The 72089-nt window shown below is 42.2% G+C and overlaps 1 protein-coding gene and 1 long non-coding RNA gene across 2 annotated transcripts; one reads left to right on the top strand and one right to left on the bottom strand.

The window, feature by feature from the left end:
* Positions 1-17052: 17052 nt before the first annotated feature.
* Positions 17053-48882, top strand: LOC136841643 (uncharacterized). The gene is made up of 3 exons (XR_010854052.1): positions 17053-17179; positions 39895-40192; positions 48731-48882. It is a non-coding gene; the product is annotated as an uncharacterized lncRNA (long non-coding RNA).
* LOC136841640 (facilitated trehalose transporter Tret1-like) lies at positions 35296-49596 on the bottom strand. Its single transcript, XM_067108767.1, has 10 exons — positions 49143-49596; positions 42396-42507; positions 41579-41848; positions 41190-41318; positions 40565-40774; positions 39990-40189; positions 39404-39554; positions 39016-39150; positions 38103-38206; positions 35296-36659 (listed from the first exon to the last, which is right to left on the bottom strand). Exons 2-10 carry the CDS (start codon positions 42481-42483, stop codon positions 36465-36467), a joined length of 1482 nt encoding a protein of 493 aa, XP_066964868.1. The 5' UTR covers positions 42484-42507; positions 49143-49596; the 3' UTR covers positions 35296-36464.
* Positions 49597-72089: the final 22493 nt, after the last annotated feature.

Genomic DNA, 72089 nt, shown 5'->3' with positions numbered 1-72089 from the left:
GGTGGTGCGTTGCGTGCGGGAGCGGTTGGCTGCAGCGCTGCCTGGGTCCGGGGCCTTATGGGGCGGCCAGGTGACTTTCTTGTGGGCAGGGTGGGCTGTGGGGGCGACGTCTCCTGTGGAGGGGGTTGAGGGGTGTCGCCAATGTCCTCCTCCAACAGAGTGGGCTTGAGGTGGTCTATCGACACTCAGTCATTCTTCCTGTGGATGGCCAGCTGGAATGCCTTTTTGTTTCTCTCCAGCATGAGGAAGGGCCCCCTGTAGGGCCAGGTGAAGGGCGGGCGGACAGTGTCATTCCTGAGGAAGACGTGGGTGGTGGAGGACAGACTGAGAGGCGTGAAGGGGGTCGTCCTGTTGGTATACGTCCGCTGGCAGGGGGCGAACTTTCCAACCGTGTCACGGAGCCTCTGGACCGTCAGGTTGTGGCGATCCCCGTGATGAGTTCGCCTGGGACTACAAGAGACTCCCCGTAGACTTTTTCTGCTGCGGATGGGTCGCCGTTGGCTCTGGGGGCGGTCCTCAGCCCGAGGAGGACCCAGGGCAGCTGAGACTTCCAATTCTTGGCGGTGCAGCAGGCCATGAGGGACGCCCTCAGGGACCTGTGGAACCTTTCCACCAATCCGTTGGCCGTGGGGTTGTAGGTGGCGGTGCTGTGGTGAGTGGTCCCCAGCAGACATGCCAGGGCAGTCCACAGCTCGGACAGGAAGGCTGGGCCCCTGTCCATTGTTATATGGTCCGGGACACCGAACCAGCTGATCCAGCTGGAGAGGAGGGTTTCGGTGCACGCACTGGCGGTGACTTCTTCCATGGGCGTCGCTTCGGGCCACCTGGTGGAGCGGTCGACGACTGTCAGAAGATACCTGGCCCTGCCTGATGGGGGAAGGGGGCCTACCACATCGACATGGATGTGTCCGAAACGCCCCCCTGGCTGGGGGAAGTCGCCCACCCCCGACTCGGTGTGGCGCCCTACTTTGCTGGTCTGGCACCGGATGCACTGCCTCACCCAGGTCGTCGCGTCTTTCCGTATGCTGTGCCAGATGAACTTCTCTGCCAGCAGCTTGGCCGTCGTCCTGCCGGAGGGGTGGGACAGCCCGTGGATGATGTCGAAAACCAGACGGTGGCGGGAGGCGGGTACCAGTGGGCGGGGATGGCCGGTACTTATGTCGCTCAACAGTGTTGGCCCCCCAGGGGCGAGGCACGTCCTTCCACTTGAGCGACATGATGGCGGTGCGGTAAGCTGGAACCTCTGGGTCGGTGGCGTGCTCCTGGGTGAGGTCCTCGTAATCGATTCCGAGCTGCACTGCATTGAGTTCGATCCTCGAGAGGGCGTCTGCTACAGGGTTCTTCCTGCCGGGGAGGTATTTGATGTTGCAGGTGAACTCAGCGATGGCCGCAAGATGCCGCTGCTGCCTGGAGGACCATGTACCCCCCTGCTTTGTGAAGGCATGGACCAGCGGCTGGTGGTTCGTCCAAATTATGAAGGGCGTGCCCTCCAGGAGGAACTTGAAGTGGCGTACCACCTGGTACACTGCGCAGAGTTCCCTGTCGAAGGTGCTGTAGCAGGACTCAGCGGGGCTGAGCTTCCTGCTGAAGAAGGCGATGGGCTGGGGGGCTCCAGCGACGACCTGCTTCAGGGCGGCCCCACCAGCAACGTTGCTGGCATCCGTCGTCAGCTGGAGGGGGCCGTTGGAGTCGTGGTGAACCGAGGCAGTTGCCTTGGCGAGGGCGGCCTTCGTCAGGGAGAAGGCCTGCTGTTGGTCGGGACCCCACACTAAGGTCTTCGGATGGCCCTTCAGGATCTCCGTCATGGGGGCCATGATGTGTACAACCCCGGGGATGAACCTCCTGTAGTAGTTGACCATCCCGAGGAATTCTTGTACGGCCCTGACGGAGGTAGGGGTGGGGAACCTGGCAACGACTTCAACCTTTGATGCGAGTGGGCAGACGCCTCCCGGGGATACCTTGTGGCCCAGGAAGTCAACTCTTTCGACGCCGAAGGTGCATTTGTCGAACCTGATGACGAGGCCGTCCTCCTGCAGGCGCTGCAGGACCTTCCGGATGTGTCGCAGGTGTTCTTTGTGGGATCTGGAAAAAATTAGAATGTCATCTACGTAACAGACACAGAAGCTCAGGTCCCCCAGGATGCTTTCTGTCAGTCTCTGGAAAGTTGCCCCTGCGTTCCTCAGGCCGAAGGTGGAGAAGGCGAAGATGTAGGACCCAAAGGGCGTGATGATGGCGGTTTTGGGGATATCCTCTGGAGCTACTGGTACCTGGAAGTAGGATTTTAAAAGATCCAATTTAGAAAATATTTTGGCCCCATAGAAAGGGGCCGTAAAGTCTTCCATGTTTGGGAGAGGGTAGTGATCTGGTTCTGTGGCGAGGTTGAGCTGCCTGTAGTCGCCGCAAGGTCTCCAGGAGCCATCTGGTTTCTGCACCATGTGGAGAGGGGAGGCCCACGGGCTGGAGGCCTTTCTACATATTCCCATATGATCCATCTCGGCGAAAGCGTCCTTGGCCTCCTGAAGGCGCCGAGGGAGAAGCCTCCGGAACTTTGAGTGCGTTGGGGGCCCCTTCGTTTTGATGTGGTGGTAAACTCTGTGTTTGGCAGGGGCCCCGGGCACCTGATGCAGTTCGGGCTTGAATACCTCGGGGAATTCCTTCGGAAGTGAGGCGTACTGGTGTGGAGTGACGCCAGGGGAAGGGGCTGGCAGGACTCGGTGTCTAGCCGGCGTTTGCGGCCGACGTCGACTGCCAGTCTGAAGTGGGCCAGGAAGTCCTCCCCCAGGAGTGGGGTCCTCATGTCTGTGATGATGAAGCTCCACTTGTACCTGCGGCCTAGGATGGAGACCGACAGGAGTTTGGTGCCGTAGGAGAGGATGGGGGACCTGTTGGCGGCCGTCGGGGAGGCAGCCGGGTCTAACGGGCGTTTGCGGTCCTCTCTGGACGGCGGAACACTGGAGCGCATGGCCCCAGTGTCGATCAGCATCATCCTGCCGGAGATGGTGTTGCAGACGTAGAAACCTACTGGTGCGGGGCTCCTGGGTGCTTCTGCTGCCATGGTGGCCAGTGCTGTTGGCCCCCGCCACGCCCGTTATTTGGATGGGCGAAAGGGCAGGGGGGCTTACAGTTCCGGGGGTCCTTGCCGTACCGCCAGTGGCAGTAGCAAGGCCCCAGCAATTGCTTCTTCTGGTGATGGGTTGGCCGCTTCCTGATGACGGCGTTTATCTCCTCTTCTGCGGTTTCCTCTGGCTGGAGGGAGTTGATGGGGTGTGCGGGCGTGGATGCCTGCTTCGCTGCCCTCGTGAAGTCAGTCAGCTGCTGTGCCATTTTAATCAGGTCCTCGAGGGGCAGGGTGTAAGGCTCCAAGATCTGGGTCTGAACCTCCGGGAGGAGCTGACGGAGGAAGATCTCCCTCGACAGGTTTATCTCCGTGTGCCTGCCGCTGCCGTCCATCCCGGGTAGGATGAGAAGGTCCTGGATGGCGTTCCACATCTCCAGGAGGTTCTGGTCGTGCTGGGGGTTGTTGGTGAGGTCGAGGGCGTGGGTGGCTCTCTCGGAGATCGGCAGGGAGCAGGTCTCGACAAGAGAGGCCTTCAGCTTCTGGTAGGTGGCAGGACTTGCAGCAGACACCCACGGGGTGATCTTCCTGTAAACCTACTCCGGGAGGGCATTAATTACGATGTCTGCCTGCAGCACTTCGTCGGTCAGGCCTGCCAACCTGAACTGCCCCTCGACCCTGTAGAGTCATGATGACGGGTTGTGGTGTGTGAATGGCAGCAGCTTTATGGCGAGGGTGGATCTTGGTTGGTCCGTCAGGAAGGGCAGCGCGCGAGGAGCGGGTACTGGCATGGAGGAGCGTGCAAGCCTTGGCGTAGGGGAGGGCGCAAGTGGGTTTTGCGTGAGGGAGATATCAGACTCCGCGAAGTTCACAGTTTTTGTATGTGGGAGGGAATGTCTGCGTCCATGCTCGCTTCTGCACTCTCACTCGGAGTGTGAGTTACACTCGCGTCAATACACGCTTGGGAGCGTGCCGTGTGGGTCTGCTAATGACGCCGGTGATCTGCCGACGAGGGTCGGTACACCAACGCTTTGTTAAAGTGCCGTAGTTAGTCCGTTAGGGGCGTGAAGTAGTTCATCGGGCCAAGACTAAGTCGCCGTTTGGGTCCGTTAATGGCTCCGGGAACCACTCCGGGTTCACCACTGTGAGAGGGTCAAAAGAGAGAGCAGGTAGACATTGACTGCTAGTTTATTAAGGGAGCAGGTCGCTTATAAAGCGGCATGTGGAAGTCAGTACAAAGACATACAAGGACATATAGGTGACCCAAGGTCAGTTGTTCTCAATGTGAAACAGGACAGGTAAATACAGATAAGGTGACAAGTAAAATTAACAGATTAGACACAACAATGCTCTGACACATGTACAATACAAAAGGGCACAAATGAGTAAGTAATAAATGCACATTTACATAAATAAAACATGGCTAGGTACCCCGACCTAAGGTCAGGAGAAAAGGCACCATAGAAAAAGGGAGGTTCACTAAAGAAAACCCGTTGAACAGGGACTTTACAGATAAACTGCTCATTTTTTCATTGTTTTCCATGATTCAATAAATTATTTGATAAATCTGTGTGCTGATCTTCTTTACATAATACAGTGGATTTGGAATCGAAATACAATACGTAGAGTACAGCAGACGAGTAGCCAAACACTCACATGTATGGAAAATGCAGTATGGCTGCTTCTGCTTGAGCTAGTTTGCAAGAGTTTATAAGAGCGTGGGAAAGGTTGTATTCAAATGTTTTTCCTTTACAATATATTATTTAATAATGATAACCATATTCAACAAAATAAATAAAAGAATAAAGCATTTCACAATAAAATTTAACATAAAGCATGAATAAAATCATATGTCCATGCGGTGATGCACAGCTAACTTGAGATAGAGGGAGGGATCATTTATGTTATTGAGGAGAGGAGAAGAGAGTAAGAACATTACTGTTTGTACACAAAAGCAGTAACAATTCACATAAAGAAAATAAAAGAAGGGAATTTCACAGTAAATTTACCATAATGATACAATATAAAGACAATCAAATGCAATACAACAACAATAAGAAATTGAACGAGTCTTACTTGAGCGAGTGTTCGGGACTGGGATGGTTGAGAGAGATGGCAGAGAGGAGAGGGAGGGGATTGTTGTGGCTTATTGGGTGGGGGATGGGGCTCTGCTTCCCACTGACTTCCAGGTGGGCTCAGAATATTTTTCTCTTTCACTACTTTTCGTCAGTTTCTTTCATTTACACTCTATTTGCCCCGAATCACTTCTTTATGTTACGGTAAATACCTATCGAGGGACACTTGCTTTTTACGATTTTTTAGCACTGTAAAAGTAACTCAGTTCCATAATAAACTCAGTGGTAACTTGTTCAGCTTCAGCGCGCCTTGGATTGTTTGTTTAAATGATTTCCTTGTGAGACGTTATCTGCCCTCTCTTTCTTTTTCTTACTCTCTCTACTTATTACTTGTTTGCAAAATCCTCATGTTTATTGGATTATAATTTTAAATTCTGTCATTTGCCAATATTAAGTTAATGCGCTTTGACATAATTAATCTCCTTGCACTCAAGATGCAAGTGTACAAAACATGTCGACAATCATACACGCATGCGGGAGGGATTGATTTCACATCTGCCAGATGCTGATTACTCTCTCTCTCTCTCTCTCTCTCTCTCTCTCTCTCTCTCTCTCTCTCTCTCTCTCTCTCTAACATACACGCAATTGGACACACACACACACACACACACTCTCGATTCCTTTGATTATTCTTGCAAGATGTGAATAAAATTGATTTTACTATCAACCTTTCCCAGCCGGCCATGCACCATTTTCACCAAAAAGTTTGTAATTTTTTTTTCTTTGTTAAAATTACGTAGGTTTAAGAATATAGAAAGTGTTTAAGTGCATAGGAAGTGTTTATAAAAGCGAGGGAAAGGTTAACAACAGCGTGGGAAAGATTTATAGGAGTGTGGGGAGGGTTTACAAATCCTTAAAATATATATGTATACAATAAATAAAAAAATAAATATAAGGTTGCTACTTTGCGGATTTTCCCCCATTGCAGGGGATTCTAGAACCTAACCCCCGCGATAGACGAGGGACGACTGTATTTGTCAGTAATTGATTGTGGTCCTATCAGATTTGTGGTGTGGAGAGGTCTGAAGAGAGAGTGCAGGGGAAGTAGCAGATATATTGAATATGATTTTTCTGGAACTGGTCCTGTAGATGGGATTTGTGTGGATAATAGTATAATGTTCAGATTGGAAGTCCTAAAGATGATGTTGGATGGATGGAATATGCCGAGATATTTTCACGCCACCTATTGAGCAAGTGGGAATGGTATTGTGGAGAGGCACCACAGAACTGTCAACACTATCTCTGAAAGAAGTGACATAAAGTCTATTAGAATCTGTGTTCTGGTATAATATGACACCCAGGAAATGGTTAGATGAGAGTAGTGTTCCTCAAAAGGCTATCTACAAATATGAGTGGAGACACTGGCGAAAGTGCCAGTTACTGGTTACTGAGGACGTTGCTCCTGTTCAGGCGGGAGAAGAAGTGTGGGTCAAGCCTCCCCATGTGCGCTGCACTACTCAACGGAAGGAGATAGTAACTGGAATTACTTCTAAAAATAATGTCTGTGGATAGTATGATACTTCATGTGTTAGACTTGTGTGGGGTTGAGCTGTCGAGTTCCTCAGGGGAGTCTAGTGAGGAGGAGGTGAATGAAGAGAGGGATGATGATAACAGGAGATATCCCAGGAGAAAAAGGCATGCTCTGCATGGATGAGGGCCTATGAGTTGGAGTGTCTGGAGGAAGAACTTTGAATTGGAGTAGATTTCTGCTAATAGTACTGTACATAGATTGTCATTGTTGTCTGCTTGTTTTTGTATTTTGTTTGCAGTTTCACTGTAATGAGTAAGAAAAAATTTTTTTTTTAGTTTTTGATCTTAGATCATGTGGGCATGTGGTCTTGGGGATTGGGAGGGGGCATGTAAAGGTGAGGAAAGCATGGTTGGCGAGAGGGGAGAGAGCATCGTGGTTTGGTAGAGAGAGGTTGTGGTTGTGGGATGTCCCAGTCTGTTGTTTTGGGGGTTGTTCTCTTAGGATTGGAAGTTTGCTTTGGAATTAGTGCCCTGTAATGAAGTCTAATAAGGTGAGTTTTTGTTATACATTTTTTCGTGCTATTTTAATCTACAGGTTTACTTCAAATTTCCGACAAAAATGAACGTGAACGTCATAAAACTCACACAATTATTATCAGAAAAACACTTAAATATGATCTGATTGCCCATGCAATCACTATTTTTAGATAAGTCACACACCCATATACAGCAGAAGGATAAGTAAGTAGAGCAGTGTAAGCAAATAATATTCGTCCTTTCCTTCAAAACTTTAGACTTGCGGGTAAAAAAAAAGTGCAGCAATTCAACATGAGAAAGGCTATACATAAAAAACGACAAGCACAGACTATACATACATACATACATATATATTATATATATATATATATATATATATATATATATATATATATATATATATATATATATATAAAATATATATACTGTATATATATAAATATATATATATATATATATATATATATATATATATATATATATATATTATATATGAAAAAATTTAGGATAAATATGTTATTTCATTTTTTTTAGCTAAGCAGTTTTCTTGGAGACATTCTGGGCAAAAGGTAAATGGAAATTGCGCCTATGTATTCAGCGAGTCAGTGCTGACGAAGGCCTGGTGTCCATTTGGTTTCTCAAGGGTGATGCGCTGGCTATGCCACTGGAAGTTGTAAAGTTCCGGTTAGAGCGTTCATTCGTTCGCTTTCATGGGTGTGTCATACAAGGTGTGAATTATTCAATTTGAGTACAGGTTAGATTTTTCAAAATTAGATCCCTTTCGCTCATATCTGCTTCCCTGGAAGATTTTGTGAATGCCTGTGAGGTGAGCTGGGACTTTCTCAAAAAACCTGAATGGGTTTAATTAACTTTAACATGTACTGACTCTTTGCAGCGGTTACCATGCTGAAAGTCTTTTCCCCATTTATTTTTTATCTGCTATGTCTCTGATTTTTATTGATGCTTGATTTTGCCATGTTTAATTTTGTGCATTTCTTTTGCGGTTGGTAATGTGGGAAAAAATCCCACATTTATTTTTCTCTGTGCCTGTTTTTAAAAGTTGTGTTTTTCCCTTTGTTTCCTCAGGTGTATTGAATAGAACTCAGTATAAATGGAGGGGAATGTGACTTATCATGACTAAGGTCATGATAAGTCACATTTTGTCTTTTGCTGTAAGGACTCAACTGGTGGACATTGATAGCACGATGTTATATTTCTTATTTGGTTAATTGGGTTAACAAATCTGGGATGCAGATATTCACATTTCATTCCTATTTTGGTTCCAATCTAGTTGCCATGTTAGATTACTGAATAAATTATATTTTTGTAGTCATGTTTTTGCTGTTCTTCCGTAGTTCAGTTAGTGACTTGGATAACGAGAGAGAGAGAGAGAGAGAGAGAGAGAGAGAGAGAGAGAGAGAGAGAGAGAGAGAGAGAGAGAGAGAGAGAGAGAGAGAGAATGTGCTGACCCAGTACGCAGGCTGGCCATTGCTACCGTGGTATCTTTGAGATATAAGTTGATACGACATTGTTCCTAAAACAGATGTGGAAGGATGTTATGACCCTATCTGACCTTGTATAATAGGACATATTAGTTGGTGGGAGCTTGACCTTACGGCCTTTAACAGCTTCTGAAGGGACAGGTAACGGGGACATTAGGCTGGAATAGGACATGTTCCAATAATCTTTGAGATGTTTGGTTGGTAGTACTTTAATGACCTAGGTGTTTTTTCGTTCACCCAGGATAGCCAGATGACTCATGGCCAGTAGCTAATAGCCTGTGCAGGCGTGAGTGGTTTGTGTGTCGTGAGAGGCGTCGGAGTGTTTTTTCAGGTTAGGGAATTGGTTCTGGGATTTTTGCATCACAGAGGGTTTTGAAGACGGAGGGATATTTTTATGATGATTTATTGTTTAGTGTCGTAGAAGGGAATTAGCCGGTTCAAGGGGAGCGAGTGTTTTTTTTCGGATTACATTGCAAGTGACTAGCAGTTGCTGTGCGAAATGATGTACTCGTGATGTAGTTTAGTGGGCGCAGTATCCTGTTTCCTTTCCACTCCCTTTGAGCATGCTTTCTGTGTATGTGGGGGTAGACTGGGGTAGTTAGAGCGGGCTCAACTTGTATTTTTTTTTTTTCTACGACCGGCAGTTCGCATCGGTGATTAGGAACTAATTGGGGATTATGAATACTTTTTTTGTATTATTTTGATTATTTTTGGGGAAATTGGGTTATTGTGTTGATAATTGCCTGACGGTTGTTGGGTTATTGGGAGTAAATATTTCTTACACTATTAGGTAAACATTTCTTAGTGTTCTTGTTTTTTTTGCCTTTCTCTTTTTTTTTTTCTCGCTGAATTTCCCATTTGTCTTCACGAAGATTTTCTTTTGGGATTTCTGATAGTGTATGGAGTTGAGATCGGGTTGTGTTGTTGGGACTTGGAATTTTATTTAATCCCGACAATATGGCGGAGGGTGCCAGTGATAGGGATAAGGTAACTCTCTTTCACAAGTTTACGTCGGTCACCTCCAGGGTTCAGCCATTTCTGTTGTTGGTTGATGGGGTTCTTCCTGTACCTCTTGAAATTTTTATTGAGGGTGTGTCGAATTACCTGGTCACCAAAAAAATTGTGGATGGAGTAGAGGCTTTGAGTGAAGCAAAAGGACGACATGGGATGACCTCAAGAAGTTTCTGAGGACAGCATGTGGGACGGCTAAACCAGAGATGCAGTTCGAGACCCTAGGTCGCTCTTTAAGATTCATAAGGGGCAGGATTCTTCGATTAGGTTTAGTGCCAGATGCTTCGATGCTGCGAGTGATTTTTTGAAGAAATTGAGAGTGTCCAGTTGGGTAAAGGGTAGCAATATTTCTGTGGATGACCTAGAGAAATTGCTTCAATTTGCATGGATTCTTAATGATGTTTCCGATGCCATAGTAGGTAGTTTTTATGAAAGGATAGAAAAGGGGTCTGATGAAGCCTCGCTTTTCTCACAGGTTCGTAAACACCTGTCAAAATGTCCTACTGTGGATAGCACTTTCATAAATGGGATGCCGAAGGCTTCCTGAGCTATTCCAGTGCACCTGCCACAGGGTGATTCTAGTTTCCCTTCTACGAGGTTGTGTGCCGCCAAGACACAGGATAGTAGGGGTTCTATGGGTTCAGTGTCATAGGTCCGTTGCTTTAACTGTACAGTAATAAGCAGGGTCACGCCAAAAAAGTTCTGCAAGGTGAGATATTGTGGTGTCTGCAAGACTTCAGAGCACGGTTGGCTGTTTCGTCCGGTTCTGAAATGGGATGAATTTAGGAGTGCACCTCAGGGTTCTGGCATTTGTAATAGAAGAACTCCTCGAGGGGGGTTTTTTGAGGGTTTCTGGGGACTGGCATAATTTTTGGAGGGCCGAACAACAAAAGTGGAAAAGGTGATGGGTGTTTCTTGTTATATAGGACTTTTGGCTGAGCCCTTAGAGCCGAAGCCAATTGTGAAAGGGTCTATGCATGGTGTCGATGTCTCTGTATTTATTGATACTTGTGTCTGTTAATCTGATGAATTATGATTTATATCGATTGATGTTTTCCGATTGGTGTTTGAGGCCTACTAAAGAGACAGTATGTGATGTTCAAGCAAATAGGTCGAGTGTTTTGGGTTGCACGAACGTTTGTTTACCCTTAGGAAGTAAAGTTTTTGTAGAGCCATTTTTGGTTTTACGAGGGGAATACATTGTTATTGGGTCATCCAGCTTGCCGGTGAAGCAGAATCTCAGTTCATACAGGGGTAGGCGATATAACTGTTGGGGTACCTGGGTTTTTTTGTCCCGCACGAGGAAATTGATGAGATTAAAGGGGATCATGATAAGGGATTGGGTGTTGATAACAGTTTGCGGGTTGATACTGAATATGCATCTGAGAGGAAGAAGTGTTATAAAGGTATTATATCTGAAGATGTGGTTTTGGGCCCAGGTATGGTTGCTCTGTTGAAAGTCCCGGTGAAAGATGTGAAAATGCTCAGACAGTTATGTGTGTGTGTGAGTGAGCGTAGCGAGAAGCTCAAGGGGTAGTGAGTATAGTTTCCATAAGCAATGTGCCTGATGCAGGGGTTACTTGTATAGAATTACTAAACTGTTACGATTCAGTTCGGAGATATCAGAAGGATAAATATGTGGTAGATTTTGAAGACTGGGTTGATGACAATAATTTGGTTGCTATTGCAGGGATGACAGTGTATTTTCAGAGGCAGAACTACAGGTTAGGAGGCAGGTTTTTAGGGATCATGTAGCTAATGCTGATTATAAAGAGTATACATGTATAGAGGGGGCGGAAAATCTTTTGGCTGAGTTTGCAGTTTGCAGATATTGTCGCTCTTAAAGGAGATAACACAAGGTTCATTTAGAGGATGCGACTAAGCCTATTTTTGTTCCTTTGTATAGGATTCCTTTTAAGATTAGGGAACAGGTAGAGCAAGAGATTAATAAGTGGGAAGAGGAAGGTATAATTAGACCCAGTTCCTCACCCTGTAATTTTCCATTGTTAGCAGTGCATAAGAGGGATGGCTCAGTACATGTGTGTGTGTGGATTTTCGTAAGTTGAATGATAAGTCAATCCCAGACTGCTATCCTGAGGCATGTTTGCCGGATTTGTTTGTAGAAATCGGGGGTAAAAATATTTACTCTTCAATTGATCTGATGCAGGGGTTTTTGCAGGTTCCTCTTAGTGAGGAGAGTCGCAAGTGTACTGCTTTTTTTTTGCTGAAGGGACATTATAAGTTTAAGCGGATGCCGGTTGGTTTTGTCGGGTAGCCCTATGACGAGATTAGTAAATATAGTTTTGCATGGATTGTTAGGGAAGTCTATTTACATCTGTATGGACGACATCTTGATTGCCACTGATTCTGTAGAAGAACATTTAGAGGTCCTTAGGGAAGTTCTTAGGAGATATAGGTTAGCTGGTTTGATAATTAAATTAGCCAAGTGTGACTTCTTGAAGAGGCAGATAGTATATTTGGGCCATGTTATTTCTAAGGAAGGTGTCAGAGTAAATGGGGATGAGGTTAGGGTGATCATGGATTTTCCTACTCTTAAAAATAAGAAGCAGATTCGTTCTTTCTTGGGCATGGTGGATTTTTCCGGAGATTTGTGAAAGTTTTTCCACCCTATTGTCTCCATTGACAGACCTGTTGAGGGATGATGTGCAGTTTGTGTGGGGTGAGAGGCAACAGTTGGCCTTTCAGAAAATTCAAGAGGCTTTAATGAGTCCCCCGATGCTGAAATTTCCAGATTTCGCGCAACCTTTCACGTTGGTGACAGATGCCAGTCACAAGGGCATAATAGCTTGCCTTATGCAGAAATTTGAGGGTAAATTGCATCCTATCACGTTCTCCAGTAGGAAGTTTAAGGCGCAAGGGAGTAATGAGATGTCTATGTGCACGATGGACAAAGAGGCTTTTGCGGTTAGTGTCTAGTTTGGTTCATTTTAAGGTGTTATTGTTGGGCAACAAAATTGAGGTTCTTACTGATCATAAGACATTGTTGGATCTTTTTAATAAGCCGGATCTTTCTTCTAAGAGAGCTAGGTGGTTTTTGACAATTAGGGATTTTGATGCCAAGCTTAGGTGTATAGAAGGTAGACATAATGTTGTAGCTGATGCCCTTAGTAGGAGTTTTTATGATTCAGATGGATCTCGTGTTTGTTATGTGTCAGGGGATTGCATAGACTGGAATATTAGTTTAATGGAGACTAAACAGGATGAGGATGAAATTTTGGCACACACAAAGGTGTTTCTTAGAGGGGAATTAGTTAGAAAGGATTATAGGTTGCCTTTTTCAGGTCTAGAGTTAGAGGGTAATTTGTTAGTTAGGAAAATTAAATATAAGCTGAGGAGTAGTGAGTATAAAGGAGATACAACACAGATAGTTGTCCCAAAGAGCCTAGTACATATGGTTTTGGATATTGTTCATTTTAGGTTTGGTAGTCCATATTTGGGTATTGAGAAGACCTATCACAATGTACGGGGAAACTTTTTTTGGAAGAACATGCTCGCATCAGTGGAGGATTTTGTGAGGGTATGTTCAGTTTGCAATGCATGCAAGCCAGCGAGGGTTACTTCGTGTAAATTGGGATCGTTTCCTATCCCCAGCAGACCCTTCCAGCATGTCCATATGGACATACTTTCCAATTTCTGTGAGTCTGGTTATGGGCACAGACATTTGTTGGTTATTATGGATGAATTAACTAGGTTAGTAGAGATTTTCCCTTTGAAGCATAAGACAGCGGAGGAAGCAACAGTTATGTTTTTTGAGGGGTTTATTTGTCGTTATGGGGTTCCTGAGATACTTATTACAGATAATGGGAGAGAATTTGTGAATAAGACGTTAGAGTGTCTTGCGTAGGTTATGGGAATTTGGAAAGTAACTATTATTCCTTATAGACCAGAAGCCAATGGGTTATGTGAGCGGGCCAACAGGAAGGTAATTGAGGCTCTCAGAATCACTGTAGGGGTTAATGATGTGAACTGGGATTGTTATATCGCACAGATCCGGCACAGCATTAATACTATGGTTAGAGATACTATTGCTATGTCTCCCGCTGAAGCGGTCTTTGGTTATCGAGCGCGAGGTGCGTTCAACTTAATGTCTATTACGTCTCGTTGTGATGATACAGTTAAATCGTTGGTCTCTACTGCTAAGGAGAGATATGCGCGCCTTGCTAGGAATCTTGAGTTGAATACACAGGAAATGGTTGATAGGAGCAGCTCAAAGCCAGATAATGTTAAAGTTGCTGTAGGGGACAGGGTCTTTGTGAAGATAGATGTCAGGATCAGTTGAATTATAAATTAGGGCCTAAGTTTAAGGGTCCATTTCGGGTTGTGGAAATAAAGAAAGGGAATAGGCTTGTTGTTCGAGGTTGACACATATTTCTAAGATCAAGAGGACTGCGTAAGGGGAATTGAAGGGTTCGTTTCTTTTTTTTTTTCTCTTTTTCTTATGTACTTTTATTCTCTTTTTTCGGTGAAGAACAAGAGGAATTTGTTTCTGGTGATAGAAATTAATTTCTCGCTATAATGTGGTTCGGATTCCACAATAAAAACTGTAGGTCCCGTTGCTAGGTAACCAATTGGTTCTTAGCCACGTAAAAATAAATCTAATCCTTCGGGCCAGCCCTCTCTAGGAGAGCTGTTAATGAGGTGCAAGGGATACCGTACAGTTTTGTGGGTTCTGTGAGTAGGGTTGTAGTCGTTTTTTTTTTGTTTTTGTTTTTGCTTGGTTTTGGTGTCTGGTTATTTATAGGTATCTTTTCTTTGTTTTTTTGGATGCTGAAGTTCTGTTTGCTTGTAGCCTTTCGGGTGGCTGTCTATGCCAAAGTAAAAAGTGCGGTGGTTAGTTTCTTTCATAAGGGGCGTTATGGTTTTATAGGTGGTTTTGGTGACTTATGGTTTTGTGAATTTACGAGATTACATTAAATTTCGCAGATGTGTTTTTGGTTGTCTGATCTTTTGAGGTGTTAGAGTCGTTGTATTGGTTTTATGATTATACAATATGTTTTTTTTTTTTTAGTAAAGGTGATTTTTTGTAATTATAGGGACGTTAGCTGGTGTGTCAGTTGCAAGTTTAGTGAGAGTTGGACAAGTGGCGGCAGAATTAGCTTCACAGGGTAAATCTTTGACAGCACTACGAGGCAGTAATAATAAATTGCCTGAGAGTTTTGAGAAATTGGGGACATCTTTGAAAAGTATATAGTATTAAAGTGCCACTTTTTAACTTCAAACACTTATTCTGAACCAGTACTCTACACAAACTAGAGGTATAGGTCTAGCACTAGGTGACAGTGTGCCATGTTAAGTTTATAAGGGAGAGTTCAACGACCAAAAATTGAAGTTGGTCTTGCAGATATGTCTGTTCCTCGACTGTTGGGCCACACCAGACCACAGGTATTATTATTATTATTATTATTATTATTATTATTATTATTATTATTATTATTATTATAACTTTGATTTTGTTACTGACACTCATTGAACATCTGCATGTAGGTCTGACGCTAAACTAACATAATGCTGTTATCTTTATACCCTCCATGGCTACCAGTCTCTCTCTCTCTCTCTCTCTCTCTCTCTCTCTCTCTCTCTCTCTCTCTCTCTCTCTCTCTCTCTATGTGCCTTATTTTGTCATTTAAATGCAACTTACCTCTAAAACCGGACGCATACTTTTTTTTTTTTATTTGTGAATCAAAACCTTTGGGGATTAAGGAGTTTTAAGGAATAACAGATTTAAAGGCGTTTTAAATTTATTTTGTATACTCGTGTATCAAAACCGTCGAGGTTTTTTCCATGAAAACAAGAAAAAAATAAAATTTGACAAATATGAAAATCCATATCTTTGGTAATCGGAAAAAAACATGCGCAGAAATCCTAAATGAAAAGAAGATCTGCAATTCAATCCCTTTATCAAGTGTAGTTTCCCTTCCCCCACCCCCCCCCAAAAAAAAAACACCCACCAGACATTCAATTCAAAGCGCTCCACAGGTTGACAGAAAAAAAAACTGAAAAAAACTTCCCCTTTTCGGTCGAGAGTCTATAGTAGAGGTTCAAACGCCGTAGATGAGAAAGTGTCGATCCTCCAAAGAGAACAACATAGATATGTTTTTCGATAGAGATAGATACAAATCTTTTTACGTAGTAGAATCTGCTGCATGGATGGTGTTTCTCTCTCTCTCTCTCATGAAATGGAGTGAATTCCACCCCCTACATTATTATTATTATTAAAGTAGTTTAACCAGACCATTGAGCTGACACTCAGCGTTCATAAGGCTGGCCCAAAGGATTAGATTAAAATACTAAGTCCAGGCCTGAGGCCAAGCGCTAGGAACCAGTAGATCATTCGGTACAATGATGAATGAATTAAAATGAAATTAAAAACTGCGGATAGGCACATGTTCTCATACTGAAACACACGCATAAATACATTTACTCAGACTTCCTTACATACATACTAAAAAGGTATAAATGGAAAACACCACTAGAGGGAAATCTGATACACAAACATTCAGGTTATCAATTCTAAACCAGCTGATACTAGTGGCTAACACCCTGGTCACCAAATAAAGTAATAAGGTCATAATTATTCTAGACTATAATAAATGTCATATAGTATGTAAAAGAATAACACCACTTCCCAAAATATTCGTCCTCACAAGACGAACCCAGAATTCCTGTTGAAAGAAACATATCGATATATAAAACCTGAAATGGTGTTAAAAAACATGAATATTCAAAACAGAAAAATGCACAATGGAAAAAGGAACAGGAAAATGCATAAGGGAGACACCGTGGGGTTTCACTGCAGCACCACTAGGTCTTTCCACCAAATGTCTGGAAAAGATGTTAAGTGTTCATGAGCTACTCTACTCACTTTCTATGGCGACAAATAACAAGATTTTCCAGTGGCGATCTTCCAACACTTCACCACTAACCAAACAGACCCAGTTTCTTAAAGAAGTCCCCCTGCAAGAGTCTATCCCCCTGTTAATATACTATTCGCGAGTGCAATACACATACGCACTCACACAATCATTTCTTTCGGAAATGTGATGACCCCAGGTCAATGTTCGGAGATCATGCTGTCTCTGTGCACTTGAATCATGATCAAAAGCTTACTGTATCCAACTGTTCAAACCTCCAATGTAGACACAAATGCACCTGCAGCGGAAGTGCTACTGTCAGGCCAGCACATAGTTCTTCAAAGTCGTCCAAGACTTAATATATACATATATTACATATATGTGTATATATTATATATATGTATATGTGTGTATATATGTATTATAGGTTTGCACAGCAATTGAGGTTGCAGTAACTTCACTATGAGAGAGAGTGAGAGAGCCACAGCTTTCTACGACAATATCTTCATATGTTTTTATTTAAAGCCATTAATTTCACTTTTTTATTTTCTCACCAGGTGAGATCCCAGGAGTCTGCCTTCTATGCTAAAAAATTTCGTGAGTTGAGAATATATTGTTTTATTAGTATTTTTTTTTTTTGTCTATCACAGTCACCCTTTTCGACTGGGTGGTATTTATGGTTAAGTATACCTTAGTTTTACCAGAGCACTGAGCTGATTGACAGCTCTCCTAGGGCTGGCCCGAAGGATTAGACTTATTTTACGTGGCTAAGAACCAATTGGTTACTTAGCAACGGGACCTACAGCTTATTGTGGAATCCGAACCACATTATAGCGAGAAATGAATTTCTATCACCAGAAATAATTTCCTCTAACTCTTCATCAGCCGGCCGCGGGAGTTGAACTCCGGCCCATCGAGTGACAGTCTGAAGCTCAACCGACTCGGCCAACAAAGGGAGGGTGTGTGGGGTTCCGGGTTGCATCCTGCCTCCTTAGGAGTTCATCACTTTTCTCACTATATTTGCCATATAAAGGCAGTCCCATGTCGAAATGATTTTATTATTATTTTTATAACCATAATTATTATTATTTTATTATTATCATTATTATTATATCGCTGTCTCTTTACTCTTATAGCTCGACCTTCTCTCTGTTTTACCAGTAGCTCTCTGGTCAGTGCTCCCGAAAGATGCTAAAATATTTACTGTTATTGTGTCCAAAAGCGATTCTTCTTTGGTGGGATTTGTAATGAACATTTTCCCTGGTTGGGAATTCTCATTTCTTTTATTCCGTTTGTTTTTATCGTCTATAAAATTTTTTTAATTTTAATTTTGTGTACTCAGTCCATTCCGAAATTCGTGAAACTGACTGGAAGTTTCCAACGTGTTAATGACTTGTTTATAACATGTTGAAGAGAGGAAAGCCTACCGTCTCAAAAGCGCCGAGAGAATATTACTGTAATATAAAATAAATCAATAAGACGCGTAATGAAGCCATTGTACCCAGGAGAAAAGGTTCTGAACAGGGCATAAGCTTAGTAAAATGTCTTTCCTGCTATGCGCAGTTAGTGTAAAATGGAATATATATAGAATTGTAAGATAATGAACACAAATAATGCAAGGGCAATGATGTATTTTCCAGTCTTTGTTGCTCATCAAAGAATATATTTGCTCGAATTTTGGGTAGTGCAATAACTTGAAAGTCCTGAAATTTTTGCAGTTTTTCTTCCGTGAAAGGAATTCGGTGCCTAATGTTAACATTGTTTTAATATTTCGTAGAGGCTCATTAATTGTATTAGGACGGAATGGTGCGCGCACACACACACACACACACACACAGAGAGAGAGAGAGAGAGAGAGAGAGAGAGAGAGAGAGAGAGAGAGAGAGAGAGAGAGAGATTAGTCTTTATGTGTATGAGGGAATGAGGGAGATAGAGAGCTCTGACCCAATGAAGGAAGGATCACAGTGGATGAAGGAGATTAGCCTCGATGCTTGTCCCGTGTCCTTTGGAGGTTCTTCATAATCTTTTGGTTTGATTTTGGTTTGAAGGATATTAAATTTTGTACTATCATAGGTCAACCAAAATTTGGTTTGGTCAGTGCTTGGATGGTAACCAGTAATGAATCCACATAATATTAACATGTTTGGTTCAGGGTTGGTCATTCGGGTGGTGAAGCTAAGTAACACAATTGATATGGTCATGTCTTGGAGGGGTTATCGCAGTGAGTGCCATGTTTCTTTGACACATAGCATCTTGTGACTATTTTATGAAGCAAGACTCGGTATAGCTTAGTTCTTCACCTACTGTAGATCTACAGCCTTTGGTTTTTCTAGAGGTATGGACATTAACTGTTTGCCCCTAATGGATTTGTCCACATTGCAGTAAAACTTGTCACAAACATATTGACAACATATCAGTCACGCATCACAAACACGCAGCATACAAGTCTGCAACTGACTGGTCTTTCAACCAGACCTTCTTACAATTATCAAGCATTTGCTGAAGATTCGTTCTTCGCTTACTGTCGTCAACTTGTTTTCAACCTGTTAGAGATATGTATTTGATAAGTTGCAGGTGCATGTTTGTGACATGTTTACTGTACTGTAGACGCAACTAAAGAGAGTTACGTAGTAGGCAAGTGAAAGTAAGCAGTGTTTACTCTAGGATTCTGAGTGAATGTGGGAAGTAAAAGAAAAATATTCGCAAAAGATCTTTCCTTGATGCAAGCAAAAGCTTTAAAATTCTGGTGGAAATTCCTGTTGCAAAGAGAGCATCAATTAAATGCATCTCCTCTGAAGGCTTCGGTGCGCTACGTTACTTGGCTAATGGCCCAGTCGCTATAATCAGACTGATTCTTTTTCTTTTTCTTCTTCTTCTTCTTCTTCTTCTTCTTGCTCTCATGATAGACAAGAAGTCCTCGAGTGTCTTTCAAGTTTTGCAAAAATGTGTGATGATTGTCTGTAGATCTCCTTCTCTACACTTGCTTGTAATCTTGATTCTTCATGAGGCAAATACAACTTCTAAATTTTCATCAAATGGGAAGGAATCACACCAAGTGTTGTGGAGTAGAAGGGTCGAAATACTCTCTCTCTTTCTCCCTCTCTCTCTCTCTCTCTTTCTCTCTCTCTCTCACATGAAAATCTTATCTTTTATGGCGTTAGAGTGAATTGGTTGACAGAAGGCCAATCATAACATTATTGGAACGTATTGTTGCCTGACCATACCCGGATGTTTATCGCTGCTCGTTATTGGAACTGAAGTCTTCTAAAGTCTTCTAAAGGGAGTTTACCGTGGGTTTGCCATTAGTTCAGATCCTGAAGTTTTATTACCTCTTTATATATATATATATATATATATATATATATATATATATATATATATATATATACACATACATATGCATAGATTCTGAAGCTTTATTACCTTTATATATATATATATATATATATATATATATATATATATATATATATATATATATATATAAATAAAGATAAAATCCACGAAGGAAACGGAAACACTGGAGTGCTGCGAGGCCTTTCGACACTATTCCTTTACTTAGCAGACTGAAGAAATATAAAAGTATGTTTACAAAGAAAGCTCATATAAATGACAGATGGGGATTATAAAGGAAACATATGTACCTGGAATCCAACACAATTGAAGAATTAGTAGAACTGCCAAAACAGGATTAAATATTTAAGAGGTTTTTACACTTGTTCAGACAGACACTTCTTCATATATGGAGTTTTTCAAGAGAAAATATTTACCGAACTTATTGCCAAGAGGTGTGATATGGGCACGATATGTGGATGACATCTTTTGTTCATGGCCAGTGAAAAGGAACGTAAACAACTTTGTGAGTAGATTAAATGCGCTAGTACCCTCCATAAAGTTCACCCTTTAGATTGAAAAAGACGGAAAATTGCCCTTTTTAGACGTGTTAGTACATGGATCTGATAGAAAGTTCAAATTTTCCTTTTTATTCTAACCATCCATTTAAAATTGAGACTGCTGTTTTTTCTGCTATGTTCTTAAAGGCACTGCGGATCAGTGGCCCGGAATTTGTTAGACCAAAACTTTGCTAACTTTGCGGGATAGTTATGAGTAATTACGGAAAGGTTTTGAGACTTTTAAGGACTTCTTGAAATGGGTTATTGGTCAGAAGTTGACAGGTTGGGGGGGGGGGGGAAGATTTAGATGTTACGGCAGCTTTGTCTTCCTGTCAAACTTCCTTGTTGAATACTGAGAAAAGAAGCGGAATGTGTCATCGGAATTTCAAACTCAGGTTCAGGGAGTGGCTGCTGCTTTTAAGGGGGATTTTGGGAGATATTTTGCCTCTCGGATGTTTGGAATCGATCTAAATGCATTCAGTATATCTGTATGGTTCTCATGTAATTTTTACTGGGAAGAATTTGTATGGGTAACATCTTAAAGATAGTGTACCTGATAGGGGGTTGACTGTGGAAACTCCAGTTAGTAACTTGGAATTATTTCATAGTTTTATCACACGACCTTTCCTTAGTGGTTTTAATGGTTCAGTAATAGTATGGGATAGTGAGGAGACTAGGTACCTTTTGGGTTGATTGTTGGCGTGACCAACTTACGTTATACACCACTTCCTCGCAGCAGTGCCTTATGGAATGACTTCTATGAGCCTCACCTGATGCAAGTTGGATATGGGGGCCGTGTACATTATGCCTGCAGGTTTCTATGCCTGCTCCTTCATGAGAGGATCCATGGGTTTTTGGAGAGATGTTGGGCAGGACGTCTACAAGTCGCCGTTGTTGCTGGGAGACATGTGTTTGGCATAAAGGATTCGTGGGCGCCGCATTCAACATGGGCTTGTGCTGCCGCAAGCCGTTCAGGGTAGTTCGATCGTCAAGAATTCAAGATGTGAAGAGAAGCATGGGCTCATACAGTTGTAAGCCGTCCAGAATATTTAGATCATCAAGAATGCAAGATGTGAAGTGATGCGTTCTACAATGAACTGTTTATTGGAATAACAATCGTGCATACGGGACAAGTAACTTTCTTATCTAGTGCATATGGTTTGCTATGAATTTTGGAGCTGGCCCTTACTGAACTTTTGTTATATTTTTTTGTACCTGGGCAGGGTTGCCCAGGGGTTGGTGGGCCGAGCTCCTATTAAGTCTTTTGACGAACTATGTGCTGGCCTATGAAAGGCATATTTGGTGCAGGTGCATTTATGTTGGCATTGGAGGTTTCAACAGTTAGATACAGCGGGTATCTGACGCGTTCATTCGTGCCTTCTGATCATGTGACAGATTGATGGAAGCGTTGTGATCCTTCGAACATTGAACCGGTGTCATCACGCTTCCGGGGAGGGGTTATTAAGTGAGTACATATATGTGTGCACTCTCTAATAGTATATTATGAGAGGAACATACAATGGCTATGGACTTCAATTTGCGGCTGGGTGTGATTTCTTCATTATGCATTTTCATGTTCTGTTCTCCATTGAGCATTTTTCCTTTTTGAATGTTGATTTCTTTAAACACCATTTCAGGTTTTAATATATGATATGTTTCTTTTAACAGGAATTCTGGGTTTGTCCTGGGAGGACGAATATTTTGGAAGTGGTTTTCTTTTACATACTATATGACATTTATTTTGGTCTAGGATAATTATGACCTGTTTATTTTATTTGATGACCAGGGTGTTAGTCACTAGTATTGGTTGGTCTAGAATTATTAATTCAATTGATTGTGAATCAGAATTTCCTTTAGTTATGATTTCCATTTTTAGGTGGTGTGAGTCATTCCCTTTCATGACCGTAGCTTTTGCTGAAATACTTTTGTTAAATTTGGCAAATAAAGTCTAGTTTTGTATCTCGGCGTTTCATTCCAGTAGGCCTTTGTTTGAGGATAGATTCAGTGAGAGGAGTCGATGAGAGAGAAAGAATGTGCTGACCCAAGGCTGGCCAATTGCTACCGGAGATTCTTGGGGATGTAAGATGATATGATGCTGTTCTCAAAACAGATGCAGTAAGAGATTATGACCCTAATTGGCCTTGTGTAGGGTCATAAATATATATATATATGTGTGTGTGTGTGTGTAATGTTCCTTTATTACTCTTTCTTTCTATTATGTTTGCTATTTGTTGCCAAGTTAAGAAGATTATTTTTTTTTTATATAGTTGCTTATCGTTCTGGCTTTGTTATGTAGTAGAGTAGTACTCCCAGGAGGCTTTAAGAAGACGCTATTTCGTTTTCTTTACTTCATTAACACAATAATAAAAGTTACAGTAGTTTTACAAAAATGAAATGCAGCTCAAGATTACAGGAGTTTCAAAAGTGAGCCTTTCTTCTTCTGCTTCCTTGCTGTCTTCTCTGATGCTCTCTGCTACCTTCTCTCTTTGTAGCTGCTCTCCTGTTCCTTCTCTCTGCTTCTCTCCCTCAGAACTCGACTTGATAAGGATTTTTGGAAGTTAATTGTCCCACCCATCGAAGGCAGAAACCTTGCTTCAGTCCCTCTTTTGTAGATGCTTAATTGGTTAGGCTAATCAAAAGACAGCCCATTTTGGGTGGATTTTTGGAAATTGCACCGCCTTCAAAAGGAGGTGCTTTGACGCCATCGGAAATTATGGTTTCCGTGGCTGTTTATCCAACTAAGATCACCACGTGTTTTGTTACGAATTCCACGTGATTTTCAACTCGATTAAGTACAGTCAAAATAGCTTCGTAACCACGACATAATCATAACGCATATCCGAGTTTGGCTTTTGTAATCACAACTCAGGTTTCGCTTTCGTTGTGGTTTACAAATCTTTTATGATTTCCAGGTCAACTAAGCGTTCCCGAGTTCTGGCCCTGTCACCTCGATATAGCCAAAACACAATGTCTATCAGTGGAAGGTTTCTCTCTCTTTCTCTTTTGTTTTTTTAATTAACACATAGAATATTCAGAATTTTTAGTTATCATTACATCACTCGGTCACGTTCCAACATTGTCTTCAATGTTTAGATAATCATAATAAAATGGATACAACATTAAAAATCAAACTTGTAATAAAATGACACAACAAAAATTGTTTCTCCAACTTTGGAGTAAAAGATATATGTGTATTAAATGATCACTCTAAGTTAAAATCAAATATTAAACATTTCAACTGCAAGTACAATACCTCATTTGCATGTCAAACAATGTTAATATACTGTATACATGATGTTAACATCAGCTATCAATTATTGTTTCCCCTTAATTCTGTCAAAATCTCTAGTATTTTTCTGATCACAAGATTCCTCACTATAATTATGGATAAAACAGTAAATACCACTATTAACATTAGATTTAACAATGATAAAACTGGGGAGACAGTTTCTTTATAGTAGAAATATCCATCAACATAGTTCAAATTGTCAAGTTTCTTTAATTCTAACTGAGACAGCTTAAATTCCGCTATTTGGTAACAGTAATTCTTATGTGGCACATGTTTGTTAATTGTATATGTTGTGAAAAGATGTGGTTCATAATACAACTGGTTTGCTATAACTAACTGACGTGATGTTGTAAAAGATTTGACATTTTCAAATTTTACCTCTGCAGTAATGTTGTGACATTTAACTTTAGCTACCACTGTATCTATCGAAAAGACAAAAATTTCCTGATCTATTATGAGGGCTTCAAAACTGTTGATAATTTGTTGTACATAAATCTTTCTCTTGGTTTTGAGTTAACACAATCTCTTGAATACATGGATATGCATTGGTGTTGTTATGCAAATTATCAAAATTACATATATATTCTTGTTCTCTTAACAGAATACAATCGTCAAATTGTTTCTCTGTGGAGAATGATAACAGTAGAGCGTGTTCTTCTAATGCAAAATGCTTGATTGTGCCCTTATTTACCATCATGGGAAACGGGTACAGTGTAATTAATGTGTTTGTGATCCTAGTATTGAAAGGTGCAATTAAAATAGTTTTATCATAAAGTATTTTGACACTTATTAAATTATAATACATAAATACATCATCTACAATTGGTTGCAAATGCTTTTCCTTGATACAAAACGTAATTATATCTTCAAGTTCTCTAGGAGTAATGAGTGTTGGGCTCAAAATACCTTTATAAGCCAACAAAATGGCATTCAGTGTGTTTTTGTGTTCCTGTAGAATTACCTCACTTTCCAGAGCAAACGTGTTTAAGAACTGTTCATTTTCTAACTTATTCAGTTCCCTTGTTACATTTTCATTTACGTTGTTTATCAAACTAGTTTTTCTATTTGCTCTGTATTTTGGTCCTGTGCACTAATTACTTTATTTATCACTGTTCCTCTGGTTGCGGCCCACTTTCTAACCGCTCTATTCTTTCTTTTTCGTGTTCCACAGTCGATTCAGTGGCAACTCCAAATAATGTGTTCAAAGCAGTTCGAGTAAAGGGTAGGAGGGATCTCTTTGATCGGGTTGTACAGTAATTTTATTTCCGCATTTAGGTCTTCTAATAAGGAAGTAAGACTGTTGTTAAAACCCCTCTGCAGAATTGTTCCAATATTTTTTTGAATGTCCCTTAACTTTTTGTCATTACGTAACACTGATGATATGTCGATATTTATTATGCCTAAGTCTTTAATCACTTTTACATTTCCATGTTTCTTCAACAATGATCCCTTTCTTACTTCCACTTCTGAAGAAATGAGTCCAAACAGGACTATTATTATGATGAGCCGCATTTTTGCATCTGTAAGAATAGATTTTCTTTGTATGTATATATATATATATATATATATATATATATATATATATATATATATATATATATATATATATATATATATATATATATATATATATGTATATAGGTTTCTCTACATACATTACATTTATGATAATTTTACCATATACATTATATACATTTATATATAGTTCTTCATTGGGTGGATCGATATCATACTCGCCCAGCACTCTCCTAGGCCCGCATTCGGTTCTCCGGTCGGCCAATGAAGAATTAGAGGAATTTATTTCTGGTGTTAGAAATTCATTTCTCGGTATAATGTGGTTCGGATTCCACAATAAGCTGTAGGTCCCGTTGCTAGGTAACCAATTGGTTCTTTGCCACGTAAAATAAGTCTAATCCTTCGGGTCAGCCTTAGGAGAGCTGTTAATCAGCTCAGTGGTCTGGTTAAACTAAGGTATACTTAACTCTGTCTGTTTTGCAGATTATATCTTATATGTTTATTTACAACATTATCTCCAGCATTTTCATCCCTCAGGTTTTCTACAACTTCAGTGGACCATGGATCTGTTTTTACTATTTTTACATGATTCCAGTGAACTATTTTTTCCTTTAGATCACTTTCATTGATTACTCTATATATATTTGTTTAATCTTAACACTTCTACAACTCTATATGGTCCAGTAAACTTGGGAGATACCTTTACATTTGGTCCTTCTAGAACATGATTTTGTACATTAATTTGAGTACCTACTTTAATGTCTGGTTTAATGGTACTTCTATTATAATATTTGGCATTAGTGTTATGAACCCCTTTTAATTTTTCCCGTGTTTTCATGATTGTCTCGTAAGTACGTCTGGTCTTCCACGCAACATAGTCATCATAGTTATAAGTATATCTGGGTGGTGTTGCATCGTCCAATAATGTGTTAGGCATTCTTTACTGATAACCATATAGCAAAAAGTGTGGGGAGTCTCCTATTCTCTCATTTACAGTATTATTCAATGTGAATTGTCCATCTTCTAATGCTAAGTCCCAATCTTCTGTCCATGGGCTCACTAAAGTTTTCAGGATATTCTTTATTTTACTATTAGTTCGTTCTACTGCTCCATTAGAACTTGGTTCATAAGCTGTTATTTGACGCTTATTTATTTCCTAAAATTAACATTTTTTCTTTAAAAGATCACTAGGAAACTCAGCAGCATTGTCAGAAAGAAGAACTTGTGGACATGAATGTCTTATGATAATTCTAGATTTAAGAGCTTCCGCTACTGTAGCTGCATCTCTATTTCTTACTGGTACTATTTCTGCATATCTACTTAAATAGTCTAAGAAGACTAAAAAGTCCTTTGTGACTACTTGAAATGGATTTAATTCTGATGGATATTTTCCAAGTGGAGCTTCAAGATTTACATCACTTTTATGTTGATTACAAACTATACAGTTCTGTACAAAGTTTTTGGCATCTTCACAACAATGTGGCCAAAAATAATATCTGGTTATGATTCTGCTTGTCTTTTTAATTCCTGGATGTCCTGCTAACTTATATGGGTGTGTTAGTTCTAAAACTTCTCTGATTAGTGCTTTTGGGATGTATAGACGAGAACAATCATTCTTCTCTGTTGGCTTTTTATAATACAACAATCCATTTATCAATTGAAAATCAGGTTTTAAAGATTCATCTGTCATTAACTGTCCTAGTATCTGTCTGATTTCTGCATAATTTTCTTGTTGTATTTTCACTCTTTCTATATCTAAATCATCGACTTGACAATTAAAACAAAAGGTATTAGTGGTAATGCATTTTTCTGTTTCTTCTTGAGATCTGGATAATGCATCTGCCAAGGTGTTAAATTTCCCTGGAATATACCTGGATTCTGGGGCAAATTTTAATACACTAATGAACCATCTATTGAACTTCATGTTGTTGGTAAAGGCTCTCTTTTTAAATAAGTCACAAATGGGTTTGTGATCAGTAAGCACATTAACCTTATGACCTAAAAGTATGTGTCTAAATTTCTTTAAACCCCAATATAAGGCTAAACACTCTCTTTCTGTGGTACTGTAGTTTCTTTCTGCTGGATTTAAAACTCTACTAGCATAATATACTGCCCTCATTCTAGTTTTTGCCTTTTATAACAATACAGCTCCTAGTCCTGTACTTGACTCATCAGAAGCTAAGTAGAAGTCTGTGGAAAAATCTGGGTAGACTAAAACAGGGTTCCTGGTCATTTTGCTCTTTAGTGTTTGAAAGGCTGTTTCTTGTTCATTCTTCCATTCGTAATTTACCTCTTTCTTGGTTAATCCTGTCAAAGGTTTGGCTATAGTAGCAAAACCCTTTATGAAAGGCCTATAAAAGCGTACCATAACTAGGAACTTTCTTAATGCTTTCAAATTAGTGGGCGCTGGGTAATCAACTATTGCCTTTATTTTACTTGCCAGCATGTGCAGTCCATCTTCACTAATTACATGACCCAAGTATTCTAAGGATTTCATCAGAAATTGACATTTCTTTAATTTTATTTTTAGTCCTGCAATTCTTAATCTCTCTAGGACCATTTATAATGTTCTGAGGTGACTTTCTAAGTCTTTGTTAAAAATGGTTACACTGTCTAAGTATACGGCAACATTTTCTATGTGCCCTAGAATTTGTAGCATTAATCTGACAAATGTTAATGGGCCTGATGTCAGTCCAAATGACATTACTTCAGACTGTAAATGTTCTTTATGTGTGCTGAAGGCTGTGAATGGTTTCGATTCTTCATCCACTAAGCAAATCTAAGGATGAAAATATTTTGGCCCCTCCTAATTGAGCTAACATGTCCTGGATTACTGGGATCGGCATTCTATTTGGAACTGTGTCGGAACTTTAACTTCCTGTAATCTATTACAAGTATCCAACTACCATCTTTCTTTGGAACAAGTAACAATGGGGAATTATATGGAGATTTAGAAGGAATTACTGCTTCATCTTCTTTCATTTCCTCTATCAACTTGTCAACTATGGGTCTCTGGCTTATTGGTAATATGCAATTAGGAATGAAAACTGGCTTGGCTCCATCATCTAACAAAATTCTATGTTGTAGAACATTTGTTCTTCCTAGTTTATCTCCTTCTATAGCTTTTACATTTCTGTATTTCTCTAACACCTGAATTAACTTGTGTCTATTTTCTGGAAAATCTGTTTTGTTTACTTCTGAATTTATTTGAGAGTTTTGGCCAGTTATAGAGAAAAATGCTTTTTCTTCTATTGTTAGTAAAGGATTGTTAATAGGGATTCCTATGCAAAAGACAATGCCTGCGTATAGTGTTAGTCTGTTATCTGTATAGTTTTGGACAAAAACTTCGCAGCTATTATTGTTCATGTGGACAAGTGAATTATCCATTCTGACAAAATCTGGCAATTCTTCATTCAATAATAGAACATCCTTACCCTTTACATCCTCTTTTGATCTTAAATATATCTTTGTTAAACATTTTGGATACAAAGTTGCTGCTGTGTTGAGTACAAATTGTACTTTATTATCATCAGCTGTGCTAATACAACATATTTCTTCTTCTTTTGTGTCTGAAAAATAACAAAGTTCTCATCTCCAGTGGCTTCTTCTGTTACTTCTATTATACTATTTATATCTGATTTATCTGTTATATCTAAGAGCAATACTTCATTTAATACATTGCTGCAATCATAAGTATGGTCGCCTTGATTTTCGGTAGATTCAGTGATTTGGTGATCACCATTATTCATATCTGAGTAATTATTGATATTGGAGTATATATCATCTATATGTGTATTGTTGAGATGTATATAGGTCTATATGTGGTTTTTTCTAAAGAGAATTCAAAACATGAAGTGTTTATGGGTGAATAGATGGTTATGTCATATACTAAGAATTTTTGCCTCGGACCTTTCAGTTTATAGAAAAGGAAAAGTAAGAAATCGTATACGTACGTAGAGTGAATAGGCCTATATCTAATGCAAGGCTGAAGATGGAAGGTATTAATCAAATTGCGATTTCAAAGACGAATCGGTGCTTTCTCTCCTTGTGTATGCATGAGTGCGCAGGTGCTACTTTGGCTTGTTATCTATGCGTCATCTCGAAGGTGCTAGTACTAAACATGGCGGATGCTCAAGGGGACGCCGTGTTTAGTACTAGGCCCTGTCTGGTTTCTGGGTTTTCCGGGGGCCCCCACGCCTCCTTCCTGCTCTGGGGCTGTCCAAGGGGGTGCCATCTCCTGTGAGAGGCTTTGGGGTCCGCCTCCGTTGTCCTCCTCCAGGAATGCGGGTTTGAGATGATCTATAGATATCCAGTCTTCCCGCCTGTGGATGACTATTCGGAATGCCTTCTTGTTCCTTTCCAGTACAAGGAAAGGTCCTCTGTAGGGTCTAGTTAAGGGTGGGTGTACGGCGTTGTTCCTGATGAAGACTTGGGTGGCAGAGGATAGCCCGGGGAGCATGAAGGGGGATGTCCTGTCGGTGAATGCCCTTTGGCAGGGGGCGAATTTTCCAACCCTGTCACGGAGCCCCTGCGTCCCTATGTCGTCCTTGTCCTCTGCGACGAGTTCCCCTGGGACTACCAGGGTCTCCCCATAGACTTTTTCCGCTGAGGAGGGGTCGCTGTTGGCTCTGGGGGCGGTTCTCAACCCGAGGAGGGCCCAGGGCAGCTGGTATTTCCAATTTTTGGAGGAGCAACGAGCCATGAGGGTGGTCCACAGCTCGGACAGGAAAGCGGGTCTCCTGTCTGTTGTTATCTCGTCTGGGACACCTAACCAGCTGATCCAGCTGGAGAGGAGGGCTTCCGTGCATGCACTGGAGGTGGCTTCTTCCATGGGCATAGCTTCGGGCAACCTGGTGGAGCGGTCGACGACTGTCAGAAGGTATCTGGCTCCTCCTGATGGGGGAAGAGGACCCACCACGTCGACGTGGATGTGCCTGAAGTGTCTCTCTGGCTGGGGGAACTCACCCACTCCTGATTCATGTGTGCCATATTACTTTGCTTGCCTGACACTGGATACACTGCCTTGCCCAGGCTGTTGCGTCTTTCCGTATGCTGTGCCAGACTAACTACTCCATCAGCAGCCTGGCTGTTGTCCTTCCGGGTGACTTCAAAGACCAGCCGACGTCTGGAGGTGGGCACTAGGGGGTGGGGGTGCCTGGTACTGACATCGCTCAGTAATGTTGATTCTCCTGAGCCGAAGGGCATGTCCTTCCACTTCAGCAACGTGACGGCTGTACGGTAGGCTTGGGTCTCAGGGTCAGCAGCCTGTTCATGGGCGAGGTCCTCATAGTCGATCCCGAGCTGTACTGAGTTGATTTCGATCCTCGGGAGGGCGTCAGCTACCAGGTTCTTCCTGCCGGGGAGGTATTTGATGGTGCACATGAACTCCGTGATGGCCGTGAGGTGCAGCTGCTGCCTAGAGGACCATGTGTCCGCCAGCTTTGTGAAGGCATGGACCAGCAGCTGGTGGTCGGTCCAAATTGTGAAGGGCGTCCCCTCCAGGAGGAACTTGAAGTGCCGTACCACCTGGTATGCTGCAAAGAGGTCCTGGTTGAAGGTGCTGTAGCGAGACTTGGTGGGGTTTAGCCTCCTACTGAAGAGGGCGATAGGGCAGCCTTCGTCAGGAGGAAGGCTTTCTGCTGGTCGGGGCCCCACACTAAGGTCTTTGGACGTCCCTTGATGACCTCCGTCAGGGGGGCCATGGTGTGAGCAATCTGCAGGATAAATCTTCTGTAGTAGTTGACCATTCCAAGGAATTCTTGTACGGCCCTGCTGGAGGTAGGAGTGGGGAACTTCTCGATGGCTTCGGCCTTCGGCGACATTGGGTGGACGCCCTCTGGGGATATCTCATGGCCCAGGAACTCCTACTTCTTGACGCCGAAGGTGCACTTGTCAAACCTGACGATGAGGCCACTTTCCTGCAGACACTGCAGGACCTTCCGGATGTGTCGCATGTGTTCCTCCCGGGATCTGGAAAAGATTAGGATATCGTCAATGTAGCAGATGCAGAAGTCCAGGTCCCCCAGGATGCTGTCCATCAACCTCTGGAAGGTCGTGCCTGCGTTCCTCAGGCCGAAGGTGGAGAAGGCGAAGACATAGGACCCGAAGGGAGTGACGATGGTGGTTTTAGGGATGTCCTCCGGCGCTACTGGTACCTGAAAATAAGACTTTAACAGATCAATTTTGTAGAATATTTTGGCCCCGTGGAAAGAGGCTGTCAGGTCCTGCATGTTCGGCAGAGGGTAGTGGTTGGGCGCTGTTGCAAGGTTCAGCCGCCTGTAGTCGCCGCAGGGCCTCCAGATGCCGTCCACTTTCTGCACCATGTGAAGAGGGGAAGCCCACGGGCTGGGAGCCTTTCTGCATATGCCCATTCTTTCCATCTCAGTGAAGGCCTTTTTGGCCTCCTGAAGGTGCTGCGGGGGAAGCTGTTGGAACTTTGCGTGCATGGGGGGACCCTTCGTCTTGATGTAGTGGTATATCCCGTGTTTGGCAGGAGTCCCAGGCATCTGGCGGAGCTTGGGCTTGAAGACCTCCGGGAACTCCTTCAGGAGGGAACTATACTGGTGGGGCGCAACAGAACAAATGGCGGGCTCCCTGGGGCCTGGCGATAAGGGCAGGGACTGGCAGGACTCAAGTGTCTAGCAGGCGTTTGCGGCCAACGTCGACTGCCAGTCCAAAGTGGGCGAGGAAGTCCGCCCCCAGGAGTGGAGTCCTGACGCCCGCAATGATGAATTCCCAGCTGTACCTCCGACCATGGGTGGAGATCGACAGGAGCTTGGTGCCGTAGGAGAGGATGGGGGGCCCGTTTGCGGCCGTCAGGGAGGCAGACAGGTCCGGCGGGTGTCTGCGGTCCTCTCCTGAAGGCGGACACACTGAATGCGTGGCTCCAGTGCCGACCAACATCATCCTGCCAGAGATCACATCACGAATGTAGAACCCTAATAGTAAAGGGCCCTTGGGTGTTTTTGCTGCTGTTGCCATGGTGGCCTGTGTGGTTGGCCACTGCCACCTCCGTTTTTTTGAATGGAAGAAAGGGCAGGGGTCTTTGCACCTCCAGGCAGCTCTCCTGAACCTCCGGTGGTAATAGCAAAACCCCGGCCCCTCCCTCCTCTGCTGGTAGGACGGCCTTTTCTGCTCGATGGCTTTGACGGGCTCTGTGGTGAGGTCCTCCGGCAGGAGGCAGTTGGCGGAGTGTGTGAGCATGGTCGCCCGCTTGGCCGCCTTCGTGGAATCCATCAGCTGCTGCGCCACCCTGATTAGGTCCTCGACCTGCTGTGTATACGCATCCATGATCTGCCCACGGACCTCCAGCAGTAGCTGCCGCAGGAAGATCTCCCTCGGCAGGCTGATTTCTTTGTGCCTGCTGCTGCTGTCAGTCCCAGGGAAGAGGAGGAGGTCCTGGAGGGCGCGCCACGCTTCCAAGAGGTTTCCCTCCTGCCAGGGGTTGAAGGCGAGGTCGAGGGCGCAGGCAGTTCTCTCGGAGACTGGCAGGGAGCAGGTCTCGACGAGAGTGGATTTTAGTCCTTGGAAGGTGGCGTGGCCTGACATCATCATCAACCAAGAGGCAATCTTCTTGTATATCTCCTCTGGGAGGGCGTTGATGGCGATGTCCGCCTTCAACACCTCGTTCGTTAGGCCTGCTACCCTGGACTGCCCCTCGACCCTATAGAACCAGGACGCTGCATTCTCCCTGGTAAATGGCAGCAGCCTTATGTTAAGGGCTGCCTTTTGTTGGTCCATCAGGGGGGGTCATTGTGTGGGGTGCAGGTACCGGTGTGGAGGTGCTCGCGGGAGGGGGTTGCAAGAGGGAGGTGTCTGCCTCCGAGAGGTTCACAGTAATTTGTATGTGGTTGGGAATATCCGCGTTCATGCTCATTTCGCGCTGTCACTTGGAGTGTGAGGGAATACTCGCGCCAATACATGCTGGTGGAGCATGCCATGTGGGTCTGCTAATGACGCTGGCAACCTGCCGACGAGAGTTGGCAAACGCCCGAATGCTTTGTTAGAGCGCTGTAGTTAGTCCATTAGGGGCGTGGGTAAGGTTCTTCGGGCCATGACTCAGTCGCTGTTTGGGTCCGTTAATGGCTTCCGGGAACAACTCCGGGGGTCACCACTGTGAGAGCGGTGCGAAATAATGAGCAGGAAGACAAGTACTGCTAGTTTATTCATGAAGCGAGCCGTTTATAAAGCGGGATGCGGACGTCTGCGTACTTCACAGAGAACGCGGGTACAAAGATTTACATGTGACCTGAGGTCAAACTAATTCTTTACAAAAACAGGGCAGGTTCATACAGAAAACATAGTGATCAATAATGTCTGACACATGACATAAATAATTCGTTACTTGTACATAAAGCATGATTGCTTAGAAAGAAAATAAATATACAATTTACAATTATGGTGATAAACATATATTCTGATCGACCTCAGGTCGATGTGAAAGCACTGCAGAAAACGGGATGTTCTCTATATATATAGAGAACGCGTTGAGCGGGGACTTTACATGCAGATGATTTCCTTGACTTCTCTGGTCACGCCACATATAAAACATTAAACAGTTGTGAGACCTATTTTTAAGCCAGGCCGTAAATACACACACACATACATATATATATTATATAAATGTTATTATAAATATCGTCAATAATAATAACCTACATCAGAGTAGAATTCATATAGCCTAGGCTAAGCGAGAAAGGAGAATAGGGGAAAAAATCACCAAATAAATTTGGACAGATATGAATGAATACTAATCGACAGGAATTTTCAGAATTGCTTTATAGATGTCTACCGGTCACCGTAGTTTTTCACTTTGCTTGAGACTCCATAAATCTCTTCTACTGACGGATAGTTTAGTAAATTTGTGTTACGAGTACAGGTAGCTGTCTGTAAGAGCCTATCATGACTATAGTTCTCTATTATAGGAAGATGTCAAGTTTTCTATTTTAATTTCATGACAAACTAAATCATTTTTGTGGCCTTCTAAAAGCGACTTGTTTAACTTTCGTATACATTTTTGGGAAAGGAACTAACTCTTTTGTTCACGTTGTATGTTGTGAAATAAAACCAAGTCGATAGTATCTTGAATTCAGATATGAATGCATAAGCTATAGTTCAAGGGGCAACTTTTGAATAGTAGAGGTAGCCTACAGTATTGCCATGATGTACCTAGTCATCACCAGCAATTCGACCAAGAGAATGGCCTAAGAAACCACAAACGTCATTAAATCTTTAGATCGAATCTGTATGTTTCGGGAAAACTATATACATAGATGAAAGCGGTAACCACCCGATGCTCATTAGTATCACAACTGCCAGTCACATTTTGTCATTTTTACCTTCGTATACTTGCTATGTTAAACTAAATATTAAAGTGTATAAATATTCTGAAATGTTCCTATTTGGAGTAAGTTGCTGTTAATTCGGAACAACTAGTTAATGATTCTTGCTATTATGGAATCTAAATAAGTCGACGCAGTAACAATAAACTGATACATCATGAAATGTTTCCAACCAGGATTTCCTCTTTGAGAGGTTTTATTGATTGTTGGTACGGCTATGATAACAGCAGCATGTAATCATGGCCTTGAAATAGTGTTAACAAACTAATGAGTTTTTGTGTTGGCCTAAAGAGCTTTTTTCCGTCTCCTTCGGCTAATTTTCAGGAGTTTAAATACAAAAGGTAATCTCATGTGCCTGAATGGTATTGCAAATGCATACCTCCAGTGTATGATATGTAAGATCAAATATAACTCATGTAACATGTGCATATTCTTTTCGGACGTGTCACGTGAATCTATTCCTTCATCGATGAGTGCGACTCTCTATAGTACATTTTGTAATATAGGCACATAATTATTGAAGATTAATTCTGTCTATATTCAGTGCCTTTATATTAGGTCTTAAAGAAGTCAAGAAGTTCATTATTTTTTTAAGCCTGAACTTTTCGTAACAAGCCATGTTGCTGGAGTTCACTTTCATATAACACTTTACCCTTGGGTAGAAAAACGATTGGATTTTCGATGTATTTTTATTAAAAGAATATCATCCTTAACTAAGTCATCACAACAGTTATTGCTGAATATCTACACTATCGTTGTATACAATCACAGCACAGATATCAAGTCAAAGTAAACGTAAGCTTCTATTTACAATGACATTCTGACGAGTTTGAAATCTGTTGCACTCAAATCTAGATTGTGAAACTGGTGGGCCAGCCAGCAGCACTCTAGTTTGCAAATGCGTAAAAAAAAAGAGAAAAGAAAAATTCATATGTTGACTTCATTTTTTTGAGGATTGTGTCTGGACAACCAGCACTAACAAGGTTTTGACTAACTTGAGCATTTGTGTATATCACTAACTGTAGTTTTTACTGCAAAGACGTCCAAATTTCTCTTTCTCTTCCAGCTCTCCTTTCAGCACCACTGCCCGAGTGGAATATTCGATTTTCTGGACCGTGTGGCTGACCTATTTGAATAGGTTTCGACCAAAAAAGTGTTCAGACTTTTACATGAACAATGGCTGGCATAAAACCCATAATAACGTTAATATCAAATAGAGTATATATAAAGAATCTCAACCAAATGCGATAAATAAAGGAATAGGTGGATGTCTTCAACAGACTCACATTTTTTTTTCAGCGAGCCACACGATTAAGTGAGCAAATCTTGGACATCCTTACTTCATTCAATGTTAATTCACTATAAAACATTATACTAGTTATCTATGTTGCAAATGTAATAAATTGTGCATACTGCACCCTATTTACCATAGCTTTATACAGAAAAAACTGCTAATCTACATGAAAACTTAAAAAATTAATAATTACATAATATATACATTTGTGTCTTAATTATGAATTAGTTGTGAAGGATCAAAAAAAGGAATGTCCTGAGCAACGAGGTGAAAAGATGTTTTATGAATACTTTTCAGCAATCTACGTCTTTCCACTTCTCACAAAGCCATATTCGGTACATTCAAGTCAAAAGAGACTCGATATACGTCATGAAACATAATTTGCCAAGATTTTCATGCTGTCTGAATTGCAGAGTGCATCTCTGCTTTTGAGTGCTAAATAAGTTATGAGGGTTGAGCCTATGCGTTGACGACTATGTACAGCTACAAAATTACTGGCGGAGAGTGGAGCTGAGAAAAAAAAGAGAAAAAAAAACATGAGATGAACCGATTATGAGATGATGCTGATGTCAATCTTTGGTTTCTCATTTGGGCCGCTCTTGAGCGGAGATGGGGCTCCGAAGTAGGCACTGATCTCCTCCACGGTTTTGCCCTTGGTCTCTGGGACGACGAGAACACAGAAGGCCACGTTCATGACGCACACGGAGGCGAACATCCAGAAAACTCCATAGTCGTGGATAACGTCCTGCAAACAGAAATGAAAATGATTTGAGTATGGAATATTATTGTTAAATGATGAACTGTTGCTGGCTGGCATGGCTATCAAATTTTTATCGGCGTTTACGACGTAATGTCAAGAAAGCTGGAATTGAGGAGTCTAGAGCATAACAATGAAATGAAATTAGGGACAGTTTTGGTGTAACTGTCGTGCACAAGTTTCTTTTCATAACTGCGTCTTTCTTCTAAGTCGGCGACGTTTTCATCCAGAGCGTCTCTTCTCGAAGTTAGCAGCTCACGAGTCTATTAGTTCGAAGGGATTTATATTAGATATAATAATATCTCTCAGAAAGGCGTAACGGAGACGAAATGGGTAGCTTCTTACTTTAATGATGAAAGTTAATTACATACACAAGTACAATTATGGTTACAGTCTTACTCTCTTGGAAACCACTCTTGCTAGTGGAAGTTCAGTTTCTGTCTGGTTAAGTAGCCTGCGGTCAGAGTATGGTTAAGTAGCCGCGGACAGAATCTGGTTAAGTAGCCTGCGGTCAGAGTCTGGTTGGGACCAGGGAAGCTGGGGGGGAAGTACTGCGTCTTCTCGTATTGGTGACTAGCGACTCAATCTTCTCTTCTCTTGCTTCGTTCTTCTGTGGAACCCCTGCTTCTCTTTGCTATCGTCCATCTCCTCCCTTGAAGTTACCTCATTGGAAGATATTATCTGTAGGGCCTCCCCTCGAACAGCTTGATTGGGAAGGACAGTTGTGGGTGTTGTCAAAATCTCTCCTTAGAAGATTTGACTGGAAATTACCTCAGGAGGAGTGGTTAATGGCTCCTGCCTAGAATGTCTAATTGGAGAAATGGTGAAATACTTCTCTTTGTCCATCCCCTTTCCACGGAAATTCATGTAAACGCCTCCTATTGAAGGCGGGATTATAGATCTGGCTGGAACGTTGACTCCCTACGAGGTCATGGGTTATGCTCGGTCAGCTCAGTCGCAAGGGCACAGGTTCAAGATTTTATGATCGGTTTTATGACCCTGGGCACGATACACTCGCTAACTGTTTTGAGTTCATGTAAAGACAGTTTCCTGCCTTTAGCTTGCTTGATATGTCTAGCCTCGGTAATGCATAACAACCAAGGCTTAATTGTTTCTCTCTCTCTCTCTCTCTCTCTCTCTCTCTTTATTCTTTTTTTCTCTCTCTCTCTCTCTGTTTATTCTTTTTTTCTCTCTCTCTCCATTCCTACTTGATCGATCACTGTATAGTTTATCTTTTTCCACTTCTCTCTTTTTAAGATTTTGTTCTTATGCTTCCCTATTTAATCGTTCTTTACTTAACGATATAAACAAAATTTAACCAGATGTCTTGAGTCTAAATGAAGCCTCACAATATTAACATATATTAACATTAAACATAATCCCAGGATTATAATTCGCCCGAAGTAAGGATAAGTGGTGAATGCTCATTACCTGCAGTGGAGTGAATGTTAGAGTGCTGATGAAAGACATGGAACAGTTCATCATGATGCTGAGGCTGCTGGCTTTACCTGCTACTGCTCTTGGGAAAAGCTCATCTGGAAAGAGAGAGGAAATATACATAAGGATAAATAAATGTTATGAACGTAAAGGGACATGAAATGATACCTGTGCTCTAAATTCGCTTTCTCTTTCTCAATAAGAAAAAAATTAGACATCAGTTTCTATGATTTTGCTAATATATGTATGTTTAAAAAATAGATTTAGTACCCCAAATGAAACGAGTTTCCCAGTTTTAATTCGCACAGAGAACACAGAGAAGCCTAGATAGTTTTTGTTTTCGGTGACTCATTCACACAACTGTAATTAACGAGTGGAAACTGCTAAATTTCTAAATAATTTCTTAAAAATCTAATAATGTCCCTATCACCAACAAACGTTTTTCATCATATTTAGTTCTACAGGTAGAATTTGTAATACAAAAATTTATATCGTAATAAGCCAAAAATAAGAAATATCAATATGAGGCTGGGTTTAGTTTTTATATTATGTTCCACAGAGTAAACTAACTTTAACCATTGTTAAAAGATGCAAAAATACGATTATTTGGTAACATTTGCAGGTGCTAGGGACGAGTAGAGTTTTCTTTATCTTTCCTATGAATACCAGATTGAAAGCAGACTGACAGTCTTGATTTTCCCCGTCATCTTACAGTAGGACTTCAAATACCACAGTCGTCATGATAGCATATGTGGTGAATATCTCATGATTCAAGCACTGAGAGAACGAAAAACGAATAGATAACAAATAATTCAGTATAACCAGAAATTCCATGATTGGAGAATTGATAAGGAATGAAAAAGAATGTGACCAAGGTGCAATATTACATCTCGTCTTCAATATTTACTCATCATAAGCCAAGGAATGGGTCCATAGCCAATGGAGGCGGAAGTGATGAACAGCATGAGAGACACCAAAGGCAGCCATTGGAGGGAGTCGGCTTGGCCTATCGCCTTCTCATAAAAGAAGAAGCCCAATGCCGCTGCGGAGCACAGAATGGAATTGCATATAGATTTTTTTTTTTACTAAAATATGGTTCAAGAGCTCGAAGTTTGTCCGTAGAACTTTAGAATAAAATTGTAGCTTGAACGCTACTTCTTTTCAATACTCATTCTCAAAGCTGGCAAACAATTACTAAATTTTCGGAGTATATCATTTGATCTTTTATTATTGTCCTGCCATCACAAAAAATGTTCACAGAAATATTATGCAGGTAATAAAAAAGGATTTGTTACCCAGAGAAATAGCCATGAATAAAGCTGATCCAGTGAGAAGGATTTTGCGTCCGGCTCTGTCAATAAACAGTGAAGAAGCTGCAGTCGCCACAATTTGGACTAGACCAACCAAGATTGAACTTAGGCTCTCTGGGATGTCAGTGCCTGCCTCCTGCAAGGACAGATGAAAAATGGGTGTTAAACGGATAGGCTGTGCGAGAATTTGTAGGCATATGAGCTGTGATGGACGTACCATTAGCAATAAATACTCTAAAAGTGTACCCTTCTACCCTGTTTTATAGTCTAGCAACTTTTCAGTGTGTATGGAATCAACTTTTATACATGCATTAATTCTATTTCACTAACCAGGTATTTATATATCTTTTACTGAAAACATTTGTTCTTATGACTAAGCTCATTTTTGTCACTGTGATATTTAATGTGACACATCGAAAATTAGGCTTTTGCTTAGTATACTTCTGTTCAAAAATGTAACTAACATTGTTTTTCAGTTCCATCAACCGAGTCACGAGAGATAAAGCTTGGCAGAGAGTTCAAATCTAAAAATGGAGTATTCCACTGGGCAAGTGAAAAAATCAGAACTTGCCTTGAAAATACTCGTCAAGTTGAAGAGAACAGCACTGACGCCGGAGGCCTGCTGGAAGAACATGAGAGCCAACGAGATGGTGAGAGGTTTCAGCAGATGGGGATTGACGAGCAGATACTTGACTGAAGCCTTGTTTTCTCTTGCCTCTTCCATATCGGCCCTCATCATGTCAAGTTCCCTCTGGATGTTGTAATCCTTTCCTGGTAAGAACAGTGGGATACTCTTTTTACCATATATATATATATATATATATATATATATATATATATATATATATATATATATACACACTATATATGTGTATAAATATATATACATATATATATATATATATATATATATATATATATATATATATAAAAAATATACATATATGATTTCAGAACGGAACACTTACTATAGATTAAAATCATATTTTTGTAACTAACAATTTCTTAATTAAATGTAGCTTTAATGTCAGTTCAAGTAAACTTACTAAAAATAATACTATCAAAAGCATCATGATTCATCTCTCGGAGTTGAGTGTGTGATTAAGTTTTCAGAGCTCCTCTGAGCATCACATTGTAAAGCCTGACCTCTGAAGAACTGCAGAGAGCCCATTGCTTCCTTTTCCTTTCCCTTGGAGAGGAGGTACACTGGAGATTCTTTGGAAATCAGAATCAGCACGAAAAAGACAAAGATTGGACACATACATATGATAGCGAGTAACTGCCACGTGTCCACAATAGCGCCGAAAATGTATGCAAATTCAATCCCTATAACCACCATCAACTGGAAGCCACTGCCTGTGAAATGGAGAGGTTATCACGTTAGTGTTACATTTGATGAGGTCAGTGAGGAAAGGTGTTATACGAACTGCATTTCAGATAAGTGAAAGAGCGGTGTGAATGCTTTTTCAGGAAAGCCTATAGGAAGTAAATAGTGTGATTGCCTAGTCGGTAGGGATGAAGGAAAAAAAAAAACCAACGCATAAATACTGTGTCAGATAAAGACAAGGAGATGGACACCGAATTATAAGTCTTACGTGAATTGAGAAAGAATCACTGGCTGGGCAAGGAACGCTTGTCTCTTGGAGAGAAAGATGGAAAATGGCTGTGCTATTTTAAGTTAAAATTTCTGCTTCAGCGACGTTGAAGAATACTATACATAGGGAGTGAGGCTTATCGTGCACCATTTAGCGACTTTATCTGTCACACCTACCAAGTGTTCCTCTGATGTCCACGGATGCCAGTTCTCCAATATAAGTGTTGGCTGCAATGCAAGTGATTCCAGTTGCGAGACCAAGAACAATACGAGAGGAGATGAGCATAGCAAAGTTCTGAGCAAAAACTGAAAAGAAGAGAAAAGGAAAAAGTTAAGTTTTGTTGCAGAGTAGATCAGAATAAGTTGTCGTGAAAGCTTTAGTAAAACCGCTACAGTTTACCATCTTTATCTAATATTGATAGAAAAGTAAAATAGCGACAAACAAGAAGCGTAATATGTTTCGCAAGCACTTACAGTATGTGAGAGTTTGAATGTAGTAAACTGACAAGAAACTGATATCATATTGCCATTGTAGATCAGTGAAGTTAGTCCAAACTTTTACTCACTTGTAAGAAGCCATGATATAAGGAATCCTACGAAGGTAGAAAACATGGCTCCCTTCCTTCCAATGGTGCTGATGAGTAGACCTCCTAGAGGACCTCCTATGAAAGCGCCGATGTTAATGGTGGACCCATACCAGCTGTTTTGGCCTTCCGACAGATAAAGCTCGCCGTCTGTGTCGTTGTTATAAGTCATGTTCTCTGGTTTGACTAGCATGGATCCAGCCGGTGAACTGTAGCCTACAGCTACTTCGAAGTTTAAAGCTCCCATACATGCTGAAAAGATATTTAGATGAAATTAATTGATTTCGTTATATAATGGATGTTCAGCTCATGAGTAAGACAGAACTAATAAGTTGACGGAGAAAAGGGAGACTCCTTGAAGAAGTATTACTCACTTTTGGTTTTCCACGGAAATATTACTCCTATCCGCCAGTATCTCAGAAGTTGTCTTACTCGTCAGGGAGTTACAGCAGTATCTTTATATTTAGGTTAGTCTAGAAAATATTCAGTTTCAAATTTTCTCCCTGCATGGGAATGTCTTCAGCTAGGGATTTCTGTAAAAATCTTGATACTTTGCACTGCTTATGAAATGTGCTTGGAGAAATAAAACTCTTTTGTATCAGATCTCTTAATCTGGCCAAGTGACTTCTACACGGCACCATGAATAACTTATGGGAAGAATGCAGGCATAGGCCAAAGGAAAAGGCAAAGATGCTCGGAGCTGATGAAGCCCATATTAAATATTTGTGAGCTATTTGATAGATCTTATTCCCTACTCATTAAGATTCTATCATTGACTGCCAATGAATTAATGACTTACCCGAGAAGGCACCGAGGTACTGGGTGGCATAAGAGGGCTTCTTGGAGTCGTCGACGAGCTGGGCAGATGAGGCTCCCGATTCCATCATCTTTAGTTGGTTATTCTGAATTGCCTGCAAAAGTAGATGAAAGTAAATGAGAACTAACCGCATATTTACGTGCGAAGGACTAAAAGTGGCGGTAATAAATCGATAACAAAAGGAAACAGTGCATAAATGTAAAAATGAGGTGAAGGGCTGCATAAAAGGAACTTACATATGCGTATCGTGTACGTATCTTGGGTAAGAAGTTAATTAAGGAATGGATATTCATAGTGTTAAACTCTTGAAAATAAATGAATATTATTATAAGTCAAGTAAATGTTTATATCCATGGATTGTTTTATCATCTTAGCCCTTTTAATGTAAAGCGGCATATTCTTTATTTTAATTATGCCAAAGAAGTTTTCTTAAACCCATGAAATTTATCACTTTCTAATAATACAAGAAATCATGAAAACTGTCCCACGTAATTTCTTTTAGTTTTGCTGCGCAGTCCAGGGTAATGCTCTGTATTTGTCATTCACGCTTATACGGGAACGGGCTAATAGTTTGCAGGTTTCTAAGTTAATGCGCTTATGTGTTTCTCACTCTGACACTGAAAGGTTCGTACGGGTAGAAGACGCAAAATATTATTTTGGTTTTACTTAACGGGACTTTTAATGTAATGAATCAAAATTTTATTTTATGCTCTTATGAATGACTTCAGAAACATTAGTTTTTAGGACAGAAAAAAATCCGGTGTCACTGTAAAATAAGAACAAGCCCTTATACATAATTTTTGCTCCTCGAATTGGGATAATGCTCATTTCTAATAAAAGAAAAAGCTTTTGTTTTTCTTCATTGTTGCGATTAATACTCGCTGTGATGACCCTAGTCATGACATACGCACAGGCTTCTCAAAAGAGTCACTATCGAGACGTGAAATTGCTCTTGAAAGCGACAGCATCAACTGAGAAAAATTACTTTCAGGCGGACTGTCTGTATGCAAAGAGACGTGAGTGCTAATAAATCACTTTGTTTGCCATCATTCATCATGGGAAGATATGTAATGCTTTGAAGTGCCAATGTTAGCGCTTGTTTATCTCTTATCAGTTTATTTTGTTTTGCGGAAGAAATCGAGGGTGATAGAATTCATTATCGGGGGCGTCGATTCAGTTATCAGGCTCGTACTTGCTTTAGAGAACTGATGTGACGATTTTTCAGTCCAGTGTTCAGCAGCAATAACGTACCACATTGACTTTACCTAAAGCAGCCGCCCTTGTCATTTGAGGAACATAATATGAAGTTTTAAACGATACAGATAATGTAAGGTTTTAAGACTAAGTAAATCCCACACTCGATGCATTCTCTGTTTGGCTGAAGGTTATTCAGGCAAGTGACTAAGAACTTCTAGTCTAAAAATGAAGATTTGAATGGCAAACCAAAGTGTTATGTAAATTTTCAAAGAAAAACTAGTTCAGGTAAAGTCTTCAGATCATGCAACGATACGGCATAAATACGACGTGCAGAATGTGTAAAGTCCCCGCTCAATGGGCTTTCTATAGTGAGCCTCCCGTTTTCTACGATGCCTTTCCCGTGAACTTAGGTCACGCTAAATAGCCATATTTTATCTATGTAAAATTGTATCTGTTACTTATTAATTGTGCTTGTTTACGTCGTACATGTGTCAGAACATTATTGTGTCCATTCCTGTAATTTTACTTTTACGTGTTATTTGTATTTACCTGTCCTGTTTCGAATTAAGAACAATTGACCTCGGGTCACCTGTATCCTATTGTATGTCTTTGTATGACATCCGCATACTGCTTTATAAGTGGTCCGCTCTCACAATAAAATAGCAGTACATGTCCTGCTGCTCTCTTCTCTAGCACCTCTCACAGCGGTGACCCCGGAGTGACATACTGGCTGGGTGTTGACTGGTTATTGGTGGCTCCTTACTGAATGAATGTACAGAATTTTCGAAGATGTTATTGGCCTGTGCGAGCCACAAAGTAGCATCTACACACAGACAGAGCAAAACAGAGGTAATGTTTCGGACATCTGTGTTTGTCGGCAGACAAACAGATGGCGATTGTGAGAGACACAATAAACGTACAGTGATAAAACATATATCAATGGAAAGGACAGGAAATTCTACATATGGCCAATTGCGTGAGATTCGAGACAGATTAATGAATACAATGCAGTAGCATAATATATGTGAAATGGCGAGACGTTTGGTGTCTTCACAAACAGAAACATACATGCAGTTTGATACAGAAGATTTGATGGAACATTATGAGTACATGATTAGAATGCTTGCATGGCAATGCAAGTAGTGGTGATTGTACATATATCAAGACAACAATGGTTAGGGAGAAAGAGACGGAAATATTGTATGGTAGAAGTTGCGTTCCTTGAGAGAAAACGGGGTGTTCTTGTTCCCTCTCTGTCTGGGTCCCTCCGAAGATATGACGCACGAACGCACACGCGTGTGCTCGAAAGAGACATAAGAGGTGCTAAATAATGAGCAGGTGGACATGTACTGCTGGTTTATTAGGAAAGCAGGCTGCTTATAAAGCGGCGTGTGGACACCGTAGGATACAGGTGACCCGAGGTCAATTGCTCTCGATGTGAATTCTGACAGGCAAACACAAATAACATAAAAGATCAGATTACAAGAATTGACACAATAATACTCTGACACACATGAAAAGTAAACAGGCATAAATAAATCAGTAACAGATACGTATTTACATAGATAAAAATATGGCCATTTGGCTTGACCTAGGCATGTAGGAGAGTCACAGTAGAAAACGGGTAGTTCACCACAGAAAACCCATTGAGTGGGGACTTTACAAGACCACTATCGGTGCGATGGATGGGTCTCTTACAATACCTCACCTGGGAGCGGGCCACCGACCCAGAGGTTCCAGCCTACTGCGCCACCATCACGTCGCTCAGGTGGAAGGACGTGCCCCTCACTCCTGAAGGGCCATCACTGCTCTGTGACATAAGCACCGGCCACCCCCGCCCTCTGGTACCCGCCTCCTGCTGCCGTCTGGTGTTCGACGTCATCTACGGGCTGTCCCACCCCTCCGGCAGGATGACGGCCAAGCTGCTGGCAGAGAAGTTCGTCTGGCACGGTATGCGGAAGGACACGACGGCCTGGGCAAGATAGTGCATTCGGTGCCAGACCAGCAAATTAGGATGACACACCGAGTTGGGGATGGGCGAGTTTCCCCAGCCGGGGAGGCGAGTCGGACACATCCATGTAGACGTGGTAGGCCCCCTTCCCCCATCAGGCGGGGCCAGGTATCTCCTGACGATCGTTGACCGCTCAACCAGGTGGCCCGAAGTGACGCCCATGCGAGGGGCCACCGCCAGCACCTGCACCGAGGCCCTTCTCTCCAGCTGGATCACCCGGTTCGGTGTCCCAAACCACATAACAACAGACAGAGGTCCAGTCTTCCTGTCCGAGATGTGGACCGCCTTAGCATGCCTGCTGGGGACCTCTCACCACAGCACCACCACCTACAACCCTGTGGCCAATGGATTGGTAGAAAGATTCCACAGGTCCATGAAGGCGTCCCTCATGGCCAGCTGCACCGCCTAGGATTGGAAGTACCAGCTGCCTTGGGTCCTCCTCGGGTTGAGGACTGCCCCCAGAGCCAACAGCGACCTGTCCGCAGCAGAGAAAATCTATGGGGAGCCTTTCGTAGTCCCGGGCAAGCTCATCACGGGGGATCACCACAACCTGACAGTCCAGAGGCTCGTGACACGGTCGGAAAGTTCGTTCCCTGCCAGTGGACGTATACTGACAGGACGTCACCTTTCACGCCTCCCGGCCTGTCCTCTGCCACCCACGTCTTTGTCAGGAACGATGCCGTCCGCCCGCCCTTAACCAGCCCATACAGGGGGCCCTTCCTCGTGCTGGAGAGGAACAGTAAAGCATTCCGGTTGGCCATACATGGGAAAGACGACCGGGTGTCTATCGACCGACCCAAGCCCGCCCTGTTGGAGGAGGACGTCGATGATACCATGTAGTGCCCTCCGCAGGACCCATCGCCCCTGCAGCCAGCCCAGCCCAAAAGGAAGTTGCGCGGCCGCCCCCGGAAGGCCCCGAACCCAGATAGCGCCACAGCCAACCGCTCCCACTCACACAGCACCCCCCAGCTGACATCGCGGAGTGCGGCACTCTCCAGCGCCTCAGCAGATACCTACTTTAATCAGACGTTACCTACGTCTGGGGCGGGGGGGAGTATTGTAAAGCCCCTGCTCAACGGGTTTTCTATAGTGAACCTCCCGTTTTCTACGGTGCCTTTCCCATGAACTTAGGTCACGCTAAATAGCCATATTTTATCTATGTAAAATTGTATCTGTTACTTATTTATTTGTGCCTGTTTATGTTGTACATGTGTCAGAACATTATTGTGTCCATTCCTGTCATTTTACTTTTACATGTTATTTGTATTTACCTGTCCTGTTTTGCATAAAGAACAATTGACCTCGGGGCACCTGTATCCTATTGTATGTCTTTGTATGATGTCAGCATGCCGCCTTATAAGCGGCCTGCTCTCTCAATAAAATAGCAGTACATGTCCTCCTGCTCTCTTCTTTAGCACCTCTCACAAATGATTCGATTGTGCTAATTAAGAAGCAAAGTTATTGTATAGATGCTTGTCCGTTGTGTAAAAATGACAAACATTTAAAAGTAGTCGAGCTATCTGTTTATTTTCTGGAAAGATGACGCTGGATGCTAAGCCGATCGCCCCCCACCTCAATTCCTCCATCTCACCCCCTACCCCTACCCCTCCATGGTCTGTTCAATCTCTGTGGCGTCTGGCTGCTCATATCCCCTTTAGACTGCTTGCTTTGACTGGCTAGACAGTGCCAAGCGTGAAAAGGCTTTGCTGCTAGGCGTCTATAAAAATGGGATCGAAATTTCTGGCACCGAATCGAATGATGCAATGCCAGCCGCGCTTGCGTGCTTGCTAGCTAGATATTCAAGTAGTCCATCCACCCCTGACGCGGGGTTAATCGCTAAATGTGAATTTTGACACACGTCTAAGATATTATATTCAATCGGTGCCACAAGTTTACCACGAGTCCTCTGATTTAAGAAGAGAGAAAAATCAAATGAGCATCATCTTGAACTTCACATACAACATTATATTTAAAGAGAAATGATTGAATCTTGGGAAGTTAGCAGTAAATTACCATTATAGCTCAAAATATGGTATTTGCGCTAAAGCAGTTCAAATCTACTTTTTATCCATTCTACTGCATAGACTAATTCGATCGACTGATTGATAAGGGGGAGAGAGAGAGAGAGAGAGAGAGAGAGAGAGAGAGAGAGAGAGAGAGAGAGAGAGAGAGAGTCAGGAAGCAGAAGAATAAATGTAACTTTTTTGCATTCCAAATTTCTCTCTCTCTCTCTCTCTCTCTCTCTCTCTCTCTCTCTCTTTACAAATTTTTCTGATATAATTTAAGCTAAATATTCTTGATGAGCAATGAAGAAATAAAGAAGTCAATAAATAAATAAATGTATGGACTATATGTGCTTGTTTTATAAGTAAACAGAAACCTTTTACTGCATTTTGATGAAATGTGAGGAAAAAGTAAACCGAGAATTCTATGAAGTCAAAATGAAATATATACAAAAAACCTTTCATGCAGTTCATCGTCAGTCATGAATTTGTAAAATAATTCCAAAAGATTAAAGGGTTGAGACGAAAGGAATCTGTCACACACGGGAATAAATGAGCATAATTCTAAACAAAGTCTGTTAAGACAGCTGAGAACATTGGAAAAATTTACGTTCTTCAGTGACAGATTTCAGTACATACAAAATTCATTCAAACAAATAGTACATGAACGTATTTATGTGCCTCAATTTTTCAATAGTTTCTAGTAAATAATCGCATTGAGGGATTAAAAAATTGTCCACCAAAATCGAAAGCTGAGGTTGCTTCACGAATATACCGTAATGTTTGCATAAGTCCACGAATTGCAAGCTGCTAGCACTGCATGACCGTCCCTAGGATGTCAGGCGGCGTCTGACGTTTGTGTCTCCCACGTGTCACGTCTGAGTGTCCCAGTTTTCCTTCGGCTCTCTTATCCAAAGATGCCTTGAAATTGTATGTGCAATTTTTCAGGTGTAGGTCAAAAGGTCGGATAACACAATGGCCTTATCTAATCAGGGTCCAAAGACAATAAGCAAATGGGAGGGGGAAGATAAAAAAAAAAGTGAATCAGGAGGAAATTGCTGTCTGTTTGTTCTGTTTACATTAATAACTGATATATCATATGACAGGTATGCTATGCTTCGGGAGCCTTCGTAAACGACACCACTGGAGATATATGGGTTCAAGACAGGGGCCCTTAACCGATCATTTGCTTTCAAGTCCTTCTGTAAAGTCAGGGGTAAGTCCAGAAATGTTTAGTTTCTTTGGGGATGGGTGATGCAGAATTACAACAGTCCTGGCTAGATCCTACTAAGATGCTATACTCGGATTAAAGGGTAAGCTAATTTGTAATATATCAGAGAAACAAAAGAGTAGCGTACTCTAAAAACAATTCCGTAGATAATATGGTGTCCATGGAAAATTATCATGTTATGCCATAAAACGAACAATACGTTACATGAATAGGAATGGTTGTCACGATTCAATGTCACTCGAAAAAAAAAACAAGGCCATAAACAATTAAGAACATTTGAAACTTACCTCTTCAGTTCCTGAATGCAGCAATGAGCTTGAATAATTTCAACTTGTCTTATTCTGGTAACTTTTCTCTTAGTTTAGTGATTTTTTTCCCCTTGTGGCTTGGTAACTTCTTATTCTTGTAGTTTCGTGTTAACGTATTTTCTCTTGCACCTTGGTAACATTTCAGTTTATTTTCCTTGAAGCTGGATTACTTCTTCCTCTTGCAGCTTCGTAATTAATTACGTCTTGTAGCTTGGTAACTTAATTTAACTATCGTATGACCTCTTAACTTCTTCATTTAATTCTGTGCAGCTAAGATACTTCTTTAATTTTGCTGTCTTATGGCATGTATTGGATGGTGAAAAAGCGTCAGTTGGCGCTAAGGCAGTGTATTAAAGCAGTGAGAGTTGAATGACCTAATCACCACGGCTGCTGCCTTGACACTGAAACTGAAGGTGCTCCTGGACCTGGAATCTGGAGATTGTAGTTCACGAACAGTGTTACCAGATCTTATTTGCTATTTAATACTAAACTATATGAAATTATGCTGAATCTATCAAAATTATGTTGATGGGATGACAAAATTATGCTAATTTTATGCTAACTTGATATTATTTTATTTTCACAGTAAATACAAATATATAACATAAAAATACAATCGGCCATTAATAAGTATTTGACATTTCTATTACAGACGTGCCTTAAAGGTATTGGATTTGGATATCAAACAAAAAGTTATCTTTTTTTACGAAAAATAGGAAATTAAACCAGCAGGAAATCACAGACATGACTGTTACCAAATAAACTTGATTTTCGTAAAAGCCTTAATAAACAAATAAAAAAACTCATTCTTCTTCAGACCGATGATTTGAAAGGGTACATACACATAATGCCAACTAAAAGATTTCCTTGTTAAATATGAACTAAATGTGTAAAGAAGAAGAAGATAACCTTATTTATTGTAAATATCTTTGTTTACGGACCCCAGCATGTCCTTGGAAGGATTATATTTGTTGCAGTCACCTGCTTTCTTGATTCCTTCACTGCATATTAGTTCATTTTTCAGTGGGACACTTAACTGTCTGTTTGGTTTTTTTAATTTATTTTTAAGTTTACCATGGAGAAAATACGGTCACAGTCTGCACTGGATATGGGAATGGTGTGCAAGGCTCGAACGAACTTTGAAAGAATAGGATATTTCTTACTTTGATAAACCTTTGCCCAGAATGACTGTGTTGATATTTTCAGAAAGAAAACTGTCAATATCGCCACCGTACTATCCAAGTTTTGTTGTTCATGCTCCAAGATTACATCTGGAAATTTTGAAGACATTTCAAAAATGGATGATACATCAGTCCCTACCAAATTTGTAGGATCAGGAGTGTAACACACATCCATCAGAATTTGATCATTTAAGGGGAGACGTTTCTTTAATTGCACTGCTAATTCTATTAAAAAATTCAGAAGGCGCTCGAACATTTGTGCTGTTTTCTGATCCTCTCGCATTTTTTCAAACGATTCTTTTCTCATGCAAAACTTCACAAAATTGTGCTAAATGAGTCGTTATGCCAAGTATTATGCTGGGCAATGAAATTTACCTCAAATTATGCTAAAAGCAGCAAGTGATGTTAGATCTGGTAACACTGTTCACCTTACTAGCTGGACGCCAACCAATAGAAACCCATTCAAAAATTACTCTCTCTCTCTCTCTCTCTCTAACGCATACATACGTAACACATGCAAGCACGTGAGCCTAAAACATGATTCGTCCTCTCTGTCTGTCTCTCATTTCCTAAGAATTTAATCTGAAATCTTTTGTAGTGTTTTTATTCTACAATCTCTCTCTCTCTCTCTCTCTCCTCTTTTGCTTTGTATATCCACACATACATACATATATATATATATATATATATATATATATATATATATATATATATATATATATATATACATACATATATACACATATATATTGCATGTATGTATTGCATGTATGTATTTATGTATGCATGCGCATGTTTTAGACTGTATACTTACAACTATTTTAATCTTAATATCGATATGTCCGTCTGTCTGTTCGTCGGACTGCATGTGTCTCTCTGTCTGTCTGTCTGCCTGTCTCTCAGTCTCCGACCAAGTGCAAGTGAGCGTGACTGTCAAGAGTGGGTGCCTTTATATTTGCTTGCAATTGTATCTCTGCGTCCAAATGCAGAAATGTTGCTGAGACATATAATAGTCAGCTACTGAGCCATCATTATATTATGCTTCATGAGGTCACAGTTATTACATTAAAAAATTCCAGCTGTCAGAAATGAGCTTAAGCTACAATGGGCTATCACCGGTAAACAAAAGATCGATAATATGATGTGTATTTTTGTTTCCATCATTCCAATGGCAATAAGTAAACTCCTTTTTTTTACATTTCGCCTAGAAAGTTCTTTAAATACAAAAATATATTTTTAAATTCAAAATTTACAATCAAAATTCACAATCTTACCTTGAAGAAAAATTTCTATTACTTGAAAAACACTAACTTAATTCATTCTTGAATTAAATTATTAAACAAAAATAAATCACAAAAAATGTTAATTTACCAAGAAACACTAAGATGTGAAATAAATCTAAGTAATCAAAAGTTAATCACAACAACTGATAAAATGTGAAATTAAATTAGGTAAGCAAAAGTTAAACCACTAAGAAAGACTTAAAAATGCAAGAACGTACAGAAATACACAAAACTGAAATGTGTAAAAAATGAAATAAATTCACCGAAAAATCTTACTTAATTGACTGGTCTAATAATCACAAATTAATTTAAACAACACTCACTAAATTCCAACTCGCTTGGAATAACATGTTTTCGTTTCAAAAATAAGCTTTTAGCCAAGGTTAAATTTATAAGATTCACTTGACCTTACACAAGCTTGTGAAAGTTTTCACAAGATTACCCCAAATGCAGCTGCTTGAAATTCACTGAACACACTTTTCTGATAGGCGCCGTTATCGATATATACACTTATAAATCTAAATGTAAGATCTCACAAAATCAAAATGGAGTGACTGACAATTAATTACTTTACGTTATCTGAGAGAGAGAGAGAGAGAGAGAGAGAGAGAGAGAGAGAGAGAGAGAGAGAGAGAGAGAGAGAGAGTGAACTTCTCTTTATAAATCTAAACTGCATGGTGTCCAGTCTCTTTATGAAAAAGGATTTCTGTATCCAGTTACAAGCAAGTCCTCATAAATCATTCTAGCAAAGCATAATGACATCATGTAAAACATTTTGGGACCAAGACCCTCAGAATACTCTAAAACGTTTTGGTAACGGGGCACAGAAAGCACGTGGTTCATCTTAACATGAATTTTGACTACATGACTTTTAACAGATAACTGTAAACGCCCCGCATCACGATAAAAAATAAAAAGAAATCATATGATCGACATGTTTAATATACAGACGAGGAGTGTGAGCCTTCCCTAATCTCGACTGTCAACGCGACTTAATTGCTTGACTCACAACAAAAGCGATCATGTTGACAACTCCAGAAACACATGTTCTGGATGACAAAATCTTCTAAATGATTTTAAATTACGCTGTTAAATTATCTAAATCATTAATATTTGTGAGATCTGACAGTACAAAGACTTTTTATTTTTACACATCTATTACTATTGCACAGAATAAATGATAACTAGAATACTAAACATAACATCCTGTAAAGATACACATTTTTAAAGACTGTATTATGAGAATTATATATATATATATATATATATATATATATATATATATATATATATATATATATATATATATATATATATATATATAATATATAATATATATATATATATATATATATATATATTATATATATATATATATATATATATATATATATATATATATATATATATATATATATATATATATATATATATATATATATATATATATATATATATATATATATATATATATATACAGGTGTCCATAAAGTCTCTACAATTTAAAAATATATATTACAAAAAGCAAATGAACAGGCAAATATGTGGAAATTATTACAAGATAAGGAGTAGATATTGACGCTTTTTTGCCTCGTTTAATACACCTCTATATGGGCACCATTAGTTGCTCGAAGCACATCAAGATGGTACTCGATTTCTTGCCATGTTTGCTGTAGCATAGCCTCATCAGTGGTGGCAGTAGCATTAGTGATCTTTTGCTTGAGATTCTTGATGTTCCATATCTTTGTTCGATACACGATATCTTTCACATAACCCTATAGAAAGAAGTCCAGGGAAGTGATATCTGTTGAACGAAGTGGCCAGGGAACTGGGCCATCCCTTCCAGTCCACTGGTCTAGAAATGTTTGAATTAGGAATCCTCGAACATGCAGTCCCCAATGTGGTGGTACACCATCTTGCTGGAAAATGATGGTTGGTTGAAGGTCATCTAGTTGTGGTGCCACGTATTCGGCCAAAAGGTCAAGGTAAACATCTGCAGTAATTGATCTTTCGTTGAAGATAAATGGATCAATGATTCGATTGCACATGAAACTACACCACACATTCACCTTTGGACTATCTCAGTGAAGTTCTCTAGTCATAAGGGGGATGTTCTGATCCCCAGATTTTCACATTATGTGTGTTCAGTTTTCCAGAAACATGACTAAATATCACTAAAACAAACTCGGTTGAGGAACGTTTCACCCTCAGAAATTTGTTCCAGCATGTTGCAAAGTCTTTTAGTCTTGGTTTATAATTTGGCTTGATTACCTGTATGAGTTGCACTTTGTAAGCATGCAATTGCAAGTTCTTGTGTAGACTTTGTGTACCCCTGAACGTGGTAGCTATAAGTGTCTGGCAGCAGTATGGATGGACTTTGTGGGGGAATGATCAAAGGCTTGTCTTATGTGATCGATGTTTTCCTCAGATGTTCTTGGTTGTCCACTCCTCCCTTTATCCAACACTGTCCCAATCTCCATAAATTTCTTGTGCCATACACAAATTGACTGATGTGATGGTGGATCTCTTCCATACTTAGTTCTGTAGTTTCACTGAGTCTGCATATACGATTTTGTTTCAGTAAACCATGACACACACTGAGCCTTTTCTTGAGGTGTAGCCATTTTTTAGGAGTTCATTTAACAGTACCTCTTTCATCAGCAGGGTACCTAAAATACATAAATGCAATGTGATTAAAAACTTTGATAACTGCTGAGTACATAAAATAAATCTGATTAACATACCTCACCGATGGCTTTTGTAATATATTTTTTAAATTGTAAAGAGACTTTATGGACACCCCGTATATCATTAATATAAACCGACGAAGTGACAACGATGAGGAAAGTTATAACAAGTTAGGGAAGAAATTCAGTATTTTCTTACTTAAATCCCAGCCCTCGATACTGGAGTTATTTTGCTTTGTTCTCAAGTCTCCTGCGTATGCCACCAAAATCAATTGCAAATAAACTATTGCCGAGATATTTAAAGCCTTATGCTATGACATTCACGATCGTGGGGCTGGAACTAAACACGGCATTCATTCGAGTGGTCCTGGTAAGGATGAAGCATGTATCACAAAACTGCTGAGGGAGGGACTTTAATCTGAATGAGAAGGTGGCATGATATGGGCTTAAAAAAGGGCAGTTTGTAGACCCCTGAAAGAGTGGAAGATATAGGACAGAGTGGTATGAAGGAAAGACATAAATCAAGCCCTCCCTCACCCTTCCTTTTATTGTCGTTGAAAGATGTGACAGTGTGGAGAATACTGAAATGTACAGATGACGGTCCATTGGTGATTTTATCTGGTAATAAAAAGTCGGGGCATCCAAGTAATGCAGAAGAGTTTGGCCTACACCGATAAATATGTTAGAGGGAGTTTCGGAGAAAATTGAATGGCAGAAACTGAGCAAATAAGATTCATCAACTACACTTTTACATAGATTGATGTCACCTGCTCCTGGTGCAAAAGAAGTCAATTCGACGAATATAGGAAAAAATGTCTGTAAGCAAACCCTTTCCGGCCTCCTTTTTTGTCGACAATACAGCGACATGGGTGTTGCTTTGAAACTTGTCCCTTACCATGGTTTAGTTGATATTACCGCTGCTCTAAAGAGCAAGAGCCAGTGCCAGCACGTGGCTGGCTTAATCTAATAACAAGAACAATCCCAGTTGTGCTGCCAATTTCACAAGTCTTAGTGCAGGTAAATGGTAACAGAAAACGCAAAATTTGCTATGTTTTACATATGTCTCGTAACATACTACGACACGGGAATTGTAAACCTCGCTTTCAGTACAATGGGGTCTAAAGAAAATTGAAACGAGGTTACTTTGCTCTCCTGTCGAAATTTTACATATAAAAGGGCTTACTTTGGCAAAATTTAATTTCTGCTTCAGTATTGCCAGTAAAAAACCTCCTATTTACAACTGCGGTATCTAAAAATATGTAGTATTTAGATGTCAAATACACACAAATTTATCACTGTTATAAACATTAAATGTCTCACCTCTGAAGTACTGAAGAGCGTCTCTTGCCTCCTGGTGCCTGGCCTTCATGATTAAGAACTGGGGAGACTCCTTATTAAAAAACATACAGATGAAACACAGCATTGCAGGGGTGGCAGAAATAGCTGCCAGGCCTCGCCATCTGAAAATGACAGATCCCAGTCCAAAGACAAATATGTTGCCTACAGTAATCATCATTGGAAAGCAGGCACCTAAAAAGAAAGAAGTAAATCCAAATTAGTAGGCCGTAGTCTCAGGACAACTGTCAGACAGAGACATCACTGAGGCTGGTTAACAGGCTAAAAAATTATGTCACAGAATAAGGGAAATTTATCAACACATGGAGCTTCATATTCTAACTGGACTGCTTTCCAAGAAAGTGTCAAGAATACTTGCCAAGTGATCCCCTGATAGTAGGCGATCCACTTTCACCAAAGTAAGCCAGTCCAAGTACAGTCACTGCCCCGATCCCTATATCGTTAAGGATTCGCCCAAACATCAAGAGAGGGAAACTCATTCCTAAAGCTGCATAATGACAAGAGCGTTAGTGATAATAATAATACTTAGCCAAACCCAAGAAAATGTCAAAATTTACTACTGTGAATTTTCTGTCATACACATCGATGGTTAAAAATGATATTCTGAGCTTATAAAACATAACGTATGCGTTGCTGTTCTTATTACTCCAAAACACACACACATATATATATAAAACACACGTCTATATATATATATATATATATATATATATATATATATATATATATATATATATATATGTGTGTGTGTGTGTGTGTGTGTGTGTGTGTGTGTGTGTGCGTGTGCGTTTGTGTGTGCGTGTGCGTGTTCGTGTGTGTGTGTGTGTTTGTGTGTGTGTGAAATTACCAAGTTTTCAATGAATATTCTTATGATCGTATTGGATATAACCCATCAAAACGAAATATAACAGGCATGAATATACTGATAGCCGCCTAATCTTATTTTCATCGTTTATCAGATAGCAGGCAATAAAAGCAATATCACGCTTAAGTAAGTTATCATATATTTACCAAAGTAATTTCGTCCAAGACTGCTGAGATGTTTGTAAATTTACCCAGAATTATTTGGTAATTATACCGTGTCTAGTGGTACAGTCCCTGCATCGTGGTCTGTATTTATAGCCAATACAATTTTAAGAAATTTCTTTACCTATGGGAAGCCATCCAATTATGCTCACTACCGCTGCCCCAAGGAACGTGACTCTCCTGTCCCATCTGCTCATGCAGAAGCCACAAAGCAAAGCTCCAAGGGCTGCAGCCAGAGTAAGGCAAGAGCCAAAGATGTTCAACTCCACGGCATCTAGTTGCAGTTTGCCATCTGCCTCACTAATTGAATTCTTGAGCCTAGGACCAGCTGGTGAAGTGTAACCAAAAGATGCTCCAGTTGAAGCTCCTGCCAGCGCAGCTGCAAACGCGAAACATGAATTGTCATACATTTTAATTTTGACTACCGTGGCTTAAGACAGTTGTAAAAGTGGCTCTGAGATACTGAGCTTGAAAATCGAAGCTTAGGTCAATTTTATCATGAAAACTATAGGTAATTCATTATTAGGTGCTAGTAAGGGGTTAATCTTTTGATGATCTGTTTTGTAAAACACCACGCAATAGTATATAACTTAAGCTTAAAGCTGACAAAGGAACATCTCGTTAACTTTCATAGTCTTTCAAAGCATTTTTTGGATAAATATAGATCATTCTTATACATTTATGCATAGGTATAAACAAAAAACATGCTGGGTGACATTAATGCAAATTGTGAGAACTTGGAGTGATTGAAAATGCAGGGTTTTATGTTAATTTGTTCTGAATGGGGTTGAAATGTTCAGAATGTGAAGTTTCAAAATATTATTCGTATGATTACTGAGGAAAGAGAAAGTGGCGAGGAAGATTGGGTTTGGAAGATTGCATTGAGGAATGGCGGGAGATATATCTGATCATTATCTGGTTGAAGTGAAAATGAAACTAGCATGTAGTTTTAGTTAAAGAGGGAGAGCTCAGAATTCATCCATATACACATTCAAGACAAGTTACTTTAGTAAGTAAAACCTAAGATTGATATGAATGGAATTATATTAGTAGAAAAATTATTAAGGTTACAAACTCTAAAGTGGAAGAAGTGTATGAAGGGTATACAAACTTCAAAGATCAGGGTCACTGAGCTAGTAAAGAATGCTAGCATATACAGGTGCCAAAGAAACAGTGAAATAGGTGCATGGGGTTATAGGGAAACAAGAAGTCACATAGAGTAAAAAAGGTAATTGCTTTAAAGGCAGCTGCATAGAAAAAAACCAGGTCAATTAGTTTTGATACAGATAAGAAAATATCTATGATTCTCATTTTGTACCAGTAGACATACAAGCCATAAGTTGCATTCCAATATCAAGAATAACTGATCCAAACGCAACGCACTTGTCATGGAACATTATGCTAATTCAGACATCCACAGAAGTAAAAAAGCCCCTTCATCTGAGGGAATACTATGAAATTCCGGGAGTATGGAAGTTGCTGAATGAATCATTATTTATCGAATATCATTAGTTAAGTGAGGCATCTATATTGATAACTGTAAATAATAAGCACATGATGAAGTAATGAATATTACTTACTCGAGAATGTAGCAAATATCTGTGTTCCTTTGGATGGCTTCTGGTCCCTTTCAATAAGGATGTAAAGTCCCTGCTCAACACGTTCTCTGTAATGAACATCCCGTTTTCTGCGGTGCCTTCACATTCGACCTGGGGTCAGTGCTCCCACCTTCCCGTGAGGACCGCAGACGTCCTCTGGACCCGACTGCCTCCCTGACAACCGCCAACGGGTCCCCCATCCTCTCCTGTGGCACCAAGCTCCTGTTGATCTCCATCCTTAGCCGGAGGTACAGGTGGAAATTCATCGTCGCGGACATTAGGACCCCACTCCTGGGGGCGGACTTCCTCGCCCACTTCGGACTGGCAGTCGACGTTGGGCGCAAACGCCAGCTGGACACCAACTCCTGCCAGTCCCTGCCCTTGTCACCGGTCCCCAGGGAGCCCACCGTCTCCTTCATCGCGCCCTACCAGTATGGTTCCATCCTGAAGGAATTCACAGAAGTCTTCAAACCTGAGCTTCGCCAGGCATCCGGGGCCCCTGCCAAACATGGGATTTATCATCACATCAAAACAAAGGGGCCCCCGACGCACACGAAGTTCCGATGGCTTCCCCCACAGCGCCTTCAGGAGGCCAAGAAGGCCTTTGCTGAGATGGAAAGGATGGGCATATGCAGAAAGGCTCACAGCCCATGGGCCTCCCCACTTCACATGGTGCAGAAAGCAGACGGCACCTGCAGGCCCTGCGGCAACTACAGGTGGCTCAATCTCGCTGCAGAACCCAACCACTACCCTCTACCAAACATGCAGGACCTAATGGCCTCTTTCCACGGGGCCAAAATATTCTCAAGGTTAGATCTCTTAAAAGCATATTTTCAGGTACCAGTAGCGCCAGGAGACATCCCCAAAACCGCCATCGTCATGCCCTTTGGGTCCTATGTCTTTGCCTTCTCCACCTTCCGCCTGAGGAACGCAGGCACGACCTTCCAGAGGTTGATGGACAGCATCGTGGGGGACCTGGACTTCTGCGTCTGCTACGTCGACGATATCCTAATCTTTTCCAGATTCCAGGAGGAACACCTGCGATACATCTGGAAGGTCCTGCAGCGCCTGCAGGAGAGTGGCCTTGTTGTCAGGTTTGACATATGCACCTCCGGCGTCGAGAAGGTGGAGTTTCTGGGCCACAAGATATCCCCGGAGGGCGTCCGCCCAACGTCGTCGAAGATCGAAGCCGTCGAGAAGTTCCCCACCCCTACCTCCATCAGGGACATACAAGAATTCCTCGGGATGGTCAACTGCTACAGAAGATTCATCCCGGGGATTGCTCACACCATGGCCCCCCTAACAGAGGTCCTGAAGGGACTTTAAGAGGTGCTAAATAATAAGCAGGAGGACAGGTACTGCTACTTTATTCAGAACGCAAGCCGCTTATAAAGCACCGTGTGGACGTCACACAGAGGATTACAATAGAATTTCGGTGACCTGAGGTCAATTACTCTCGGCAATAATTACAGTGGATAAATACAGGTAATGTAAGAAGTGAGTTGACAAGAATTGACATAACAACATTCTAACACTTGCAAAAGAAGCAGATACAAATGAATTAGTAATAGATACATATTTATACAGGAAAAATATGGCTGATTTTGCTTGACCCGATCCTATAGGAGTGGTATTGAAGAAAATGGGTGGTTCATCATAGAAAACTCGCTCAGCGGGGACTTTACAAATACTCCCCCCCCCCCGGCTCCGCAAAGTCAGCTGGGGGGTGCGGTGTGAGCGGGAGTTGCTGGCTGTGGTGTTGGCTGGTTGCTTTTGGGGGCGGCCACGCAACCACCTTTTGGGGTGGCTCGGCTGTGGAGGCGACAGTTCTTGAGGAGGGCGTTGCATGGTACAGTCTGCTGTTTCCTCCAAAAGGGCAGGCTTGAGACGGTCGACCGACACCCAGTCGACCTTTCCGTGCAGGGCGAGGTGTAATGCTTTGGTGTTCCTCTCAAGCACGCAGAAGGGCCCCCTGTGGGGCCTGGTTAGTAGTGGGTGGACGGCGTCGTCCCTGACGAAGATGTCGGTGGTGGAGGACAGGCCGGGAGGCGTGAAGGTTGTTGACCTGTTGGTATATGTCCGCTGGCAGGGGGCAAACATCCCGATTATTTCGCGGAGCCTCTGAACTGACGGGTTGTGACAATCTCCCGTGATGAGTTCGCCTGGGACCACGAGGGGCTCCCCGTATATTTTCTCTGCTGCGGACGGGTAGCTGTTGGCTCTGGGGGCAGTTCTCAGTCCGAGGAGGAGCCAAGGCAGCTGGTACTTCCAATCCTCGGCGGTGCAGCTGGCCATGAGGGACGCCTTCAGGGACCTGTGGAATCTCTCCACCAATCCGTTGGCCGCGGGGTTGTAGGCAGTGGTGGCGTGGTGAGATGTCTCCAGCAGGCGTGCCAGGGTGGACCACAGCTCGGACAGGAAGGCCAGGCCACTGTCGGTGGTTATGTGGTCCAGGACATCGAACCGGCTTCCTGCATGGGCGTTGCTTCAGGCCACCTGGTTGAGCGGTCGATGATCGTCAGGAGGTATCTGTCCCTGCCTGATGGGTGAAGAGGGCCTACGATGTCTACGTGTATGTGTCCAAACCGCCTCCCTGGCTGGCGAAACTCGCCAACCCCTGTCTCGGTGTGACTCCCTATCTTGCTGGTTTGGCATCGGATGCACTGTCTCGCCCAGGCCGTTGCGTCCTTCTGCATCCCATGCCAGATGAACTTCTCTGCGAGCAGCTTGGCTGTCATCCTGCCAGAGGGGTGGGACAGCCCGTGGATGACATCGAACACCAGATGGCGGCGGGAGGCGGGCACCAGCAGGCGAGGCTGGCCGGTGCTTACGTTGCACAGCAGTTTTGGTCCCCCAGGGGCGAGGGTCACGTCCTTCCACTTTAGGGACATGATGGCGGTGCGGTAGGCTGGAGTCTATGGGTCGGCGGTCTGCTCCCGGGCGGATCCTCGTAGTTGATCCCGAGCTGCACTGCACTGAGCTCGATTCTGGAGAGGGCGTCTGCTACAGGGGTTTTCCTGCTGGGGAGGTACTTGATTGAGCAGGTGAACTCTGCGATGGCCGCGAGATGCTGCTGCTGCCTGGAAGACCATGTGTCCCCCTGCTTTGTGAAGGCGTGGACCAGTGGCCGGTGGTCTGTCCAGATTGTGAAGGGCCTACCCTCCAGGAGGAACTTGAAGTTACGTACCACCCGATACACTGCACAGAGTTCCCTGTCGAAGGTGCTGTAGCGGGCCTCCGCAGGGCTGAACTTTTTGCTGAAGAAGGCAATGGGCTGGGGGGGCACCGGCGACGATCTGCTCCAGGACGACCCCACAGGTGACGTTGCTGGCATCCATCGTCAACTGGCGGGGGGCGTTGGGGCCCTGGTGGGCCAAGGCGGTTGCCTCGGCGAGGGCGGCCTTCATCAGGGAGAAAGCCTGTTGCTGGTCAGGTCCCCACATTAAGAACTTCGGTTGGCCCTTCAGGATCTCCGTCAGGGGGGCCATGGTGTGTGCGACCCCGGGGATGACCCTCCTGTAGTAGTTGACCATCCCGAGGAATTCCTGTACGGCCTTGACGGAGGTAGGGGTGGGGAACCTGGTGACAGCTGCAACCTTTGATGCGAGTGGACGGACGCCTTCCGGGGATATCTCGTTCCCCAGGAAGTCAGCTTTTTCGACGCCGAAGGTGCATTTGTCGAACCTGACGACAAGGCCGTTCTCCTGCAGGTGCTGCAGGACCATCTGGATGTGTCACAGGTGCTCTTTGGGGGATCTGGAAAAAATTAGAATATCATCCACGTAGCAGATGCAGAAGTTCAGGTCCCCCAGGATGCTGTCCATCAGCCTCTGAAAGGTTGCCCCCGCATTCCTCAGGCCGAAGGTGAAGGCGAAGAAGTAGGACCCAAAGGGCGTGATGATGGCGGTTTTGGGGATATCCTCTGGAGCAACTGGTACCTGGAAGTAAGATTTCAAAAGGTCTAGTTTAGAGAATATTTTGGCCCCTTGAAAGGAGGCCGTGAGATCTTGCATGTTTTGTAGAGGGTAGTGATCAGGTTCAGTTACGAGGTTGAACCGCCTGTAGTCGCCGCAAGGTCTCCAGGAGCCATCTGGTTTCTGCACCATGTGGAGGGGAGAGGCCCACGGGCTGGAGGCCTTCTTGCATCTGCCCATCCGCTCCATCTCGGCGAAAACTTCCTTGTCCTCCTGAAGGCTCTGAGGGGGAAGCCTCCGGAACTTTGAGTGTCGGGGGGGGGAGGCCTTCGTCTTAATGTGGTGGTAGATTCCATGCTTTGCTGGGGTCCCGGGTACCTGGCGCAGTTCGGGCTTGAAAACGTCGGGGAACTCCTTCAGCAGCTGGTTGTACTGGTGTGGGGCGACGGAGAAGATGGTAGGCACGCTGGGTCCCGGTGCCAGGGGGAGGGACTGCCAGGAGTCGGTGTCTAGGAGACGCTTGCGACCGATGTCAACTGCCATTCCAAAGTGAGCGAGGAAATCCGCGCCCAGGAGTGGGGTCCTTACGTCCGTGACGATGAAGTTCCACGTATATCTCCGGCCAAGGATGGAGATCGACAGGAGCCTGGTGCCATAGGAGAGGATGGGGGACCTGTTGGCAGCTGTCAGGAAGGCAGCCGGGTCAGGTGGGCGTTTGCGGTCCTCCCTGATCAAACAGCCCCGGTGTCGACCAACATCATCCTTTCAGAGACGGTGTCGCGGACGTAGAAACCTAATGGTTTTGGGTTCCTGGGTTCCTCTGCTGCCATGGTGGCCTGTTCTGTTGGCCGCTGCCTCCCCAGTTTTTTGGATGGGCGAAAGAGCAGGGGGGTTGGCAGTTCTGGGCGTCCTTGCCATACCGCTGGTGGTAGTAGCAAGGCCCCGGTGGGTTTTTCTTGTGGTGGTACGGTGGCCACCTTCTGGTGATGGCGCTTATCTCCTCCTCTGCGTTATCCTCCAGCTGGAGGGAACTGATGGGGTGTGCGGGTGTGGATACCCGCTTTGCTGCCCTTGCGCAGTCTATCAGCTGCTGCGCCGTCTTGATCAGGTCCTCGAGCGGCATGGTGTAAGGGTCGAGGATCTGGGTTCGGACCTCCGGGAGGAGCTGACGGAGGAGGATCTCCCCTGATAGGCTAATCTCTGACTGCCTACCGCTGCTGTCTGTCTCGGGAAGGGTGAGGAGTCCTGGATCACACCCCAAGTCTCCAGGATGTTCTGGTCGTGCCGCAGGTTGTTGACGAGGTCAAGGGCACGGGCGGCCCTCTTGGAGACCGGCAGGGAGCAGATCTCGACGAGAGAGGATTTTAGATGCTGGTAGGTGACATGGACGTGCGGCAGACACCCACGGGACGAGCTTTCTGTAGACCCCCTCCGGTAGGGCGTTGATCACACCGTCGGCTTGCAGCACCTCATCAGTGAGTCCCACCAGTCTGAACTGTCCCTCAACCCTGTAGAGCCATGATGATGGGTTGCTGTGCGTGAAGGGCGGCAGCTTTATGGCGAGGGCGGATTTAGTCTGTTCCACCGGGATGGGCAGCGCGTGGGGCGCAGGTAGCGGTGTGGAGGAGCGCGTGATTCTTGGCGCGGGTGGGACATGCGCAAGGGAGATATCTGAGTCCGCAAAGTTCGCGGTTAACTGTATGTGGGAATGAATGTCCGCGTCCATACTCACTATCGCCCTCTTAATTGGAGTGGGATACTCGCGTCAATACGCACTTGGGAGTGCACTGTGTGGGTCTGCTATTGACGCTGGGATTTGCCGACGAGAGTCAGCATGCCCAAACGCTGGTTACAGCGCCGTTTTTAGTCTGTTAGGGGCGTGGGATAGTTCATAGAGCCAAGACTAGGTCGCCGTATGAGTCCACTATAGACTCCGGGAACCACTCCGGGGTTACCACTTTAAGAGGTGGTACATAATGAGCAGGAGGACAGGTACTGCTACTTTATTCAGAACGCAGGCCGCTTATAAAGCGCTGTGCGGACGTCACACAGAGGAATACAGTAGAATTTCGGTGACATGAGGCCAATTACTCTCGGCAATAATTACAGTGGATAAATACAATTAATGTAAGAAGTGACATAACAAGATTCTAACACATGTGCAAAAGAAGCAGATACAAATGAATTAGTAACAGATACATATTTATACAGGAAAAATATGGCTGATTCTGCTTGACCCGATCCTATAGGAGCGGTATTGAAGAAAACGGGTGGTTAATCATAGAAAACTCGCTCAGCAGGGACTTTACAGGCCGTCCAAAGACCTTAGTGTGGGGACCCGACCAGCAGAAGGCTTTCCTCCTGACGAAGGCCTCCCTCGCCAAAGCAACATCTTTGGCCCACCAGGACCCCAGCGCTCCCCTCCAGCTTACAATGGACACCAGCAATGTTGCCTGCGGAGTAGTTCTGGAACAGGAATCAGAGGGACCCCTGAGCCCATTGCCTTCTTCAGTAGGAGGCCAAACCCTGCCGAGTCCTGCAGGATAAGTCAGAGAGAACTTTCGTCGACATCTCAGCCTCTTGTCTCTCTCTCTCTCTCTCTCTTTCCTTTCCCACTGAATCGTGAAAAGGTTTTCAGAGGTGTTCTCGTTCCAGGCGTCGTGGCTGAATGATTGTCCTACCAAACTGAAAGTAGATTCAGTAGTTTATCATTGCCAGGGGAAGGGAACAAGCAGAAGGAGAAGCGAGAGGAAGGGGGAAGAGGAGAAAATCAAGGGAAGGGGAGAATTAAGGTAGAAGGGAATTGGATGGAAGAAGGGGAAAGACCCAACCGTGGAATAAATGGCAAAGGGGTAAATTGAAGGAAGTTATTTCAGGGGTACCGGGATTATAGAGAAACAATAGAGCTGAATGATTCAGTTAATAATAATGATAATAAATAGAGATCTAGAGAGAGACACTCTATTTCTGTCCTGAGTCAATTGCGTATAACAGAATAGATTTCAACTTCCTCCCCCTCCCCCTTCCCCTCCCCCATAATCGCCTTCATGATTGAAAGATTGAGGGTGAATAGAGATTGAGCGACTGAGGCAAAGAAAAGTGTGGGAGTTGAGGTATCAGAGAAATGCATGATTGAGTGATAAGCTGCAACTCACTGATAAATAGAAGGGAATAGAGTAGACGAGGGAGATAGAAGAAAGCTAAGGAACACTCTGAAACGGGAAAAGGTGCAGATGTTGTGCCATCAGCGACAACAGGTATAAAGCGAATAGGTGAAGAGATATCGATAACTTACTTCAATTTTTTTTTTTTTTTGTAAGTTCTGGTCATATTACATTTTCCTAATTTCATTTTCTTTTTAGTGTTAGTTTTATTTAATTTTATCTTTAAATATAAGACATTTCTATTTGCCTTTGCTTAAAAAAATATAGTTGATTATTAAATACATCTCTGTCTCTCCTGTTAACATGCACAACCACACACTTAAGCACATGCACTTATGTAAACCCACACACACACATTCACATTCTCGCCTATAAACTCTTTAAAGTTTAGGTGAATAAGGTTCTGCTCGTGTTGCCTCTGCAATGTATAATTTCCGGCCGTATTTGAATCTTTATTGGATTTTCAGATTTTTCTGTTCAATTTTAACTCTTGCTTAGCTTTTTTTATTTCAAGACTTTTTTTAAACAAGGATTCCATTTTGTTGTTATTTGTTTGAGTGGTTTGAAAGACATATTCATACTATATCTGAATACAAAACATACAGCAGTTGCAAGGAAAATGGCCATATGGGGAAGGGGGTTTCTGTTGAGAGAGAGAGAGAGATTGGAAAGTTACTCTCCTTGCTAGAGAGAGAGAGAGAGAGAGAGAGAGAGAGAGAGAGAGAGAGAGAGAGAGAGAGAAAGAGAGAGAGAGAGAGAGGTCACACCTTGCTAGGAGAGAGAGAGAGAGAGAGAGAGAGAGAGAGAGAGAGAGAGAGAGAGAGAGAGAGAGGGAGCGAGAGAGAGAGAGAGAGAGAGAGATTTGCTGTTGGGTTCAGTTTCGCCTTGAATACAAAAGTTCTAATTCCTCAGAAACCTCAGCCATTTTTGCTACTGATTTTTCTACAACTCAAATACGACTGAGGATTCTTTTTCTTATTGAAGTCTTTGGATTACAGGAGAAACAACTTGTAAATCGGCATTCTCAAGGTTTGCTATTAAGTGGGGAAACAGTTGTTTACATAAACAATATTCCATACTACAGGTGTTGAAACATATATATATATATATATATATATATATATATATATATATATATATATATATATATATATATATATATATATATGTATGATATATATATATATAATCATGAAGCTACAAATGTATATTAATATCGAAATTCACGCTACCTCGGTATATCTCCGTTGGAGAATTGTCGCGAAGGAATTTATATAAGCGATAAATGAATTGGAATCGTCGGGACACGAACCCGTGACGAAAACCTATTCAGCGACTCCAGTGGACGTTTAACCATTGAGCCATCAAGAGAGTATAAGTCTTTTGCCGAGATGTCGTACTGCTTTTACCCGTCGTGGCGGAAATGTACTAGCCTCGGCAATGACCCACCTCGCCATGACTGTTCATTGATACGTTTGGAACACGCAGCTCTTATGAAATTTTTATCACACCATGATTTATATACAATCATGAAGCTACAAATAATAAGCAATAATATCGAAATTCACGCTACCTCGGTATATCTCCGTTGGAGAATTGTCGCGAAGGAATTTATATAAGTGATAAATGAATTGGAATCGTCGGGACACGAACCCGTGACGAAAACCTATTCAGCGACTCCAGTGGACGTTTAACCATTGAGCCATCAAAGAAGGTATAAGTCTTTTGCCGAGATGTCGTACTGCTTTTACATGTCGTGAGCGGGGAAATGTACTAGCCTCGGCAATGACCCACCTCCGCCATGACAGTTCATTGGTACGTTTGGAACACGCGGCTCTTATTATGAAATTTTTATCACACCATGGTTTATATACAATCATGAAGCTACAAATGTCGCTTAATATCGAAATTCACGCTACCTCGGTATATCTCCGTTGGAGAATTGTCGCTGAAGGGAATTTATATAAGTGATAAATGAATTGGAATCGTCGGGACACGAACCCGTGATTATATGAAAACCTATTCAGCGACTCAGTGGACGTTTAACCATTGAGCCATCAAAGAGAGGTATAAGTCTTTTGCCGAGATGTCGTACTGCTTTTACCCGTCGTGAGCGAATAAATGTACTAGCCTCGGCAATGACCCACCTCCGCCATGACTGTTCATTGGTACGTTTGGAACACGCAGCTCTTATTATGAAATTTTTATCACACCATGATTTATATACAATCATGAAGCTACAAATGTCGCTTAATATCGAAATTCACGCTACCTCGGTATATCTCCGTTGGAGAATTGTCGCCGAAGGGGAATTTATATAAGTGATAAATGAATTGGAATCGTCGGGACAATTCTCCAACGGAGATATACTGAGGTAGCGTGAATTTCGATATTAAGCGACATTTGTAGCTTCATGATTGTATATAAATCACGGTGTGATAAAAATTTCATAATAAGAGCTGCGTGTTCCAAACGTATTAATGAACTGTCATGGCAGAGGTGGGTCATTGCCGAGGCTAGTACATTTCCCCGCTCACGACGGGTAAAAAGCAGTACGACATCTCGGCAAAAGACTTATACCTCTTTGATGGCTCAATGGTTAAACGTCCACTGGAGTCGCTGAATAGGTTTTCGTCATGGGTTCGTGTCCCGACGATTCCAATTCATTTATCACTTATATAAATTCCCTTCGGCGACAATTCTCCAACGGAGATATACCGAGGTAGCATGAATTTCGATATTGCTTACATTTGTAGCTTCATGATTGTATATAAATCACGGTGTGATAAAAATTTCATAATAAGAGCTGCGTGTTCCAAACGCACCAATGAACTGTCATGGCAGAGGTGGGTCATTGCCGAGGCTAGTACATTTCCGCTCACGACGGGTAAAAGCAGTACGACATCTCGCAAAAGACTTATACCTCTCTGATGGCTCAATGGTTAAACGTCCACTGGAGTCGCTGAATAGGTTTTCGCCACGGGCTCGTGTCCCTACGATTCCAATTCATTTATCACTTATATAAATTCCCTTCGGCGACAATTCTCCAACGGAGATATGAGATATACCGAGGTAGCGTGAATTTCGATATTGCGATTATTTGTAGCTTCATGATTGTATATAAATCATGGTGTGATAAAAATTTCATAATAAGAGCTGCGTGTTCCAAACGTACCAATGAACTGTCATGGCGGAGGTGGGTCATTGCCGAGGCTAGTACATTTCCCGCTCACGACGGGTAAAAGCAGTACGACATCTCGGCAAAAGACTTATACCTCTCTTGATGGCTCAATGGTTAAACGTCCACTGGAGTCGCTGAATAGGTTTTCGCCACGGTTCGTGTCCCGACGATTCCAATTCATTTATCACTTATATAAATTCCTTCGCGCGGCAATTCTCCAACGGAGATATACCAAGGTAGCGTGAATTTCGATATTGCGACATTTGTAGCTTCATGATTGTATATAAATCACGGTGTGATAAAAATTTCATAATAAGAGCTGCGTGTTCCAAACGTACCAATGAACTGTCATGGCGGAGGTGGGTCATTGCCGAGGCTAGTACATTTCCCCGCTCACGACGGGTAAAAGCAGTACGACATCTCGGCAAAAGACTTATACCTCTCTTGATGGCTCAATGGTTAAACGTCCACTGGAGTCGCTGAATAGGTTTTCGTCACGGGTTCGTGTCCTGACGATTCCAATTCATTTATCACTTATATAAATTCCCCTTCGGCGACAATTCTCCAACGGAGATATACCGAGGTAGCGTGAATTTCGATATTAAGCGGCATTTATAGCTTCATGATTGTATATAAATCACGGTGTGATAAAAATTTCGTATATATATATATATATATATATATATATATATATATATATATATATATATATATATATATATCAGCCTGACTGAGACCGGGAAAAGACGTTGTCTATATAGGAGCGTCTTCAGTTCAAACCTTAACGTCCGTTGGAGAACGGGATAGGTAGGTTAGGCCTTTCACCCTATAGGAAAATTTCCCTATCAGCCTTAAGAATAGGTGGTCCTAAGGTCCCTTTTTCCTTCCTACCTGTCTCTTGGCGAATGTTTTTAACAAGAACGTGGACACCTGGGGTGACTGTTTTTGACCTAGGCCGGTCAGGGAACTTGAGAGAGAAACTAGCCGCCGTCTCGGGCAGACGTCTGGAAGGTGGCCCTGTCCCCGCCTTTGTCTATTATATTTTAGCGAATGGTGGAGCAAGAAACACTACACAACTTCATCACGTCCGTTGTAATGCGCGCCAACGCTTCGTCCTTCAGGTAGAGTCTGTGTGCTGTTCGAAACTTCGTCCATTCTTTTAACCTCTTTTCTGTATTTCCAACTCTTTCTTTGTTTCATTCTCCGGCCACCATTGAAGGTAATCGCTTGCATGAAGTCTAGATTAAGCCAAATTATTATATTGTTAGCTTCAACCCCGTTATTCCAGTAAAATACCTAGGATTTAGGGTAAGCAAACTCAGGTTAAGTCTCGATGCTTTTTATGCCTAGCGTCCGAATGTTTGGAAGAACCGTTGCGTTTAAAATCAAATTCATCTCAAATATTCTTTGTTAATGTTAATAACCCTTAACTGGCGACCTTTGGCTAATTAACGACTGTCTTTGAGGTTAACTTTTGGCTTCAAGTGGCAGGTTACGTGTAATCTTGGTTTGCAGGGCCGAAAAAATTACGTAAATTGAATAATACATGATCAGCCAAGACCCTCACACGTAACATTGGCGACCTTGCGTAGAATCTAAAGTACATTTTAGAGAAAGAATCTGGAGAAAAGGAAATTAAAATTATATTAATTCCAAAGATAAAAGTCAGATATTGAACTCCATTTCATTCTTCCAAACAAGGAACGAGGCATAATAATAAGCAGTAAAGAGAATAGTTATAATAACAAGTGTAGCGAGAATTAGCGTAGGTAGGCAAGGGTGCGTCGAGAGCAGAGCAATCACAATTTGTGTCGTTTAAGGAAGGGCATTTTACCGTGTTCGGATCGTGAGTCAAGTCGTTCAAGTAACGAATTCAAAGGCCGAATCGCGGAGCCCGTTTCATGTACACAAAGTAATTTAGAAATCGCGTCGGCAACTCCGATCGTTATTGTTTGCATATAGCGGGAATCATTCAAAACCGTGTCAGTGAAGTAGCAAACGAACTGAAATAGTAATTTTACAATAAAGGTACCGTTCAACAACGTAAATTTACGCAGGCAGGCTAGCATTTCTCTTTTCATTCTTTTGTTTAATGTCCGGTTGAGGCATACGATAACAAAAGACACAAAGTTGTTTGGTAATTTAGTTTTCCATCCGTAACGTAAAACGCTATGCATGATTGGTATATTTGAAGTAAATCTGGATACCTGCATTTGTTTCGTGCGTTGTCTTGAATTTGGTGCTAAAAAGAAAATACCCGCCATTTTGGATTCCTCCGCCGTGTTCGCGCGGTTGTTTTGAAATTGTTCAAACTGTTTGTGAGAGAACCGCCATTTGATGTTGTCGCGCCACCCAAGGTTTTGAAATTTATGCCTAACGGGACCTGGCCGCCATCTTAAGACCTTGTTATTGTCATTCTCTGTTGTGACCACCCTGCTCCCAGCCCTTTTGGAACTACTTTCTCGGCGTAGTAGAAGTCATACCTCCTAATATCTTAGCTAGACAGACTTCGGTAGACAAAAAACCAAAAGACAATTTAGGCAGGAAAAGATAGGCCTTAGTTAGGAGTAATACCATAACAAGTTCCTATACAAATACCTGCTATGAAAATCATATAAAGAGAATTTAAAATTTTACGATAAACTTTTGTGACGTCGGCTCCCAGGAAAATTAAGATAATAAAGCCATCCCTAAGGAAGCCAAGACGACGCATCTATCTGATTTTATTAAGATCCATGCCATTGTGCATTTATAAGATCTTTGCTTTACATGTTCTCAAGCAGCAAGAAATTAGCTGATTGAAAATCTCTTCTCTCTCTCGTCATTCAAGTAAGCATTCCTAACCTAAGTGTACGTGACCCTCTTCAAAGAAAGAACGGCCGACACTAGGCTAATTAATTCGAATACAATAAACCAAATAAAAGAAACACCTCTGTCCCACAATAGATGAGGACAAGTTAAGAGTAATTACAATACAGTGATAAACTGTCGGTCACGAGTGAGGCCTGCTATCCAGACCGAAGCAAACAGTAGTTTTCACCCTCTGAAAGAAGAAGGGGCCAGCACTGGGTTGGGTACTGGGACCAGCCACTCACGAGGATCTTTAAAGAAAAAAAAATCCAAATTCACATTATTCCACAGTGCCAATCATTTGCAGCACTGTCATCACTTGAATAGCTTACTTCTCTCTCTCTCTCTCTCTCTTTTACCTTCCCTTTCTCTCTCATTCGATTGTTGCACTCTGCAGGGGGTGTAGAGTGCCTTTCCTCCCATATAGCCTAGTTGGACTCCAGTAGAGGGTCCCTAGGAACACATTGGCACCATAAGTGCCACCAACCAAGCATATAGGAAAATAAACGAAAACAAAAGGGAACACAGAAGAGAAAGTTCTTCTGGGACCTAACCTGCACCAGTGCCTAGGGATACTGAGTGCCACCAGTGTGACCTGTACACGGCACACCCAAACTACAGTGCCACCTTTTGAAAGGGTGCCACGTCATTATTGAAGAGACACTTCCTCGCTGCCCAAGTACGCC

Source organism: Macrobrachium rosenbergii, chromosome 9, assembly GCF_040412425.1.
Source record: "Macrobrachium rosenbergii isolate ZJJX-2024 chromosome 9, ASM4041242v1, whole genome shotgun sequence".
NCBI lineage: Eukaryota > Metazoa > Arthropoda > Malacostraca > Decapoda > Palaemonidae > Macrobrachium > Macrobrachium rosenbergii.
Note: the sequence above shows the minus strand (reverse complement) of the source record. Positions and strands in the feature narration are given on the sequence as shown.

Excerpts from the sequence above, each read along its gene's own strand:
- LOC136841640 (XM_067108767.1), bottom strand. The coding sequence starts at position 42,483 with ATGATGGAATCGGGAGCCTCATCTGCCCAGCTCGTCGACGACTCCAAG. Across the intron at positions 40,190-40,564 it reads CTCTCTGCAGTTCTTCAGAG|GAAAGGATTACAACATCCAG; the intron begins GTCAGGCTTTAC and ends TGTTCTTACCAG. Across the intron at positions 39,555-39,989 it reads ACTTGACGAGTATTTTCAAG|GAGGCAGGCACTGACATCCC; the intron begins GCAAGTTCTGAT and ends CTGTCCTTGCAG.